This window comes from Triplophysa rosa, linkage group LG5, assembly GCF_024868665.1.
Source record: "Triplophysa rosa linkage group LG5, Trosa_1v2, whole genome shotgun sequence".
Lineage (NCBI taxonomy): Eukaryota > Metazoa > Chordata > Actinopteri > Cypriniformes > Nemacheilidae > Triplophysa > Triplophysa rosa.
The window spans coordinates 23783657-23849098 of record NC_079894.1 but is presented as its reverse complement, the minus strand read 5'-3'; the positions used below and the strand labels follow the sequence as shown (position 1 = coordinate 23849098).

Below are 65442 nucleotides of genomic sequence, written 5' to 3'. Positions count from 1 at the left end.
GTATTTCATTTAAGAGAGCACTGCAGATGTTCTAGATCATCTTAGGAAATGCTCTAAGTTTAGTTCATGCTTTAGTTTGACATGGTCTGTTATTCTAAATAAGTTGTGTAAACTACATTGACATCAGGACTAGATGAAATGTACAGAAATGCTAATCTCTTCTGTGTTTGTCTATTCTTTAGTCTCTCCAGTATATTGCAAAGATATCCACTTATGATAATTAAAAATATTGATTAAAATGTAATATTAAAACATTGGCGTTAATATTAATTTTATGTAGTAGGCCTATATAATCAGATACAAAGTAACTAAGTAACTAGCTACTTGAGTAGTTTTTTCATTGCATACTTTTTTACTTTTACTCAAGTAATTTTTAAAATAGTGACTTTTACTTTTACTTGAGTAACAATTTCTCTAGTTACTTGTACTTTTACTTGAGTAAAGATTTTGGCTACTCTACCCACCTCTGGTAGTAAGTAGATTTAAAACACTTGTCACTCTTTTTGTAGTCTTTTGCAGTTGTAACATATAGGTCTGTCTTCAGTTTTTATAGTTTGGCACTATTTTCACAAACATAACATTTAAATTTTTTACCAATATCGCAACGGATGATAAAAAATGCATTTAATTATTGTTTAATTCTCGTTTATGAGGAATTCTTGAGTCATACTCTACAAAATGTATATCTCTGATTTTATTTCCCGGTTATAATTTTTTATGCCATCAACGATTTCTCACGTTTGGGCATTGCAAGGCAACGTTTATTTATATAGCGCATGTCATACACAAGGGTAATTCAAAGTGCGTTACATAGAAATGATACACAAAGAAAAACGATATATGAATGAGTTCTTTAAAAAAGTAAATGAGTTAAAATCACAAAAACTTAAGAATGTAATAAAAAGGAAAAAGTTTATTTTGAAACGCGTACTAAAAAGAATAACAACTGAAAGGAAAAGAAGGCTGAGATAAAAGTGCAGTTGGTGTGAAGCAGCACAGTTCTTATGTAGTAAATGGATACTGTTCGAGAACATTTTCTGGAAGTATAATGGCTAAGCGCTGACTTGCCTTGTTTCGAGGGAACCCTTGCTATTTCAATCAACCTTGATCCTATCTGAGAACTCTGTTAGTTTTATATTCAATAAGCATATGTGCAATTTATTTAGCTTCTAGGCCATTGAGTGATTGAAACACATAATCAGTATTGGGTAAGTTACTCTGAAAAAGTAATGAATTACTAGCTACTAATTACATATTAAATAGTGTAATTAGATTACTGTACAAATTACTCTCTCCAAAAAGTATTTAGTTACTTATTACTAATTACTTTCTATATCCTACATCAACCTTGATTAGTTAAGTGATTGAAGGATAGACATGAAACGGCTTATTTAATTCATTCAAATACATAATATTAAACTACATAAAGTAGTATTATTAACTGACCAAAGTATTACAAATGTGAGAATTATACATTAAAGCAAGGATTTTAAAGTTAGACTTTGAATTTTGATGTCAATTCCACTATTGCACACACATATTACACAACGTATTAGTTTAATTACATCAGAAGTAACTGTAATTAAATTACAGAAAAATAACAGTAATCCCTTTACTTTTTCAAGGGAAAAGTAATTAAATTACAGTAACTAATTACTCAGTAACTAGTTACACCCAACACTGCACATAATACATCTTAAAATCAATTCCAAATGTAACTGGAAGCCGTTTTAAGGACTTGAGGATTGGGGTGATATGATTTTTTGGTTTTGGTCAGAATCCTGGCAGCAGCACTCTGTATAAGCTACACTGAAAAAAAATTACGCTGAAGTTACTTAAAAATATAGTGCATCATTTTTGCGACCAATTTTTTAAGCCAGTTCTACATGAAATTTTAAGCAGCATTACCTTAAATTCTTTAGTAGGCATTGCTTAAATTTTTGAGTAACCCTAACCCTATTCCCAGCAAGGGATTTTGCTTAATTTTTTTCGGTTGGTGTGACTCACAATTTTAAGTTTTTTCTAATACATTTTTGTTAATTCTACCAAAAAAGTCTAGTTTACCCTCATGATCAAATGTAAGCTCATTTAGATGAATAATTTTATGTTCTTAACACCTAAAATACAGAAACAATGGACAGCTGTGAAATGTTAAAAGCTTTATTTTTCCACTGAATAATTTAAACATGAAACATACAGCAGTTCAGAAATGTAAATTTCATTGTACAACAAAAACAAATAAACGATACTAAACAACAGGCATTCTGACAACATTATAACAACAGTAACCATCAACATGGCTAAGGCTAGTGGTTTTTAATGGTTTTTAATATGTGTGGTGTTGTATGCATGAGTGTGTATGTGCATTTGATAACCATGTAGAGTTATGTTATTTATATAATGTTTGTGTGTGATCTTGTATGCTTGCATGTTAAGTGTTGAGCTGAATATGGAGATCTGGAGTATCTGGAGATCCCCCCTCTGGTGATTACTGTGTGCTCTGAAAGGTTGATTAACTTCACCATTATTGTCCTGAAACAAAGCAATATGATATTAATGTATAATATCAATTTAGAATAGTATAAAATATATAAATATACATACTGATAATTAAAAGAATGTAAAGAATCAATATGAACTGTTATGTTACACACATAGGTCTGCTGCATCATGTGGATTCTGCATAAGTTCTTACCTAGTTCTGTATAAGTTCCTCACTATGAAAATTAGGTCTCCCAAGATTTTTTAACATTCATTCAGGAATTGGCTTTCCTAAAATATAAAACAAAGATATTAAAGTCACATACAGTAATGGAACTTTACCAGAACTTCACAACATTGCCATAGTGTAATGTCACACTAACAAAGTTGACTGTACTGAACACTACTGTGTTTTGTTCACTTACACTGCTCAGTATGCAAAATATGCATTTATGACACACACAAACAATTATATAAGTACTACAATAAAAGAAAAATTAATCACTAGCCTTAGCCGACACAATTCTCCTCTATGTGTCTGCAAAGTGACAGTGTGCCGTTTTAAGGAGGTTTCTAACCAACACAATGCATAGAGATTTGAGCCCGCTGTTCCAGCCTCCGCCTCGCACTTCTATGGAGGACTAAACCTGCAAAAATGATAAAAAAATAAATGTATAAATAAATAAATATATAAACGAATGAATGTAATAATATGAAAATAAATAAAGGAATGAATGGTTTGATAAAACAAAATAATTCGTTTTAGCTATTATTGATCTTAGCTTTAACTTTTCTTTTCATTTTTTAAATTGATTTATTATTTTTTGTGTCCATTTTTTTATTATTTTTTATTATTATTATTATTTATTTTTAGATTATTTTATTTATCATTTCCTTTTATTTTTACATTTATTTATTTATACGTTTATTTATTTTTATATTTATTTATTATCGCATGTATTTATTTCCACTTTTATTTATTTATTCTTGAATTTATTCTTACTTTTCTGTGTCTTGTATGATAATTAGATGGGTTGGTCTTGCCTACTATTGGTTCAGCGTAGATTGAAGCGTTTGATCGATTACTCTTGACTTGTTTTGGACTAACGTCACGTCACTCACTGATCGTTTGCTTCGTGTATAACGTTAAGTAACTATGGCGGGCGCACAATTAGCTAGAGAGTTACAGCATTTAGCCAATGAAGTCGATAACCATGCATCAAATGACTATGTGTCATTCAGATTAGATGCATTTATTGATGATTTATTACAGATTGACGGCGAGATAAATGACAAAGTTCTTCCTCAGTTGTTAGCCTCTTTGCAGCACATTCAAAGTCTGTGCGAGTCAGAGGGTGCTATGGTGGTGTTACAGTTCAACTGGTGAAAATCATAAAGCACAAAATGTAATAAGGTTTAACTACACAGATGAGCTTGTAAACCGAAGTCGCAAGCTAACGCTTTGTCAAAGTGATAGTTATAAGCAGCCTTTCGGTTAGAAAAAGCGTAAAGATTTAATGTAACATGATGTAACATAATGTAAATGAATTGAGACATAGTGAACTTAAGTCACAAGTTAACACGGTAGTAATGAGCATCGTTCTTTCACTACAGGGGCCATCAAATGGAAACCATTCCTTCTAAAAAGACGTGGTTACTAAACGGTACTCGTAAACTACATTCCATAAGAGATAAATAACACAGAGGTCACAAGTTAAAACGGGCATATTCCCTTGATTCATCCAGCTGCATATTGTTGTGTGACATCTTGATATTATTGCAAAGATCCACAGCAGCTAGCATTGCGAAATAGCTTAGTGTGATTGTTACCGTAGTGACACGCTGCCTCGCTTTATTGTATGGGTACGAATCCCGTGTCAAATCGCTTTATTTATTTTTTCACCTCGCTTCAGCCGTTACGGGCGATCATACCAATAATTTGCAATCTTAACAAGAATGTCAAAATCATGTAACAAGAAAGTCTGTGTTTATTAGACATCTTAATATCAAGTCGTCTTGTGCTTTCAGAATCGACGAATCTGCTGAGGTCGTTCATGCACCTCTTTGGCAGAGGACCTGTAACCGGAACTTGGTCACCACCTTAGCACCCCCTGACTCGCACAGATTTTGAAGAACTTTGTCATTTATCTCGCCGTCAATCTGTAATAAAACATCAATAAGTGCACCTAATCTAAATGACACATAGTCATTTGATGCATGGTTATCGACTTCATTGGCTAAATGCTGTAACTCTCTAGCTAATTGTGCGCCCGCCATAGTTACTTAACGTTATACACGAAGCAAACGATCAGTGAGTGACGTGACGTTAGTCCAAAACAAGTCAAGAGTAATCGATCAAACGCTTCAATCTACGCTGAACCAATAGTAGGCAAGACCAACCCATCTAATTATCATACAAGACACAGAAAAGTAAGAATAAATTCAAGAATAAATAAATAAAAGTGGAAATAAATACATGCGATAATAAATAAATATAAAAATAAATAAACGTATAAATAAATAAATGTAAAAATAAAAGGAAATGATAAATAAAATAATCTAAAAATAAAAAATAATAATAATTAAAAATAATTAAAAATGGACACAAAAAATAATAAATCAATTTAAAAAATGAAAAGAAAAGTTAAAGCTAAGATCAATAATAGCTAAAACGAATTATTTTGTTTTATCAAACCATTCATTCCTTTATTTATTTTCATATTATTACATTTATTCGTTTATATATTTATTTATTTATACATTTATTTATTTATAATTTTTGCAGGTTTAGTCCTCCATACACTTCAGGCTCACGGTAAACGGTCACACCCTGTCCGCACCTCAAGATACGACATGACAAAAGATAACAGAAACTATTAATAACAAGGCATTTGTCGCGTTGCATCGCAACGCTCGCACGCGGTATAGATAAACAGATAAAAGACAGATGAACAGTTTGAAATAAAGAAATGACGGCTTCGCGCTCTTTTTAACTCACTTAAAAACGTTGTCTGTTAATGTGGGGCGTTGTGTCAAATTGAAACTACAAAGCTCAAGGAGCTGGGCGGCGAATATAACTATCAACGTGTTTTCATGCCTTCATAAAAGTAAGCAATCGTGATTTTTTACCATAAATCTCATTTAAGCAACGTAAATAAACTTTCTTCTCACAAAAGTTGAAGCGCGCTGTGCACGCACGTTTCTGTACATTTGATATCTAGGAGCTTATTTAAAACACTAAGAAACATACACCACCACAATTAAACTTATTTAAAATGAAAACACTAAGAAACATGTATCTTCACACTATTGGTGGGATTTATTTTATGAAACATTTTAGTATAAAACAAGTTAAGTTTACTCACCTTTATCGTCTGAGGAGATGATTTTCAGAAAATGGCCGCTGCTGTGTCACATGATCTGACCGAATCTTAAAATGTTTAGTCAAATTGACTAATAACCAGATTCATGCGACTTTACTAAAAATTACTTGCTGTGTTTACTCATTATTTTAAGCAAACTGCAATCTCAATAAACTTAGTAACATTTATAGCAAGAAATTAAGTAATGTGCAAAACTTATTTTTTTGAGGAAAACCAGCCTATTTAATTGAGCCATATTTACTAGGGCCATGAATCATTTTTTACAGTGAGATGTCTGATGGTCTTTTTGGAAATAAGAAGTCCACTGCAGCAATCCACCCGGCTGGCGATAAAAGCATGGCTTGAGACAAAACATATGATTATGGCTATATTTCTGAGATTGCAGTCAGTTGATTTGCTTATTGCTTTGACATGACTGTTCAATCTAAACTACACCAATATTTTACTTTATTTTGTGTCTTTAGGCCCCTTTAGTCAAAGTATTTCATATTTGTTTCCAAATGCAATGACTTGAGTTTTGTCTTTATTGTACTGAAGGAAGTTTTGACACATCCAACTGTTAATTTCACCAATGCACTGGATAAGGAATTCAGCAGGGGGTGTAGTTCATTTACATTTACATTTAGTGATTTAACAGACCCTTTTATCCAAAGCGACTTACAGGGGAAAACAATAGAAGCAATTTGTGCAACAAAAGAACAACATTGCATTGATGCTGTAAAACTGGTCTCAGTTAGCCTACCACAGTATACGAAGCTAATATTTTTTTGTAGTTATTGGTGAGAGGGCTAAGTATACTTAGCCCTCTCACCAACAACTACTAAAAAATTCTTATAAATGCCATAAAAACGGCTTATACAGACTACTAGGTCACACAGAATAGGTACCAATTCTCACTATTTACTAACTATTAACTATGACTTTTGCCTCAATAAACTCTTAATTACTGCTTATAAGGTAGTTTTTAGGTTTAGGTATTGGGTAGGATTAAGGAATGTAGAATAAGGCAATGCAGAATAAAACATTAATATGCGTTTTAAACATACTAATATACAACCAATATGCATGTTAATAAGCAAGTAGGACTTTCATGGAAAATGTAAAAAGTATTGTGTTGACAATCAATGTAATTCTTGTAACCAAATTACATTTAGCGATTTGTATGTGGGTATATTCCAAGCAAACAGGTTTTTCTGTCCAATATTTGACACTTTAAACAACTTTCCTAAATCAAGCTGTGAATAGATGCTTTGTTTAGTAAAATACAACTGATCTTCAGCATAGCAACCTCATATTTAGCTCATAGGGACTGCATGCACATTTTGTGCCAAATATTGACAATTGACAATGTGTAAGAATAAACATACATACACAATAGCAAAAATACTAGATGTGTAATACAATAAAGGGAGACATCAAGATGAAGGTTTTGGATGTAAATACTTGTTTTATTTATTAAATCAAAGCAATCATACATCAACCCTAAAACATGGCTCGAACTATGAGAAAACAGCTGATCTTACCAGCATTAAAGCGAGAAATTTTGGATAAATCAGTGAGGGAAATGAGACAATTGAACAAGAACTCAAAACAATGAACAGGTCAAAACTTAAGAATTAGATTTTTAGAACTATTTAAAACAAAGGTCATCTATAACTAAAAACGGAGAAGAAGTAACCATGCAACTAATTATAACTAAGAAGTGGTAAAGTAAGAAAATAAAGCTGAAAAAAAAACTTAGGAAAACATTATGAAAAAAGGTAAACATGAGAAACTTTACATAATAAAATAAATACAAATCCGTGTCTGTGTTATCACTTTCTGTAGCTTATGTCAGAAAATGAAAAAGCTGTCCTAGATTTACTGGCTAGCAGTTGAAATGCCGACCATCGGTTTCATTCGTTAGTTATAGTAAAAACATGTAATGAAGCTAGCAAACGTAACTGACACATCACATCAGATTACTCTAAACAAAAGGCACATGTCATTTGGAAATATTCACAATACAGTGACAAACAAAACAACTTCTAAAAAACGTAAGTGTAAAGCCTGACAACTATGTACTGACTAAACGCAAAATGTTGAAACTATACAAAAGGTTTACAAAAGGAGAACAACTTAAGATATGTAAAAAATGTGCGTGACAATCACATGGTGAGGATACAAACTCGTGTAGTAAAACAGGTATGTTTGTATGTCAAAAAGTTTTGCGTACATGTTGTGTATTTGAGGGTATAGTATTAGGATTAAATCACATACTCTTTTCCGAATGCATATCTACATAATCAGACAACATCGGTAATATCGGGTAACACAAAATGTATATTCATCCTTCAAGTAATTAGCTATCTATCAACTGATTCATTTACTGAAGCACCGGTTTATAGAGATGTTAATAGTGTTATCTATATGACTAAACCCATCCTTACCTCAAGTAACATGTAAGATTTGGGTTGGGTAATGCACATGGAGTTAGCATTTGTTGATGCAGGTCTACACCACGGAAAGACATAAGGTGTAGGTCAATTAAAATGCTACTATATGCATGTTTTGCCAGTACATATAGAGGAATCAAGAAGATGAAAAGACCAAAACATTTGTCTAAATAAGATAAAACTAGGCTAAAAACTAGAGGTAACATTCAATCTTTTAAATGAAAAATTTTCTAAATGTCTGCATAAGTTCCCCATTTTCCTGCATGATATAGCCATTTTTAGTTTATTTGTACGTTTGTTAGAATTTTAAGTCAAAACTTTTACATGTAAAAGATATTCGTAAATGTAACGACATTTTACCACTTATGTGTAATGCACAATCCAGCACACAATCTGTCAGATCTGTCTGTAAAAAAACATAAAAAGCATTTTACACATACAGAAAAATACGGTGGTACTTAAAACACTTGCAGAGGGGACTTCTCTTGCTATTGTTTTTAATACGTTCAGTTGGTTTGTGTCACAAAATAAAAGTATATTCAATACATGTTTTGAGGGATAGTACTTTCCTTGTAGATCTTGAGATATCATCTGAAACTAAACATTTAAATAAAACAGTGTAGAACTAAACAAACTGAAGATGAAGATATTTACTAGTTTTTTTCTTATTCCTGGTTTTAAAAAGTTTAACCCTGAACCAGATGTAGTACATGTGTGATTTTGTATGCCAAAATGATCAAAAAGAGTCACTAACACAAACATTAAAGATTTTCTGTCACACCGGATCGTAGACATCTCCAGAAAATCAGTCAGGATGGAAACACAAACCTTTTTTTGGTTCATTGTCTTAAGACTATACCATGTGTTAGAAACGCACCACTTAGAGGTGCTAACAAAAAAACAATCCCCCATTCCTCCATGACCAGGAAGAACACGTCAGGGCATGTCGTTGAATCAAATGTAGTTTATGCCACAATGATAAAATGCTGACCCAAACACAATAATCATTTATCAGATAAAAATCTTAAACCTGGAACCAACTTACTCTTAGAAGAAAACCTCACATACATAAACATTAACTTTAAATCTCTCATTTAAAGACACACCCGTCAGGTTTCACACTGTAATGTGAGAACAGTAGGTTGTCAGGCCAGGGGATAGACAGACAACCACAGGGGGTACAACAACACAGCCATAACATATAAACTGTCAAACAAGACTGACAGATCATAAAAAAACACAGCCTAATTTGATTGACTGGTCAAAATGACCAGGGATAGTATTGGGGGACAGTCACACTTTGATAAGATTGCAAACCTCAAGTCTCAATTCACTCATTTGACTGATAATGCCATAAAAAAGGAAACAACACACTCTTAGAAGAAGAAAAAATTATTTCTCTCTCTAATTTACAAACACAACCGTCAAATAGCCTATAGTAAAATCAAACAGGTTGAAAAACACACTTTTTGATTAGGGAGTGATGAGTGGGAGTATGTAGATAGTTACCCCGCTGAAGGAAGGGTTGGGGCAGAGGAGACCCCAACAACAGTCATAAAACATAAATGTCATCAAGATTGACAGGCCATAAAAGTCTCCATTTCAGTGACTTTGACAGGGGGTCATAAATCAATCAAACTTTTGACACAAGGTATATTATTATACTACTCACGTATGCTCAGTGAAAAAAAAATACTGTGCAAATCATCATGCATGGAACATCTGCTGCTCTGCGGAAACCTGCTGCTTCCTGCCTGAGCCGACATCTATAGATAAAGATATACTGTACCTGTATAAAGATGTTTATTATAAAAATTTGTCCCAACTGAATCATTTAACCGGCTCAACATCAATTATTTTGAGGTGAAATTTAACGAAACAAGTTGAATGAACATAAGTTTTCTTGTGCGCATAATTAACCCTGTTTAAGTTCAGATAAATGTATGCGTATGGGTGTCAGAATCACAAGCTAAACAACAACAAGTTAAATCGCCCATCCAAAAATTTCAACCAAAAAAGAAAATTCTGTCATCATTTACTCACCCCCAGATTAGTCACCCGCACCAAACAAAGCTCATCCCTCATTGATTTCCATAGTATTTATTTTCCCTACTATGGCAGTCAGTGGAGGGTGAGATCTGTTTGGTTACTGACATTCTTCCCAATATCTTTCACTGTGTTCATCAGAGCAAAGACATTTATAAAGGTTTGGAACAACCTGACGGTGAGTAAATGATGACAGAATTTTATTTTTTGGTTGAACTGTTCCTTTAAAGGGATCACTCAAAAATAAAAATTATTTTATCATATGTCCTTGTCTCATGCCAGTTAAAGCCTCCATGTGACTTTTCCTTCTGTGGAGATTATTTTGAGAAATGGCTCAGCGGTTTTTTGTCCATACAATATAAGTCTATAGTGGCTTAAGTTGTTTGGCAATGTTTTTCAAAATATTTATCTTGTGATTTACGGAAGAAAGGAAACGCTACAGGTTTGGAATGAAAAACGAACAAATTTTTCGAAAATAATTTTCATTTTTAGGCAAACCTTAAGGTTTACTTTGAAGGTGAGTAACAGTGTTTATTTTAGGCTGAATTTACGTTAAAGAGCTTTAGCATACATAAGCAAAGAAAGACAGAAAGAAAGAAAGACAGAAAGAAAGAAAGAAAGAAAGAAAGAAAGAAAGAAAGAAAGAAAGAAAGAAAGAAAGAAAGAAAGAAAGAAAGAAAGAAAGAAAGAAAGAAAAGCACAAAAGTCCAACAGCCGTGGCGAAGAATTTCAAAATTCTTCTTTTTTTGTAAATGTAATCAAATAGTCAAATGCTTGCAAAATGTACAATTTAATTTTTAAGAATTTTACAACCCACATCACAGGGTTTGAGACATCTCATGGCGCTAACACAGTTAAAACTGTGAATATCATTAATATTAATTCATCAATAGTACAATTATATAGTTTATTACCAGTGTTGGAGATTAGGAGGAGTATCAAGGATCCAAATAAGTTACCAACTGCCATTTATAAAGCTTATAATATTTAATACTTTAACATAACAAAATGTTAACTCGCCTGGTGTGATGTTAACTTCCTAGTAAGAGAGAAAGCGTGCCAGAATCTCTGATACATAGCCATTTCAGCTTAGTTTAGCTGTCTGTATGTCTGTGCGTCTGTATGTGTACAGGTCCCAAAAATGATAGTAAAGCCACCTAAATTGTGGTCAGTGGCCAGTGGTCTCCACATGGGAGTTTGATTAATAAATATATGTAAAAATGTACAAATGCAAAAAGGTTTCTGTGAGGATAAGGAGTTAAAAAAGAATACCGTTACAGTAAATTGGTTTAAAAAACAATCGACATCTATGACAAGTCCCCGCATATGTCAGCATCATGCATTATGTGCAATGAAAGGGGAACACAGTTGCTTTCAAAAAGCTCTTTAAATGAATAGTGCTGGTAAGAGAAGTCACCTTTCATCTATGAACCACATCCTTCCCCTTTAACAGCATTGCAACAAAAGCTAACAAACTTGTTATGCATGTTACACCTTCTGAAGATTTTTACACCTTTTAAAATGTGCACAGGCTCATACTGCCATCTGAATGCATCTGATATTTGACATTAGTTTAATACAGGCTTACTAAAGTAGGACTTTGTTGGCTGGAAACAGTGACAGCGTTTGTGAGGCTCAAGGGGAAAAATCTGTTTAAAATAAAAGAACCAAAATTTCCGTCTTAGTCAGAGATAAACTTCCCACTTATACTCTAGGCTCTGTGTGTAACTGTTTGACTAACTGTTTGATGAAAAAAACAGGAGCAAAACTACATTAGAATGCACTGATACTCCTGCATTATAAAATCTCACACATATTGTCTTGATGGAGAAGTGTTAGGCAAACCGTATAGTGGCTGAAATCTTGAATCACCATTCAATTTCATTGCGTAGAAAAAACATGGTGACAAAATGTCAGTTGCTAACATTCAACATCTCCTTTTGTGTTCCACAGAAGAAAGAAAGTCATACAGGAGTATAACAACATAAGTAACTGATGACAGAATTCTAAAGTGATATGTTCTTTTAAGATCATATGCGTGGGAGTCTATTTGGCATCTGCATTCTTGTGCAGTTTTGTTTTTTTATATCTAGTCCATCATTCATTCTAATCAGTGTTTTTATTAGTCACATAGAAGTATGTTACTGTATACAGGCAAATATTGTTCCATAAAATAAAGTTGTTAACACATACTTAATATCACACTCAACCTTAAACTCATGGCAAGCATAACATGTATTGAAAACAACCTCAACGAAAAAAAGGAAACACAGATACATTAAATACAGGAATAAAATGTAAGCTTCATTTAAAATGCAATGATAACCTGTTAAAGAGTACATTCCTCGAGATCATAAAAAATACATTTCATGAAGTGTTTAATTTTGCCGTGTTTGAATGTAAGCAGTCTGCCAAGTTGTAAATCCGAAGGTGAACGAATAACAAAGTTATTAGCTTATAAAAAAGGTAATCGACTCTGAATCACGCGAACAAGCCATGACCTGTCCGAATCTTTAACCACAATGTACCTACGTCACTAGAAAAATCCCCGCCTACTGACTGCGAAAACTTAACTCTCTCCTCCCCAAACACTGTACTAGCTCGTTCGTGACGTGTGCATCATGTCTAAGAGAAGCTGTGTTCTATGTAGTGAAACTAAGTCAGTCTTATTTTCACTACCAAAGGAAGAACTTCTGAGGAAAAAATGGTTACTATTTATTTTTCAAACGACACCAAAGGAGTATAAACCGAACGTTTTACTTTGCGCGCGTCATTTTACCGAAGATTGCTTCATCAATCTTGGCGCCTTTACTGCAGGATACATTAAACGTCTTTCCTTAAAAGATGTTGCAATACCAACTTTATTTGGACCTGTAAGCTCCACCGAATCACAACCTGTAAGTGTGACTCTTTATTTTTGTCTTTACTTAAAATTAAATTTGTGTGACGTTATCTCATGTCTGTGTTTAGCTAACGTTACCGTTATTTTTGGGGTTGTTACTGTTTGTTTACCTAACGTTAGCTATAAACTCGTTGCGCTAATGTAAGTGTTCAACCATATTAACTCGCAAAGTCTTTATTTCAAGAACTGCGTGGTGTACTATAGTTATAATAACATCTGAAGATACGAACACCGTACACTGTATGCCGTGATAACTAACTGTTACAAGAGAAGTGTCTAAAACAGTCCTTTTTCTTACTGGCATCTGTATAAGGATTAAAGAATGATTCGTCAGACTCGGGCTCGAACTGGTAAGGTAAAATCGACGCCATCTCTCTCTATACACTGTTAATATCCAACCACCTGCAAACCGTAATACAGCAGTAATGATAGGCGGTCCATTTGCGACACATGCTGAACGCGTTTGACCAATCACAGCAGACTAGACCATTTGACCAATCACAGCAGACTAGACCATCTGACCAATCACAGCAGACTACACTATCTGACCAATCAGATCAGACTACGCTGGCGGAAAGGCGGAGATTACACAGATGAATCGCGGAACGAATCATTTGAGAGTCAGTCAAGAAGTAAGGTAATAAAAACTGCTTATTATTACGAAATAATAGTATTTTTACATCATGTATGTACATAAACTTGTTGTCGGACACTCCATAAACCAAAATAAGCCCTTAAAAATATTGAGGAATGTACTCTTTAATATAACAAAGTCTTTAGCAATGCTTGACCGTTGTATTATTAAATAAACATATCACTTTGTTGAAATAAAAACTCTTTGAAATGCATTTTAATAAGATATTTACATCGTAAAATATTGTAAATCTCAGATGTCCATAGTTTCCTTATTGGTTATTTAGATACCAAACAATACACGGAAAGATTATTTTCCGCAGGAGCTGATTTTTTTGTTTGTTGTCCCATTGTGTAATATGTGGTTTTGGGGTGATTATGGCATTGTTTGGTCTTTACGTTTATCTGTGAACACGTAACAATGTTAAGATGTTTGGAGAACAAACTAATTTAAATTAATTGTATACATTGTAGGGCATGCAATGCATTAAAACTGGTGACAACTTCTTCCCCAATTTAAGAGTTTACTCACCCTTTCTGGAACTTCGGTGTATGTGTGACAGTTTCTCTTGCAAACTTTCCTGTGTTGACCCTGAAAATTTAAAAGAAAAAACGTTTAAACTCTTTGTATTACAACTTAGATTTGACTATTATAAATATAAATCCTGTTTACATTGTTGCATGAGTTTTGTTTTTACCTGCACAAGAGACTCAGAACTGTACACAGTATGTGGATTCTGTGATCTTTCTGACATCTCCAGATCTCTTTGTACTTCATTCCCTGGCTGCAGAAACAATCCAATCAAACAGTCATAGACTTCCTTCTCTATATGGCCTAAAATACATTCTGCTGAGTTTCAAGACTGCATTACACTCCCAGGAAAAACATAAATTACAAAAAAAAATGTATATAAATAAATGCAGAAACCCTCAGGTTGCCAGGTCAGTGTGTATTGTACAGTATAGCCTATCAAACTTCTAAACCAGGATTTCCCAAACGGTGGCTGTGTCCGAAATAGACCCCATATCCTCATTCACAATTCCCTACAATAGTTTACTGATAGTCCACTAAAGGAGTGAATGAAAACAAGTGAGTGAATTCGGACACTTCGCATGGGAAGCGCTTCGGGCATCTTCTGCCGAGATGCGGAAATTTATTCAGCACTGGCCTAGCAGCCAGCCTTCTGTTCAAATTTGTTAAAGCTGTAAAGTGCTAATTTGACAGGCAAATGACACCACACCGCTTCTGCATTGTAAACTCTGACAAAACTATCGTTCGTGTTTAAAATCAATGATACGCGCACCGTGTACTGGTGGTGCTCGTCAAACATGTTGCCCCAAAAATAACGCGGACTCGTCGCGAGAAAGACAACGGAGCTCAGAATTATAAAATAGCGGTGTGTTTCGCAACACACAGAGAAGCGTAAGAAAAAAAAAGAACTACACTTAATAAAACGGCCTGCTTTTACAACAAAATAGCCTACATAACATCTGCACTGATTTCTTTCGCATCCAGAGACACCCTCTACCTCAACTAGAATAGTCTTTGTGCCATTAACCAGGGTCAATCATCTCATTGAAGCCTTAATAAAAACTTAGAAGGTTCAGGACAAGTAAATTGTCCATGCTGCAAATCCCTTAAAATAATCAAACAATCTATATTAATAATAAAAACAATACACAGAAAAGTATGTATGTGCAACAATAACATGCATAATAGTGCTAATGTAATGTCTTAACATATTGTTGTGACAATAGGGGATGTTTTTATTTAAATAGCTCTGTTTACACATTTAGTATAAGGGGGTCCCTGCTCCATACATCTCTCATCTAAGGGATTCCTTCCCCCGAAAAACGTTGAAGACCCCTGGTTTAGGGTATAGGGGCTATTTCGTACACAGCCGGTGTTCACAAACCCCCGGTGGTTCGAGAGGGAATTGCAGGGGTTGGTGAGATGGGATACTCTATGTCTAGAATTTGTTTCTATTAGGCCTACTTTTAAAAAAGATGAATTGCAAAGTATTGTTAAAGGTTTAATAATAACAATGGTTATATAAAATACCACTGATAAAACTTTAAAACAGATCAAAATAAATATTTTTGAAAGTAAACATGCAAAGGTCATTAAATTATTGAATTGTTCACTTAATATCTGCAGTGTGGTACTTTAAGTAAATAATTTAGGGGTTCACTGACAAAAAGTTAACAAAAAAACCCTGCTTAATTCTTTTAGAATTAAGAGAATATAGAGATTTTTTGTCTGTGACAGCTGCACAGATCATCTATGAATCTTACCTCCACTTCTGCATAGATTGTACTTTCACTCTGTTGAGTACCTGTAAATGTTCAGAATGTAGTATCATTTTAAAGCATCAACTGAACTTGAATATCACCACAGTGAATATAACTATAAATGTAGTTTATGTTTGTGTGTGTGATTGCCTGTGATCCAGACAGAAACGTATATATTGTAAATAAAAGCACAGAGCATATTAATTAAGGAAAAGGTGTAAAAATTGAGGCTGGATCTTTTTCATTTATATACTGTTAGACAGATTAAGGATGAGATGACTGTACCTTTTTTATACTTCCTGTAAGAGCAGTACAACACAGCGGCTCCTGCTAGAAGTAACAGTGTTACACTGACGACAAACACTGTCAGCCATTGAAGAGAAAAAAAGGAGCTAACCTCTGAAATCACATCTGTAACAGTACATAACAACAATATATATAAGACCGCTTGCTTTTAGAATCAGACTTCTTCTTATATATGGGAAAGAACTGGATACTGGGTCTGCAAAATGTATTCAGTTTTGGGGTGTTGTGTAGTGGGTCAGTTATTTACTTTCATGAGTTGTACAGAGTTGTTTCATCTTTATCGTGTCATTCTTCCAGCTAACTGGGTTACTATAGTTGCAAACAACTACGTCCTCTTTACAATATAGAGCTAAATTGTGGTTTTTCAGTGATGTCACTTCCTCTTCACTGCAGTTGCTATAGTATCTGGAGCCGAGGGTGAGGTCATGACCAATACACGTGACATCTACAATACAGGAGTTAACGCTGATCATGGTGGAGTTCAGAAGAGTCAAAAGGGGAGTGTCCACTGGATCTGAAATGCACATACTAATTTAAAAAAGGGTTCTATGAAGATACATCATATATGTATAGTTTAGGTAGACATTCCTTGCAGAAGTACGAACAATAAATTGTAGTCGCATGAAAATGTAATACACCAAGGCAAACATACCGTACTTCAGATAGCAAGAACTATGGAGACAGATCAGCCTCAATAATAATACATTTACAAAACACAATTCATAAATTCACAGCACAATTTCACATTCACAAAATCAGATTCATAAATTCAAAACACAATTCATAAATTCACAGCACAATTTCACATTCACAAAATCAGATTCATAAATTCAAAACACAATTCATAAATTCACAGCACAATTCACATTCACAAAATCAGATTCATAAATTCAAAACAATTCATAAATTCACAGCACAATTCACATTCACAAAATCAGATTCGTAAATTCAAAACACAATTCATAAATTCACAAACATTTCCCCCAAATGCTCACACAAATATATCTCGCAGAAATAAATTCAGAATGTTTTCACAAATATGTATATATCATGTTCTTGAATTACTTTCCAGTAAACATTTGTGAATGTTGTTACATGTATTTATGGATTGGTGAATCTGCATTTGCAAATCGTCACATGTGTGTGGATTGCTTTGAATTTGTGTGTGGTATTTTTGAGACTGTCCTGGCACGCTGAGATTCAAGCGTAACTTTTTTTTTAAGGATGGCCTGTTCAGCCAATCGCGTTGAGCTTTTGGTCCACCAATCAAAACGCTCCTTACTGAACAGACTCAAGAAGTTCAACGCTGCGCTTGTACTGTGCATTGTTCATTGGGTCCTTTATGTGAAGACCGTTTAATGGATGAATGCCAAAGCTATGAAGACTTATAAAATTCTTGGAAATATTATATGGAAATTATAAACCTATATATTATCATTTTAATTTATACCGCTTATTTGTTTGTTTAATTCTGTCCCCATTATTATTTGTTATTTTTTTATTATTGTTATTATGTTTGTGTTATTTGTCATTCGTGTATTATATGTTCAATTAGTGCAATAAAAAATGCCGTTTAATGGGGACTCTTTTTAGTGCCTGAATACAATTAAAAAAAAATCACATTATGATATATATTGTAAGCACAAACTACATTAGTTAGACAACTGTCTTATAAACCAAAGTTGCACATATCCTCTTTATTCACATCAATCTCTAATGTTATTATTTAATGTTATTGTAATGTTACTGTTAAATGTCCAGATATTTCATTTAAAAACAACAATTATGTAATGTGTTCTATTGTTTTTTTATTTATTTATTATTAGTTGTAGTAGTAGTAGTAGTGTCCCAAGTGGTGAGTTCGCAATAACTTTTGATCAGGCATTAAAAACAGCTACCACCTACAGTAAGGGAGATTTCGAACACACACACACACACACATACACAGCGGAGGGAGATTCAGCATGGAGGATGAAAACCAGACTCAACGAGTAAGTAAAGTCGTTTATATCTGATGTCATTTTGTATTAAACGTTATTTTAGTTAATGAAGTGTGTAGATTGCCTTGTTACAGAGTTGTTAGTCAACGCTAGCTTTCTTATATTAAAACTGGTGTTTGTTAGTAATCAGAGGATGAATGATGCGATAAATAACCAATAAATTAAAACAACCAAAATAACGATTTTGATTATAAACTATCGAGTAATTTTAAATACAGTTCGTAGTCAGTGGGTCCTAAAGTTACTATCGCGATCAGCCAGCGAGGGATACCACAGATTAGCTTCTTTTTTTTTAAAGTAACGTTACCACACCTGTGCACCAGTTACTGCATCCCTACATCTTTTATAAATCTCTATTTGGACATAACTTCTTTCAGCTTTGAATGTTTATACTGCAAAAGCAATAGTCAAGAGTGCTGACGATCTGTTCTATCTGCTTGTCATTCTGAAACAGTGTATTAGCACATTCGTTTGTGCATTTGCACATTCATCTGATATGTTTAACATATTTTCTTAACTCCTTAGGAGTTGCTGAAGCGTTACGTTCTCCAGCGACTTCAAGACCGTGTGCTACATGTTTTGGAGAGACAGCCTCTGGACACAGATTATTTGCAGTTTGTTTGCAGACAGGAGCTTGTAATAATCAGTGCCCTGGCTAATATAATAAACATTTCTGAGGATGTTATTTCAGCTCTTACACATCTAAATATTGCCATACAGCGCCAGATGGATAGTGAAGAGGTGTGTGTAACAGTGGACATAGAAAGGGGTGGTGGACGTGGACGTCCAAGATTGACAATTTCAACAAACACTCTTAACCACCTTATTGAACTTGGTTTGCCTTTAAAATGTGTTGCCAATATATTGGGAGTGTCTCAAGCAACATTGTGTAGAAGGATTGCTGACAACAATTTGTCAGTTACAGCACTGTACAGCACTAGTACTGATGAAGAGCTAGATGTTCTCGTGACGGAAGTGAAGAATTCTATGCCAGATGCCGGATACAGAATGGTCCGAGGAGCTCTCCTTGCAAAAGGACACCGTGTTCAGTGGGACAGAGTTGTTGCATCTATGCATCGTGTGGACAGTGTTGGTGTCCTGTCAAGAATGACCAACCTAAGATGCATTGCTCGAAGAACATATACAGTTCCTTATCCCAAGTACTTAGTTCATGTTGACACCAACCACAAACTCATCAGGTAAGTCTGTGTGGAATGTCACAGTTTGTATATTTGAGTAATGCATATATCAAAGTATACAGTAGTTAGTAAAACTATAGTCTTTCATATTTAGCTGCTGCAGCATTCACACTTTTCCTATTTGTGAAAACTGTGAAAACCCAGATACACAATGTAAAGAACATTCTGTGATATAACCCTGAAATATAACCTTAACCTTGAAATAAAACCTTGATATCTGATAACTGAGGAAAGTCGTGTTAAAGATTGAAGTCTTAGTGAAATAAATTACTGAAATCAATGTTTGATGCTTGTTATCTCATAACTACAGGACATTATTGATATTGTGATATTATGATATTGCAGTAATACCTGTACAGTAATACATACAGTATAGACTTTAACCATATAGACTATGGATTGCACTTACAACAAAAAAACTGTATCATATCATGTGTGATAGCAATGTATTTGTAGTTTTTTTTTCCTAGTGATTTTATGTTTTTACATTTAACATAGGTACAACATTATAATTTTTGGAGGAATAGATGGTTATTCAAGAAAGGTAAGATTTTTTTCAGTTTTCTTGATTGTGCTATGTGGACATTTTATTTGTTCTAGAAATGATTTTTTAATCAATTTATATTTACATCCTATTATGTTTTGATGTACAGATAATGTACCTAAAGGTAGCGAACAATAATTGCTCTGACACCCATTTGGCCATCTTCAGTGAGGCTGTAAATGAGCATGGCTTTCCACAGAGGTAAGGGTGTTTTAAATAGAAACCTGTGAAACTTAGAAATCTGAAAATATTTAATGGTTTTAATCTTTGTCACACAATCATGTTATGTTAGGTTTGATCTCCTAGTTCGTAATCAACTGTGGTTAAGTAATGCTTTAATGTTGAATGCTTTGTTTTTTAGATTGAGAGGTGATCATGGAGGGGAAAATGTGGGAGTGGCCCAGCTAATGTTTTCAGTTCGTGGAACTGACTACAATAGCTTCATTGCTGGTAAAAGTGTGCATAATCAAAGGTAATTTGAATTGTGAGTTGCTCTTTGTTGTTTACAATTATGTTTTATTTTAACCTCCTTGTTATGATGGCAGCACATCTAAAATATGTCTAGCTTTTTGTCAGACTAAAATTATAAATATCAAAATTTAGACAAACATTATTTAAAGCTACTATAGCGTTTCACATTTGTTTATTCTTTTATCATTGTAACATACATCATGGTAATATACTGTTTTTAAAATACAGAATAGAGCGTCTGTGGCGTGATGTCTACATTGGAGTTACAAGTGTTTATCAAAACATCCTGCGCACCATGGAAGAGAATCACCAGTTAGACATCAGTAACTGCATCCATTTATTCTGCTGCCATTTTGTGTTCCTGCCACGCATCCAGGCAAGTCTGGATGACTTTTCTGATGGGTGGGACAACCATCCCATGAGGACTGAACAAAATCTCACACCCAATCAGTTGTGGCAAGTGGGTCAGCTCCAAAACCCAATCATGGATCCTGAGGTAAATTTAAAGTTTAGAAAAGATTAACATTAAATAATATATTTGTATCTTGCAAACCAATCAATTGATACAGTTTAAATAAAAAAAACTATTCAGCTAGACTTTAATCAAATAAATCTGTTCTTATCAATTAAAAGTTTTATTTCAAATAAACCACTCTGCTTTATGGTGCCATCATGTAAAAATAATATTAACGGAAACCCACTGTCTTCTTGTAATCTGTCATTATAAATTCTTGCTAATATGACACTTTCAGACAGTTAATAGGGCATATCTATAATGACTGACCTTGGTTTGATGTGGTATCAATGCTGACAGCCAACTCTGTAATAACACTTGCAATCAGCTGTTAGAATGATCAAGTTTAGTATGAGAGCATTTGGTCATTTGTTGTATCTATGTTAAAGGTGAAATATTTTTGCTTTTCAGATTGATGTTATGCCAGACATTGAATGGGAAAACAGTGGATACAGTTTAGAGCCAAACCACAGGGAGTCAATGTTCCAGAGCTAGACATTCCATTTACTGACCATGACATAGCAGAACTTAAACAAATGATTGACCCACTGCAACACTCTGATTGTTTTGGGATAGACGTATATCTTGCCACTGTTCAGTATGTGGAGAGTTTAACTGAAGTGAGGTAATCTGTGAGATGATTATATGATGATGAACTGATCTTTCTAAAAAATATATATGGGTTGCTGAAAGGATGCGTTTTTCTTTCCAGTATTTTCTGTATTTTTTTTAGTACATTCATTTTTAAGGAACATATGGTCAAAATTATTTGTAACATCTACTTTTAACATTTCCATGCTTGTTAGAAGATAATTCTTGCTAAAATAAATATTGCCAAAAATGAAGTTTTTTCACCCACGTCATCCCAGATATGAATGACCTTCTGTTGTAGGACTGCACAAAAATGGGTAAAATGATGACAATTACTTTATCATGATAAACCTTTAACTTAATACAGATAATTATAATTACAATTTGCTGCTGTTGCTATTTCAAAGCACTATCATCTATAGTCTGTCCCAAAAATTGTAATTCTGACCACATTTCGACTACATATATAAAAATTTGTGAAGAATAAAAAGATAAGGCAGTAAATAAAACACAAATGTCAGAATTTAATCTCAGAAAACATCAGGTTGCTTAAGAAACTCCCTCCAATAATCAGTCATTGACCAATGTTTGTCAAGTCACTGCTTCTTTTTGTACTTTATTGTCCCATAGAAATTACATGTTCACAGCTATTTTTACAGTTTTGCTTTGTTCTCTTACAGTATAAACATTTGTGAAAGGGAAACATGTAGAACATAATTGTACAGTATAACATGTAATCTCGTTTTACAATCCTGAAATATACTTAACTGAACAAAAGCTTATATAAATACCTGTCATTTGTACAAGTTGAAATAACAGTACAAATTTAACTTGGACTTTTGCAGACTTAAATCAATACACGTTTCCTAGATATAAACCTTTGTAAAAGGGTAACAAGTACAACATGAATGCACAGTAACTAATTCAATCTTGTCTTACAATCCTGTATTAAATAACTTTATTAAGGACAATTGCTTGCAGACTACTGCAATGAAACAGGAATTTTTAACAGGACTACACAAGACCAAATCCACTGCTAACAGATTTAAGGCACATCAGCATTTCCTTTCTAAAAGCTGCGTAGTTCTGGTAATGGCACGGGAGGCTCAGTGTGTTGAAACACGTATGTGCCACTGGGTATTGAGCAGTCCCAATTTCTAGAACAAGGTTTTCTTCTGGTATCTCCCACCCCACCCAGAACCTCGTCAGGTCGCTCAGTATAGCTGGTGATGCTACAAATAAGCATAAAATTAAGTAATGCAAAATTATACAATATAACACATGGCAATTTATCTTCAATACTCATGCTACATGAAAGACCTCTTACCTTCCTCAATAAAAGAGCGCATATAGCCAGAAACAAGGGTCAGCTTCTCTACGGTTATGTCATCATCATCATCCTCCGTTAGTTTTGGCCATGTGATTTTCTGGAGGACAGTCTTAAAGGCAGAATTAAGATGTGACATCAAGAGTCTCTGCATAGCTACATAGTCTCTGTTCCTCTACAACGAATTGTAAATCGCTTTAGATAAAAGCTAAATGTATGTTATAAAACAACCTTCAAAAGAGAACTACTCCTAATTATATTTACCTGTGAATCAATAACTACTGCCGATTCCCTTGGAAAAAGGACCCTGTGAAGATCTTGTCTTATGGAAATAAGTGGCCAGATCCCGGTGTCCTTTATCCCTTTGCGTAGATCTTTGATTTGTTTCTTTACACGTCCAAGAACCTGAAAATGTAAATTAAATATGAACATTTAAATATATATATATATTTTTTACAGTAACAATGCTTAATGCTCATTTTACAAGGTTGTCACACATTTTTATATTCATCATACAGACTAAAAATAATGTAAAAGCTGAAACATAACTGGTAAAGTGAAGACATAGTTCACTGACTGATTTGATGTGATGAAGTTTAATAAGTTATTTTTAAACTACATTCTCAAGCTAAATCGTTTTGGTTACAGCATGTGTCAGCAGTTGCTGGAACAACCACTCCTGGTTTGTAGAAGATGGAACAGGAAGGTCCCAGAACAAACACAAGTCAATTAGTTGAGTGCGTTCTGCTTCATCAAGATCCGCTTTATTGAGCTGCATGAAGAAAAAAAATCATAATACTACAGTAAGACACCAAATTTTCAAAAGTTTAAACTCAAAAGAAAATAGCAACATGGCATACAGTCTTAATGTATGATTGTCATGCATGACATACGGTCCAATGAGACATCTACACAGTATGCATTCTAAGTTTTCACTACTGTTTACTTACCAAACTAATAGTTTCTCTGTGGTCCATGTCAGGACAGTCCTGCAAAGTTAAAGCTAATGCTGCACTGTCGATAGTTCCAGCAGTTAAAAGGATAACAACAGGTACACTCAATCCAGAAAGGCAGGGACCTCCATGAAGAAAAGAATGGCCGATCATTCGACCTGCCATCTGGAAAAGATTGCTGTCACGGAGTACAGCTGAAGCTGAGGGGACAAGATGGTCTTTCTCCCCTTCAAAAAGCGTTGCAGCAAATGAGCCTTTAAAACAATATTAATTAACCTTTTTTTTTAATTATCTGTAAACCCATGCGCGGATGGTTTAAATACACACTTATTTGAACAACAAAACCTCACAAACCCAAGTGTAACATGAACCCAGTCTTCAATTTCTGCATAACCATAGATAAAACATGGCAGTTCACCCCAGTGCCCACAGCTGCATCCCCTTAGAACCATAAAAGTACATTAGAACAATGGTTGTTTATCAACTGTTCCATAATATATTAAATAAAAAAAGACAACAACAACATTTACAGTTTGTACAGAACATGTACACTGCTTCAAGTCAAAAATAAACCTAGCCGTTTCAGTTTAAATAAAGCTTTAAAAAAAATAGTAATACACTACCCCTTAATCTGCACTTCAGTGGAGCTGCCCAGGAAGCATAGTTCATTTTATAAAATGAAATAAGTGTGCTATCCTGCTCATCCACAGAATCGAACTGATTAATGATGAGTGTCAGACTTGGCTGTTCACTGTTCGAATGAAGTAATTCCTCCCGGAACAAGTTGCATGCCTTCTGGGGATCCATTTCATTTCCCCATCCTTAAAAATGAACAACAAACAAGTGGTCATGTAGCACATATTACACTCACCTCTCTTATAAAAAAGGAATGAGGGAGAGGGAACAAGTTTTTATGCAGATTGTTTCTACATTATTGTACATTCTACTTGGAAAGCAATAAAATATATTTCCTCCTCAGCTATGTACGTCTCCTGTTAGTTTGAAACAAAGTAATAATTCTTGATAAGAGGCAAGTAAGATAAAGTTTATCTAATAAAATTGTTTAAATGTAATGTTTTCAAAAAGTGCAAAATACAGTCACACTGGAAAACAATGTTATGTGAAGTTAGCCATATTTCAAATAGTTTTTAGTACTTCGTGCAAAAACAGTACCTGTTTTAGGTGCTGTTGCTGATTGTGTCCATGAGGGTCCTGGCTGCTCATCTGTAGTGAAAGGGTCATCAAATGTTGCCTCTCTGAAAATGGACATGCCATTACTATTCAGAACGGTTTCAATAACAAAACCAGGTAAATGTTCAATACTGCATCTGCCTGTTTTAACAAAGCATTTGTGACTACATTGAATTAGCATTCAACCTTACAAGTAGAACATAACTGGATTCATTTAATGCAATTACATTAAACCTGTATTGCATTAGGCTTATACTTAATCTCTGTAAAATGAACACTCAAATATTTAAAAAGAGTTTATACATTAGTATAACCATGTGTGCACTGCTTACTTTTCACCGCACATACTGGCATGATATGGAAGGAGATCAGATGGAAATGAAATCTGACAGATAGGACAAGTCTGCATACATACCAAGTATTGCACGCATTAATATTTTTGTCACACAAACATTATTCTCTGGAAAAAGGTATATTTATTCCAGCTAATGCAATTTTGTTTTAAAAAATAATTTACCATTGGATTAATTAATCTTGTGTTACCTGTGATTTTTCTTCACTCCCTCTAGACTGCATGTCATGAGGAGGATTGTGCAGAAATTGACCATCCAACCCTTAATCTTCAATTAAAGCAACATCAGTTTCTGTCTCCTGTTAAAAAAATAGAGGCACAGTACATATTTTAAATAAAAACATTTGAGAGTCTATAGAATATTTTGGTGCAGTCATAATATTGTATATTTTATCAGGACATATTTTCCCTGACAACTCCTAGCAAATATGCCGTGTTAAAACATTCAGTTGTACACATCAACTAAGAGGTGGAATAGCATTGTAAAAGCATCTAAATTAAAATACATACTATATGAGTTTCTTCACAGTCTTCAACATGAAGTGGCAACAACTGCAGTGGTATTTTTTTGCCACACTTCATGCAGTTTGCCTGTGGCATCTTTGAGAACTCCACTGAATCATATGGCAGTGGTTCAGTAGACAATTCCTCCTGTAATGGAACTACATACAGGACATTCTTCCCATTATTAGAAGCTGATTTCAGGAGACGAGTGGAATATCCTTCAGTGTCTGTGGGAATAACTGACAGTTTACGCTGCCCACCTCCACCTTTTTTAAAATCAGAGAAAGGACGTTAACTTTATATAATTTTTGTAGCAAAATCATATTAAGGCATACAACTACAGTTTGGATCAATAATGGAACCAATACCTGTCGATTTATAGAACATCCAACCTCCTTCTAGATTTTTTCATTTTGGAAATTCATCCTCAAGCTGAGAAACAATCTAAAAACAATAAACAAACGTTTTTTTAAGTCTACAACATGCTAGAGTTTGCTTTTTGAATAAGAATAAGAAAAACAACACATAACTAGTCACAAAACAGTTTTGTATGTTATTACCTCACTGTGTTTGAAGTTGTCTGGAAGACTGAGAAGTCTTTTACCCAGGCCTGCATGTGCAAACTCTAGGTCTGCTGTGCCTTTTGGAGTGACCAGTGTTTGTTTAGGCAGGACATACATCTGAAAATCAGTCGTTTTCACACTGGTTGTAGGTGTTGAAATGAAATGCCTTTTCCCCTTAGGCTGATCATTTTGAGACCTGAACATACCAGGGAATTGCCTAATGTTACCACACAACAAAGAAGAGAACACAATTTAAGACTTATGAAAGACAAAATTCAAATAACAAAAATCGTATTATTCAATTTCTCAGTGACATGTTACTGTATCTTTCACTACAATTAGGATAACAACAATTTAAAATCAGGGATTTGATTACCTTCTTAGTGCCTGCCTCACCCTAGTCTGGGAATCAGAAGGGGGAGGAATCGAGGGAGAAGGGGCACTGACTCTTGCCCTAACTGCTTGCCTTATTGTTGTGCTGTTCTCTGTGTCACCTGCTCTTGATGAACATGGAGCCAGATCCCTGGCTAACACTTCTACAAGAGCTCTCGCAGCCGATTCCACCTCCGATGACAATGCCTATGAAGAGCTCATTTTATTATCACAATGCCCCGGTTTCACAGACAAGGCTTAAGGCTAGTAGCAGACTAAAATTAATAGAAAACAATGCAAATAATACCAAGTTGTATAATTAAAAGTACAATAAGACGTTTTTGATCCTTATTGCATTTAACATAATGTAATGCAAACTTGCGGTTGTTGTGTTAGTGGCATCGATTCACATTTCGCGTCTTTTGCACGCGAAAGTTAGTTATTTTAAATGTAGACACGCAGCAGGCGCGCGTAAGCATCGAGATGGAAATAGTTCAACTACTCGGAGTGCCGCGTGCGCACCGCGGGTCATTTGAAGAGAGAAAGCGGTCCGGTGTAGATTTTTCTATAGAATGCAAAAACCGAAAATTATCTGGTACATAAAACCAATATAGTGGCTAGCTGGCAGCAGGCCAGATCAGTCGCCAGGCCCGTGTCAGGTGTAGATACCATGTTGCATGCTCGTGTCGTGTAGATTCCATGTTAACGTCACATCTGCATGCTCGAGATGCACAAGGCACTTATCCAGCTAACAACTTCCTCGCTTTAAAACATTTCAAGACTTATTATATTACAATGGGATAAAAACGTGTCATGTACGTCCTGATCAAATAAAATGATCCCTGTTGTATGTAATAATAAATTAACTTTACTACATACTCGACGACTGTTGTCTTCAGATGCCATGTTGAATGACCTGATTAACAGTACAAGCACAGCGTTGAACTTCTTGAGTCTGTTCAGTAAGGAGCGTTTTGATTGGTGGACCAAAAGCTCAACGCGATTGGCTGAACAGGCCATCCTTAAAAAAAAAGTTACTCTTGAATCTCAGCGTGCCAGGACAGTCTCAAAAATACCACACACAAATTGAAAGCAATCCACACACGTGTGACGTTTGGAAATGCAGATTCACCAATCCATAAATACATGTAACAACATTCACAAATGTTTACTGGAAAGTAATTCAAGAACATGATATATACATATTTGTGAAAACATTCTGAATTTATTTCTGCGAGATATATTTGTGTGAGCATTTGGGGGAAATGTTTGTGAATTTATGAATTGTGTTTTGAATTTACGAATCTGATTTTGTGAATGTGAATTGTGCTGTGAATTTATGAATTGTTTTGAATTTATGAATCTGATTTTGTGAATGTGAATTGTGCTGTGAATTTATGAATTGTGTTTTGAATTTATGAATCTGATTTTGTGAATGTGAAATTGTGCTGTGAATTTATGAATTGTGTTTTGAATTTATGAATCTGATTTTGTGAATGTGAAATTGTGCTGTGAATTTATGAATTGTGTTTTGTAAATGTATTATTATTGAGGCTGATCTGTCTCCATAAGAAAGAGCTTTTCACAAACGAGCTCTGTTCCCCTGCAAAACGCACTTTTTCATTCTGCTCTCAGGCCGTTTAACACAGAATGCTGTTTTCAGTGCAAACTCATATTTCTGACTCCCCTGACTGCTCAGAAAGAGCTTTTCACAAACGAGCTCTGTTCCCCTGCAAAACGCACTTTTTCATTCTGCTCTCAGGCCGTTTAACACAGAATGCTGTTTTCAGTGCAAAACTCATATTTCTGACTCTCACAGCACTATGAAAGAGCTTTTCACAAACTTACTATGAAAAATTCTTACTAGAAAAATATATGTCATAGATCTATAATCAATACGATCTTCGTGATGGCCCACCAAGATGATTAAAAAGCCAGATTTGTTATGTTTTAAGTCATATGTAAAATTTTGTTAATCCAACTTTATCAAATGTAAAATGGAAGTCGTTTGTTTAGTAAACAGGCTTTCTGCTGATTGAGACATCCGATTTTAATTTAAATAAGCATTTTCAAAATGTATGTTTTAACCAAAGCTTTTATGTCGGACTGACACTGAATTTGAAGGTGAAACCCAGAGGGACTTTGAAGGTGTGCTGAACCAGACAGAAGATCACCGCGATCACTGGTCTCAAATGTTACAAGAGTTTCCAGGATAAACAAACGGGAGACTTCCGGCCAAAACGACAGTGTTGGCAGATACGGATATGACCCAGCACCCGAAATAATAACAAAACACTTTAACACAGCATCCATTATTCGCAAACGGTGGATTAGACCTTGAAAAATTATTTATGAGCCCATCAAATCACAGAGATGGTGATTCGCACGGGATTAAGATCACAGACAACCTCTGCAATTATTACAAATGACTAGAGGTCCCCAGGTAATACTAATCCCTTGAGAATAGGGCTATCAGGGCATATCAAACGATCTCTAACAAAGCAATAGTGACGCATAGTACAAATATGTTTTACTCACATAAGATTGCTGCGCCATTTCTATCGGATCCAATATTGACATTACAGCACTACTTTTTAATTTTAGTCTCTCCGCAAATCCATCGTTGATCTGTGGCATGTTCACAAAGGAATCCGCGGTAATCTTTTACACACGTGAGCTGGAACATCTTTAAAAATAAACTTCAACCACACATTACTAATGTCGGAATCCAAAGGAAGGTTAAGCAGCGACTGTGTTCTTTCACAACCAGGCACTGACTGTGCAATATTTAGCAATCTTTAACTGCATGTTTATTGCTTGCTCGCTCTATCTCGTTCCGCGCAATTTGTGTTACTTCAGTACTGTCATGCGCGAACCAGTGGGTGGGGCTAGAGAAGTTGTCGATGATATTTTTCTGTGGAGGCGGTGTTCAACCTATCTATAGACATTCCAGGACGTGGTGTTCGCTGGGCCTGGTGTCAATAACAATTGTAATTTCAGTAACAAGGGGCGTTTTCAGTTCTGACACATACAGGATGTTCGCTTGAATACGAATTCCCTCTTGTATAACAGAAGCTCGGGTTAAAATTGAGGTCTTAATTCTTTTCCCCTTTAATGTGAAAAGTTTATGGGGTAGAAAAGGCTTCTGATTCTAAATTTGATAATGTGGGTTAAGTGAATTGCCTGAAAAAATATTTAATATAATGCAGAGCATTTTTGTATTACATTACAAAACATTTTTCTTTAAAGTTGTTACAAGCGAGGCAATCCAAGGACAATAAAAATGTGATTCTCACCTCACCAGGGGCCTCATGTATCAACACTTTGTATTCACAAAATCTTTGCATACACCAGCTTTCATGGTCGGATGTACTAACATGAAATTAACGTGAGAATGTGCGTTCCATGCCAACTTCATGTCTGGCGTATGTTAATTTTTCATGTTTTTTGTTGAAACCATGAAAATGTCCAAATTGGGCCCAATTAGCCATTTTCCCTCCCCGGTGTCATGTGATTCTTTAGTGTTACAATGTCTCATGTGTGAATGGGCAGCAGGTGTGTTACATTTGGTGTTATTGCTCTTGCTCTCTCATACTGGTCACTGGAAGTTCAACATGAACTTGGTCTTGGCTATAAGAAGATTGCCAAGACCCTGAAACTGAGCTGCAGCACGGTGGCCAAGACCAGCGGTTTATCAGGACAGGTTGGGACTAGTACAGTCTTTCTCATTATGCTGATGCACAATTAGTACAGAGTTCTTAAAGCAGTTTATAATTATGGCTTTCCACAAACAAACATTACTTATTCCCCTCCTTAATGTGTTAGCTATTGGAAACCAGCCACTAATTGCAATACTTCCCTAATACTCAATCCACACAGGTGTCACTGGGTGTTTGCATCTCTTGCTGTTGATGCCTAATACAATTTTTATCTGTCAAAACGAGCCAAGGTTACTGCTGTGCTCTACAGTCTTACAGAAGATAAAAAAACATTTGGTGATGTTTACATGAATGTACAATTAATATGCTATTTTTCCAGAAAAAAGGTAAACAAAAAATATTTTAATTTTGAGGGCGATTATGGAGCTCAAGGACGTTCAAGGATGTTTCCTCTCTAAGCATCTTGTCCAATTACATATGTTTCTAACATCCGCATACTTTTTATTATTTCTTGTCCGCTGTTTTTTTCTAAAAATTATACTAAATGTGCATTTCATTAAATTATTTTTAAAAGATCACACAGGATGGGGTTGTGGGGTTGCTGCATGCCACAAACATGCATACATCAAAATATGTGCTAAAATATATGCTGATGCACCAAATGTTATCTTTAAAGGGGTCATATGGCGGGAATACGTGTTTTTCTGTGTCTTTGGTGTGTTATAAGTTGCCCATGTATGTATTAGACACAATTGCAAAAATTAAAGTGTCGGAACAAAAGATGCATTCTATCTAAAAGCGAATGATCACCCAGACCTGCTTGAAATGCCTCGAGTAACCACACCCCCACGAATCTACGACATTTTGTGGTATGACTTGACTAAGACCACCCAAATCTATATGCAAAATAAGGTGGGCATACTTGTAAATCTCATTGTATCGTTGCCGCCGCAGCCATGTCGTGGAGACGGTGTTTGTTTCGTTGCGAAAAGAAAGCCTCTTTGTTTGCCCTTCCAAAAGATGAGACAACTAAAAAGGAATGGTTACATTTTATTTACAATACTGTTCCAGAACAGTACAATCCGAATATTCAAGTGTGTGCAGCGCATTCAGAACCTGGGAGAGATCAAGGCCAGCTTTTGTTAGAAAGTGGGGCAATTCCAACCATTACAACTTCGCGCTTCAGATTCTCAGCCTGTAAGTATATTTTCATTGTAAAAGACTTTGTTACGGACTAACGCGAGTTGAGTTTGTCATGTGTTTGTAGCGCATGTTGTTTCTTTGTGTGATCTGCAAATGCAGACACGCGCAACATGAAAAAAGACAACACAAGTCCTAATAATCAGTAATTATGTTCCAACTAGAGGCAACAAATGTCGTGTTTATAATGGGGTTTATTGTCTTTGTTGAGTAGCGACGAGACATGGCGTGACACCAGTTGATCATTATCGGCAAATCTTCATAACGTCGTATATAAAAGGTAAAACAGTTAGCTATAGTTTTTAACTATTTAACATAATATATATTTTTAAAAACGTTACCAATCCTTTTACATCCTGCTCAAGTCGCACTGGCAAAGTTGATATATCGGCTTGATCATCTTCATTTTACGGATCAGATTCGGGCTCGAATTGATGAGGAAAGTACCGATGACATTTTATCACCTGTTAGTACAATTGCTTGGGAACATGATGTTCTGAATATGGTAAGAGGTGTTACATTTCTGTCACACGCTTTAATATTCAACCAATCCCTACGCATTGGTTAACTGGCCAATCATAGCACACCTCGCTTTTCAGAGCGATCAGCTTTGTAAAAAATCTGCGCGTTTCAGAGAGGCGGGGCAAAGAGGTACAAACATGCATGAAAAATACAGCGTTTTTTAACCTTAAATAGTGTATACACATTGCATTACATCTAAAACATACGATAATATTCGTTTTAGCATTGTCATATAACTCCTTTAATAAAATGAGGGCGCAGGCACAAAAAGAGGAAAAATTACATCACAACATAACAAGAGGTGAGCCACTGGATCTTAATTAACCGATTAACTGATTTGTATTTTAGTATGTGCATTACTGCTGCTTTGATAATAATTATCATGACTTCTGCAATTCCTAGAACCCATGGCAGCAGCAGCGACTCTCCCATATCAAAAGTTGTCAAGTGCTCCATTAGTGTCCAAATTTAATAAATTGGTTGCATGAAACACGCTCATAGCACATCTCTTCTTAGGCAAAAGGGGGAGAGCTGTTACAAAAGAATGTGAAAGGGTAAACATAGAACTGACTGTTATCACCTATTACATCACTAATGGCTAATGTTTCAGATGTGTGTGTACCTCTGAGTGCAGATGAGGAAACGTTCGCAATTCAGTCGGTGCAGTTGGAACTGGAGGCTGTGGAGAAGCAGATCCAGGATTTACTAGAGAAGCAGGCAAGGCTACAAGAATGTAAAATGGCGCTGGAAACATCCCGGGCTGATGCTCGCAAATCCGCGGAAAGTTTTCGACGCAATTGTAATACTCCTACCACTTCTACACTTGTGTGTTTCTCTGCACAGAGCCCGCGCTTCGAGAACACGACCAGCCCAAGTGTACTCCTGCACCGGCACACCCATGGCAAAAGGCGCAATCTAGGACCGGATCAATGACCTCTCCCCCACTGCCACCAATGCTGTGGCCATCGGAGGCTCAATCGTCTGGAACGTTCGTGTTTCCTCCATTAAAGGTAAGGTGCGCACTAACTGTTTTCCTGGCACTCGTGTTCTTGATGTCTAAAGGGCGATGCTAAACGTTGGAGCTGTCGTGCTGCACGCGGGACGCAGCAGTCGGAGATCCTGCAGAGGGACTTCAGGAGTCTGATCGAGACGATAAGAGCACGCATCGCCCATGGCGAGAATCATCCTAGCCACTTCCTACCTACCGATGTGGGAATGAAAGTTTCAGTAGACTATTTGCACTTAATCAGTGGTGTATTGAACAGAAGCTGCTCTTTGTTAATAATTGGGATCTTTTCTGGGAGTGACCTACGCTTTTCCGGCCTGACGGCCTGCACTCCAGAAGCATCGGAGTGGATCTTCTGTCTGACAAAATGTCAAAGTCGCTATGCACTATTTGATTAGTAAGTCAAAACTATAACCATAGTCTGTGTTCCTCCCACTCAATTGTTAAAAATGTTACTGCATCCAAATGCATAGAAGTATGTCTGTCCCCCGAATAATAAAACTAAATAATAATTTCGGTAAATCAGAAAAAAAATCTGATTGTGATCAGACCAAGCAAAAGCTTTACTGCTGGGATTGTTTACTGTATGGTTCAGAAATTGGCTCCTGGGCAAAAGATGGATTTTCTGATTTAGAAGTTTTAACTAAGTCAGCCCATCGCCATCAGAACTCGACATGTCACCTGAGAGCTACAATTAGAGTTAAAACATTTGGGGATACTAGGATAGAGCTCCAGCTGGATGAGCAACAACACCGGGAAGTCATCACACATAATGACAAAGTAAGGAAAAAATATTGATATTTTGAAACGCCTCATTAATTGCGTGGCGTTCTTAGGCAGGCATGAGCTGCCGTTCCGCGGACATAATGAAGGTGCTGACTCAGCAAACAAGTGGACTTCTCTAGAGTTGCTGGATTTAGTGGCTGAATACGACAGCAAACTACGCATGCATCTCGCCACATCAACGGTGTTCAGTGGCACATCATTGAAGTTTCAAAACATTGCTATTATCATAACGGAGTTATGATAATAGCATTAAGGAGGTGAGGAAAGCACCTTTTGTGGCTGTCATGTTGGATGAAACAACAGACATTAGCAACATAGCCCAAATGTCATATGAGCTTCGCTATGTCACTGAAGATGGAGTAAAGGAGCATTTTTTCAAGTTCGAAAATGTGACAGAAGACGGACGAGCAGAGGCTATAGCTGCACGACTACTGGAGTTTTTGCGCGATTGTAGTTGTGTTGACAAAGTGGTCACGCAGTGCTACTATGGAGCGGTGGTTATGGCATCTGGCTTGACTGGAGTGCAAGCTAAAGTGAAGGAAGTCATTCCACAGGCCCTCTTTGTTCACTGCTATGCCCATGTGTAACGGGGTATTTAGACCTGCCTGGTAGGGGAATTAGTTAGGGCTGCCCTGGTGGACTGAGTAACGTAAGGATCTTAGTCCCCGCCCTTAGTGCTTTTAGTATCTTTACACGCTTATGCATGTACGTTGTCTCCTACCTTATTGATACATATCACCTCAGACCGGCAAGGACAGGCTTCAGTTAGAGTAATGTCACGAAATGGCTTCCTGAAGTAAAGGTGTATGTGAGACACAGTTTTACACATCCCTCCCTTCCCGAGTCTAATAAGATAGGTGAGACGCCCCTACGCCCTGACAGCCCTCAACAATAAGGTTTCACTGCAGCAAGTAACCAAAAATGAAAAATGTATTTTCTTCTTATTTTTCTCTGAAACAAAGATTACTTTCAGTTGGGCACTGAAATAATATAATGAAAACAGAAAAAGTTGCAGTATGTGTGATTCTTTTACACCCACTATAACACAACCACTTTCCAACAAAACGGACGAAATACTCTTACTCACCAGGACAAACAAAGATTTTTCCAACTCCGCTGCGCTGTGTTTCACAGAAACATGGCTCAATGACACCATACCGGACAGCGCGTTACATCTGCCGGGTTTTCAGCTGTTCAGAGCCGATCGCATTGCCGAGTCAACAGGGAAGACACGTGGTGGTGGATTATGTTTTTATATAAACGAAGGTTGGTGCAGAGATATAACAACACTGAAGAAGATGTGCTTTTCGTACTTAGAAGCGTTCTCTATCAACTGCAAACCTTTTTATTCGCCACGCGAGTTTTCCTCGTTTATTCTCGTGAATGTTTACATACCTCCACATGCTTGTGCGAGCGCGGCGCTGCAACAGCTGGCGGATTACATCACTGACACGGAGCAGCAACACCCGGATTCTCTTATTATTATTATTGGGGACTTTAACAGAGCAAACCTCTCCCGTGAGCTGCCAAAATACAGGCAGCATATCACATGCCCCACCAGAGACAGCAACATTCTGGATCACTGTTACACCACAATACGGGATGCATACCACTCTGTTCCCAGAGCAGCTCTGGGTCTCTCTGATCATTGCCTGGTTCATCTTCTTCCGACCTACAGACAGAAGCTTAAATCTGCCAAGCCTGTAGCAAGAACAGCAAAGAGATGGAGCAGCGAAACAGAGCGGGCCTTACAAGCCTGTTTCGACTGCACGGATTGGAGTGTCTTTGAAGCTGCAGCCACTGATCTGGATGAGTTAACTGACACAGTGACATCCTACATCAGCTTCTGTGAGGACATGTGTATTCCCACCAGGACTCGCTTAACATACAACAATGACAAACCATGGTTTACAATGAAACTGAGACAGCTTCGTCAGGCCAAAGAAGATGCTTACAGAAGTGGGGACAAAGTCTTGTATAATCAGGCCAAAAACACACTGACAAAGGAGATAAGAGCAGCTAAGAGAAGCTACTCTGAAAAGCTGAAGAACCAGTTTTCAGCCAACGACCCTGCATCAGTGTGGAAAGGCCTGAAAGACATTACCAACTACAAGCCATCATCCCCTCAGTCTATGGGTAATCAACGACTGGCTGACGACCTGAACGACTTCTATTGTCGTTTTGAAATGCAGAGTCTCACCCTTCACACCCGCCCTGACCCTATCTCTGCTATACCATTAACACCTCCTCTTGACATTCAACCTGCACTTAAGATCTGCGAAGAGGATGTTTGCCAGCTTTTCCGCAAACAAAAGATCAGAAAAGCACCAGGCCCAGACAATGTCTCACCCTCCTGCCTGAAAGTCTGTGCGGAGCAGCTGTCGCCCATCTTCACTAATATTTTTAACAGATCTTTGGAGCAGTGTGAAGTCCCTTCATGCTTCAAACGCTCCACCATCATCCCTGTACAGAAGAAACCCAAAATATCTGGACTTAATGACTACAGGCCTGTTGCTTTAACATCTGTGGTCATGAAGTCATTTGAGAGACTTGTACTGGCCCACCTGAAGGACATCACCAGACCACTTCTTGATCCCCTCCAGTTTGCTTACCGAGCAAACAGGTCTGTGGACGATGCAGTAAACATGGGACTGCATTACATCCTACAACACCTAGACAGACCAGGGACTTACGTCAGGATCCTGTTTGTAGACTTCAGCTCGGCCTTCAACACCATAATCCCAGACCTCCTCCTGCCCAAGTTTACCCAGCTCTCTGTGCCAACCTCTACCTGTCAGTGGATTATTAACTTCCTGTCGAACAGGCAGCAGCTAGTGAGGTTGGGAAAATTTAAATCCAGCACATGTACCATCAGCACCGGAGCTCCTCAAGGATGTGTTCTTTCTCCACTGCTATATTCACTCTACACAAACGAATGCACCTCTACAGACCCTTCTGTCAAACTCCTGAAGTTTGCAGATGACACCACAGTCATTGGCCTTATTCAAGACGGTGATGAATCTGCCTACAGAAAGGAGGTTGCTCAGCTGGCTGCCTGGTGTAGTCAAAACAACCTAGAGCTGAATGCATTCAAGACAGTGGAGATGATAGTGGATTTCAGAAGGAACCCTCCATCACTTCCTCCCCTCACCATCCTGGACAGCACTGTGGATACTGTGGAGTCATTCAGGTTCCTGGGCTCCACCATCTCTCAGGACCTGAAGTGGGAGTCCCACATAGACTCCATTGTAAAGAAGGCCCAGCAGAGGTTATACTTCCTCCGTCAATTGAGGAAGTTCAACCTACCACAGGAGCTACTGACCCAGTTCTACTCAGTGGTCATCGAATCTGTTCTGTGCACTTCAATTACTGTTTGGTATGGCTCGGCCACCAAATCAGACCTACGAAGACTACAACGGACAGTTCGTAGTGCTGAGAAAATTATTGGTGCTCCTCTGCCCACACTTCAGGACCTGTACGATTCCAGAGTGAAAAACAGGGCAAGAAAAATCATCATTGACTCCACACACCCAGCACACAAACTCTTTGATCTGCTGCCCTCTGGCCGGCGCTTTAGAGCACCAAACACCAGGACTTCCAGACACAGAAGCAGCTTCTTCCCCCAGGCAATCTCCCTCCTAAACAGATAACTGCTCCTTAAGAGCAATATTCCACTTCCACTACTCCTATAGTGTGCACTATAGTGCCTTATTATATCTACATCTTATGTATACATGTATATAACACTACCTCTACTTACTAAATTATCCATTTGCACAAGTGTACATACAATCTGTTAATATGTTTATTCTACTATATACTACCCGGTACAATGTCTCTTATATGTTATTATCCCCCATTTTCTGTAAAATAGTCTTTATTTTATATATGCACAATTTAGAATCTTTTAGACTGTAAATCGTATTATATTGTATTGTCATTGTGTTAAATGTCTGTACTAGAAGCTTCCAACACCAAAGAAAATTCCTTGTGTGTGCAAGCACACTTGGCAATAAAGCTCTTCTGATTCTGATTCTGATTCTGATGTAACAGTAGGAATTATTTTTCTTTTAAAGTTACAAATCCCAATAGCACTTCAAAAAGGGAAACACTTAAAACTCCTCATGAATTCCACTTAGAATGAGACCTCACTGTTCAATCTGTTAATTTAAACCAAATCACGTTTGAAAGAAACAACAACAATGGCATACACAATGAAATTTCACATTTGAACGACAAATCACTCGCAGATCACTTTATGTTCTGTCGTTCAGCAAAACTCAATTTAGTGTCCATCGAATCACAATATTGACAGAGTAAATTGGTAACACCAGTCTGTGGAACGATGAGTGGAAATGCGTTGTCTCGACGTAGCGTGCGTTGAAATTCACTTTAGTAGTGTAGTTGACTCACTCAACCCCAACGATATGTCCGGGAAGTTGGGTATATCAAACAATGAACCAAACAGATTAATCAAACTGAGATGAATCAAACTGAGATGTCGTTAGAGTGGCAGGGCAACCAAAAATAATCTGGAAATCCTTATCTTCCAAAAACAAATCTCTCTGCGTTAATTGCAGCATACAGCAGTCTCTGTCTCACGTGCAAAGACACGAGTTGAACACGGGAAAAAATGTGTGATTAGTCTGTTTCAATAATGCTGTTTCACCATCAAAACGTAATGAGCGCAATACTCAGGCAAAAAGTGATCGGATCTCTTCAAACGTCACAATTCACACGAAAAAAACATATAATGCACTCACACTCGTTGTAGCCGTAATAAAGTTACTGCGTCACTCCAGCAGCTGATGCGGCCCACGAAGCAAAAACGACACAAAACAAAATCCTCAACTGCGAAATGCGGGTCACAGTTCGCAAAAACACTAGGTGATGTCGTCTTTTATTCGACTAGAGCTCTGATACAGTACTATTAAAGCAACTTTATCAACCGAACTTCTCGAGCACGACACGACACTCACTTCTGTTTGCGACACTCTCCTGCACCGCTCTCTTCTTCGCCTCCTCTCGCAACACACGCAAAACCAGTCCATCTGTCAAAATAAAAGTCTCCCGAAAATAATCACAATAATATATACGCGTTACATTCCCCCCTGCTAAACCCTGCCACTCCATCGACATCCCCAGCAGGTCTATCTCTGAAACATAAACAAACAACATGTTAGAAAGACATCACGTTTTAAATTCGTAACTCCCTATACCAAGAAATTACTGCTACAAGTGACTTTTAGACACTTATTTTAGAATGTAGTCATCCCTGTATTTAACAGGTAGGGTACCCTTGTTTTGCCTCAAAGAACGTCTAGGTTCAGAAACAATTTCACCTTCAACTTCTGAAACATCTGCATCATCTGATTTCTCTTGTACACCCAACACCAATTCTGACACTTCATCCTGACCCCCATTACTGTCAGGCTGTTCTTCACCTGACTCCCCTTGATTCACCCTTGTGTGCGTATGCACATAAGTGGAGTGTTGTGCAGTTTCTGGAAAGCAGACAATGTCTGACATGTCCGTGTCTGACCCTGACTTGTCTCTTATTCTGTGTCGGTGTGTACGCGGTGTCCTACGAGTAGTGAACAAACAGTGCCGAAGCTGATCTCGGTGTACTACCTTTGTGGGACCCCCTTTTTCTGGTTTGATAGTAAACACAGGTATGTCTAAGTGATTTTGCTTTATCACTATGTATGGTGTGTCTTCCCATTTATCCTGAATTTTGTTTCTACCCCTGTGTTTGTGATTACGCAGTAGCATCCGATCTCCAGGCCTCACAAGAGCTCCGAACGACTTGCGGTCGTATATTCTTTTTCTCCTTCTGGAAGCCTCTTGAGATGCTGCATTGGCAACCTCCACAGCAGTCTTTAATCTTGCATGATGACCTCTCACCCAATCGTCTAGGTTATCCACCTCATCCTCTTCTAGATCCTTTTCCCCGAGCACGTCGATTGGTAAACGCGCATCCCTTCCGAACAGTAGATAGAATGGGGAATACCCGGTGGATGAATGGACATAGCTGTTGTAAGCCATTACCAGCTCTGGAAGGTGGGTTTTCCAATCTCTCTTTTTCTCTGGTGGCAAGGTCCTTAACAAATCGTGCATAGTACGATTAAATCGCTCACATTGAGAGTTTCCCTGTGGATGGTAGGGGCTTGTAAGGCTTTTTCCTATACCATAGATTTTACAAAGTTCCTTGATCACATTGGCCTCAAAACACCTGCCCTGATCAGAATGCAAGCGAGCTGGACAACCGTAATATGCAAACCAGTGTTTAAGCAGAGCTTTTGCTGTTGTGTTTGCAGTCTGGTTTTTGGTAGGAACAGCAACTGTAAATCTGGTAAACATGTCGGTAAGGACAAGCACATTTTCGTACCCTCCAGAAGATTGCTCAAGTTGCGTATAATCCATGGCGAGAACCTCCAATGGGCCGGAGACATTACTACATGTCATAGGAGCTCGAAGTCTGGGAAAAACATCTTTGGCCAGCAAACATCTTTTGCACTGTTTTATCCAGCATGGAACATCCGCAGACATAGTGGGCCAGTAGTAGCTTCGTCTCATTTGATTCAATGTACTCCTCTCTCCAAAGTGGCCCCCATGCTCATGATGGCCCTCATACAATTCACGCTGTAGAGGCTCAGGGACAACCACTTGCCAGATCTCCTCCCCATCCCTAGGATCAAGAATTCTTCTGAAAAGCACTCCCTGTCGCAGCTTAAGACGGTCAAAGTCCTTGGCAAGCTTCTTCAGTTTCGATTCCATACGATTTTGATCCACTCTGCTTGGTCTCTTGTTATCGGAAACTGCTTTATAAATGGGAAAAATTAAAGGGTCAGTCCTCTGCTGCTTTCCAATTTCACTCCAGCTATAACCACTTATTTCCCCTCTTATCGATGCTTGTACTACAGCTTTATCAACAGGTTCCGCTTGGTCAATCCTCTTGGTTGGCCAGAAACATGCTCTTACTTCATCAGGTCTTAGCTGGATGAAATCCTTTTCATCATCAACTTTCTCTGGCTCCTCTCTGGAGGGGATTCTCGATAATGCATCTGCATTCGTATTGAGTCGGCCAGGTTTGTAGCATACTTCAAAGTTGTACTCTGCCAGCTGTGCGGCCCAGCATTGTTCAACCGCTCCGAGGTTGGCTGAGTCGAGGTAACGGAGCGGGTTATGGTCAGTAACGACAGTGAATTTTGAATACATAAGGTATTCTCGGAATTTCTCTGTGACTGCCCACTTCAACGCAAGCAGTTCCAGCTTGAATGCACTGTAGTTTTTGTCATTTTTCTCGGTTCTCCTCAGGCCTCTGCTTGCGTATGCCATCACACGCTCAATCCCTCCTTGCTTTTGGCTGAGAACGGCCCCCAATCCATGATGGCTTCCATCCGTGGCAAGGGTGAAGGGCATACTGAAGTCAGGGTATGCAAGAACGGGGGGTGACATCAAGCTCTTCTTCAACTCATCTAATGCCCTCTGGCATTCTTGGCTCCAGGTGAAAGCTACAGATATTCTGTTTTTCTTCCCCCCACCTACCAACGCATGTAGGGGCTTAGCCATCTGGGCAAAACTTGGGACAAATTTTCGGTAGTAGCTCATAAATCCAAGCACCTGCCTAACCTCACTTACACTTTTGGGGACTGGCCACGTTTCCAGGGCTTTGACTTTCTCACCATCCACTTTTATGCCTTCGGCAAAGATTTGATGTCCAAAAAACTTTACTTCAGCCCGTAGGAGAAAGCATTTACTTGGCTTTAGCTTCAAGCCATATTGTCTCAGACGATTGAAGACAAGCTCTAACCTCTCACAGTGGCTTTCAAAGTCTCTAGAGAAGATAAAGACGTCATCCAGATAAACCAGAAGGACGTAAAAGGCCAAGTCACCTAGCACCACACCCATAAGGCGCTGAAAGGTGGCCGGAGCGTTGCACAACCCGAATGGCATCCTGGTCCATTCAAACAGGCCAAATGGGGTGGTGACAGCCGTCTTCTCTCGATCTCTATCACTCACGGCTAAATGAAAGTACCCAGCAGTCAGGTCTAGAGTTGAAAACAATTTGGCATTACCCAACGCATCTAAGGCCTCATCCACCCGTGGAAGTGGGTATGCGTCCTTACACGTCACCTGGTTCAGCTTTCTGTAATCGCAGCAGAAACGCACACTGCCATCCTTCTTCATAACAATAACTGCAGATGATGCCCAGGGGCTACTGCTCTCCTAGAGAATTCCCTGTGACACTAAACCCTGGACATGTCTCTTGACTTCTTGAAATATCTGTGGTGGTATTCGACGATGAAGCTGCTTTATTGGGGGTGCTTCACCTGTAGGGACATTGTGCACCACAGCCGTGGTGTAACCGTAATCCTGGTCATCCTTGGAGAAAACATCTCTGTGCTTGGATAACAACTCAACCAGCCTTTCACTTTGTGCTGGGGTGAGTCCTTCAGAATTCACTTCAACAGACACTGCTAGCTCTGCTAGCAAGGTTTTATCAGCTTGGACCCTGTCTCGTGCCAACTCCTTGATATGAAGTACACCATCATCTTCCTCAAATTCGAGCACATCTTTTGAGATCACCTCCTTTGGTTTATACACAGAAGCAACTCTGGATCGAGGAGCAAGTCTAACAGCCTTTTCACTCAGGTTCACCATACGCACAGGAACCTTACCATCTTCTGCTTTAGCAAGAACGTGAGCCACCATGAGTCCTTTTGGCAAATTTGTTCCAACTGCTGGCTCTACTAGCACATAACTCTTCAGCCTATGGGACACTCCACAGCGACCTTCCAGCACCTTCTCACAATGGGGAGGAATAATGACAGCCTGTCTTCCAGCAATCTTGACATACCCAATCCTTCCATCAGGCCCCAGATGTCCTGCTTCTTTCTCCACTCTAGCAAGCACCCTCCTGACCTGGCCTTCATCTCGTCGATTATACTTATCAACCTTCTCTATTCCTTCCGCTGCTATGAACAAGGACTGAACTTCATTGAGTACATTCATCCCTATGGTCCCAGACACACCTTTCATTTCCTTCACATCATGGCTTGTGTCAGTCAGGACGAATATGCACTTGCCAGGAAGTACTTTTCCCAGACATTCAACATCAGCCTGCAAGCATCCCAAGACGGGAATGTCTAATCCATTGGCCGCTGTCAGCTTGACCCAGCAAGCAGAGGATAACTTCAGCTTTTGTTCCCCGAAGTGTTCCCTGAAGTGTGATTCAGATATTGTAGACACTTCTGACCCTGTATCCAGAAGGCACTTGGTCTTGACACCAGCGATTTTCACCTCAATGATCAGACAATCCCCAAAAGCACTGTCCTTCAGTTTTACAGCGGTCCCATCAGCAAACCACTCCGCTGTGTGACATCGAACCAATGAGGGCCCAGGTCTTTTCTGTACCGCTCCTCCCGAGTCATTCTCCAAAACTTCGGCTGCACCCAATATATGCTGTAGTGGAACTGGTTCCCTCTTTAACTTGCCACCTTGTGAGCAGTAGCGACTTGTGTGTCCGGGTTCACCACATGAATAGCAGATATAACGGCCGTCACTGTCTTTTAAAGGTTGTTTCTTTGGATGGCTTGGCTGTGGCTTATTTTTCCCTGCCCCATGAACAGCTTGATATAGTTCCTCCTGACGAGCAGCTATTTTCTGGATCGCTTCATGTAGTTTCTCTAGCGACAGGGCAGAATGAGCATCTTGTGCTGCGGCTGCATTCACCACCCCCCTGGCACGCGTACTCAACCTTATATTACTAGGAGCCTGCGTTTCCTCCTCCTCCGACCAGGTAATTGCCGCTTGCAACAACTGCACAAAAGTCAAAGCTGGCTCAGTTTTAAGTCTGCGCTTCATCTCTCGTCGCAAAAAGTCATCTTTTAAGCCTAACACCAACTGCTCCTTTACAACATTTTCAACATCTGCCACTCGATTAGGTTCCCGCCGCTGAACACGATTCAGCCGTTCTCGAAGGTAATATGCATAGGACCGTATTGTTTCCCCTGCATCCTGAACGCGATCGTAGAAATCTTTAAGCCTTGTACCAATGGGTACTTTATCTCCGTAGGTGTCAAGGAGAACACTGAAAATGTTGTCAACTGTCTCTTCCTTTCCATCCATCAAGAACTTCACTGTGGCTTTAGCCTCATCTTTCAGATGCTGTTTCACCAGCTCAACCCGGTCCTCAGTGGGTACTCTCATGACCTGAAATGCAGACTTCATTGACGTCACCCATTCTTCGATACTCAACTCTCCTGGTTTTGACGCACAACCACTGAATTCAGGGAGTTTTCGGTCTCGCGGGATATAAATGGCAGCTGGGGCCGTTTGTGCAGAGGCCTGGCTCTCAATTACAACCTTTGCTAGGGATAGGGCTTCTCTTTGCTCTGCTCTAGCTTGATCGAGTGCACCTGCTTGCTCGGCAAACCGCCTTTGCATCTCTGCCATCTATTGTCTTAGTTCCTCGAGTTCAGACATCTTTTTGCTTGACAAACTACGTGTGGGCCTGGAGACGTGTGACTAGTTAAATGTGCCTAAGTCGATCCTGTTCGTGACGCCACTTTGTAACGGGGTATTTAGACCCGCCTGGTAGGGGAATTACTTAGGGCTGCCCTGGTGGACTGAGTAACGTAAGGATCTTAGTCCCCGCCCTTAGTGCTTTTAGTCTCTTTACACGCTTATGCATGTACGTTGTCTCCTACCTTATTGATACATATCACCTCAGACCGGCAAGGACAGGCTTCAGTTAGAGTAATGTCACGAAATGGCTTCCTGAAGTAAAGGTGTATGTGAGACACAGTTTTAAACATCCCTCCCTTCCCGAGTCTAATAAGATAGGTGAGACGCCCCTAAGCCCTGACAGCCCTCAACAATAAGGTTTCACTGCAGCAAGTAACCAAAAATGAAACAAATTTATTTTCTTCTTATTTTTCTCTGAAACAAAGATTACTTTTAGTTGGGCACTGAAATAAAATAATGAAAACAGAAAAAGTTGCAGTATGTGTGATTCTTTTACACCCACTATAACACAACCACTTTCCATATAACAGTAGGAATAATTTTTCTTTTAAAGTTACAAATCCCAGTAGCACTTCAAAAAGGGAAACACTTAAAACTCCTCATGAATTCCACTAAGAATGAGACCTCACTGTTCAATCTGTTAATTTAAACAAAATCAAGTTTGAAAGAAACAACAACAATGGCATACACAATGAAATTTCACATTTGAACGACAAATTCACTTTAGTAGTGTAGTTGACTCACTCAACCCCAACGATATGTCCGGGAAGTTGGGTATATCAAACAATGAACCAAACAGATTAATCAAACTGAGATGAATCAAACTGAGATGTCGTTAGAGTGGCAGGGCAACCAAAAATAATCTGGAAATCCTTATCTTCCAAAAACAAATCTCTCTGCGTTAATTGCAGCATACAGCAGTCTCTGTCTCACGTGCAAAGACACGAGTTGAACACGGGAAAAAATGCGTGATTAGTCTGTTTCAATAACGCTGTTTCACCATCAAAACGTAATGAGCGCAATACTCAGGCAAAAAGTGATCGGATCTCTTCAAACGTCACAATTCACACGAAAAAAACATATTATGCACTCACACTCGTTGTAGCCGTAATAAAGTTACTGCGTCACTCCAGCAGCTGATGCGGCCCACGAAGCAAAAACGACACAAAACAAAATCCTCAACTGCGAAATGCGGGTCACAGTTCGCAAAAACACTAGGTGATGTCGTCTTTTATTCGACTAGAGCTCTGATACAGTACTATTAAAGCAACTTTATCAACCGAACTTCTCGAGCACGACACGACACTCACTTCTGTTTGCGACACTCTCCTGCACCGCTCTCTTCTTCGCCTCCTCTCGCAACACGCAAAACCAGTCCATCTGTCAAAATAAAATTCTCCCGAAAATAACCACAATAATATATACCCGTTACACAAGTTTTAAATCTTGTAATGGCACAAGGAGCCTCCAAGATAAGACAGTGCAAGATATTATTTTCACACCTCTCTGGCTTCCTTTTTTAGCTGCTCCGTAAAACGCACCAAGCTGTTGGATGATATTTGCCAGCGTAGGCTTTCACAAGCAGCTCCTACTCATGGTGCTTTAATTCTCGTTTGGTGTGCACTGTGCCACAGAAAACCAGAGAAATGAAAGAGGTAATAATAATAAGTATGTATGATGATTTTATGTAAAAAACCGCTGTAAATCACAAAAAAATTAATCAGCTGGGCTTTCACCGGCAGGCTCACGATACATTTTCTATTTAACTATTTATTTATTAAAAGTAAGATTAAATAGGAGGTTTAAAATAATATAAAAAAGCTGTGTAACTTTCCTAGCTGTTTGAATACATTCTAGACCACCACACAGAGTTTGATGAGGACGCTGTCCATTGCGCTGATGGATACATCACGCTCCTTGCCAGCTTCGATTTCAGTTTTTGGTTAAAAACCTTAAACGCCATTTTTGCATACTCTGATGTTGTCTTTGGAATTTTCCAAAACAAAGTTTTGGATGTCCAATTCTGCCTGGCCAGAGTGGACGAGCTGCACGCATCAATTGAAAGTTAGAAATTGTATACGAAGAATTGCAGGCTTTGGTTGGCTCGACGTGGGACTCAAGGATACGTTTGTGCACGGTATAGGGAGCTCTACTGCGCGTAATTGACAGTCTCTTAAACCAAATTGCCAACCGCTTCAGCGACTACAAAAAGCTGGCGTTCCTGTCCCTTCTGGATTCAAAACAGTTCAGACATTACTGCAACCATTTTCCCAATGATGCATTTTTAAGCTTAATGGAGAGCTACGGTGCATATTTCGACAGGATCCGACTCCACACAGAACTCTGTGTCATGTACAGCATGTCCGACTTTGCAGACAAGAGCCCAGTCGACATTCACCAGTTTCTCTTAAAAAAAGAACTTAAAGAAGGCATGGCACAAGAACACACTCTCACGTGCCTCATCCTGACAATTCCTGTGTCCACTGCCTCTGTATAGAGGTCATTCTCTGCTCTGAAGCAAATAAAAACACACTCAAGAAACACGAGTGGGGAAACCCGACTGTCAGAATTGGCCTTAATTTCCATTGAGAACTGCTGATGAACTTAAAAGCAAAGGGCCAGTTGCACAGCGCCACTATCAACTACTTCACCCAAAAGTACATGAGGATGGATTTAGTTTTTAAATAATTTATCAAATTCATCAAAAGGGAGGCTAAATTGTTAAAAATCTAATAGGCCGTGCCAGCTGTTTATATTAATATTGCTTCCGCTGGCATTGTTAGTATAAATTTTATAAGTTAAGCTTTAATTCTTGTCTGCTGATGGACCGCTGTTCAATGTCGATGGTTCCTAATTGTCAGTCGCTATGATAATCTTTATTCTGGCATCTAGAAGTAAAACTTTATTAGGAAAACGTTTAATTCTTGATTGCTGATTGATCGGTGTTTATGATACTGAATTGTCTTTCGCACTCGCTATGATTATGTTTATGATGTTAAGACTGATGTTTATTCTGGCCTCCGCTGCCATTGTTTTCTATAAGTAAAACTTTATTAGGAAAAAGTTGAATTCTTGTTTGCTCGTTGATTGGTGTTTATGATGCTGAATTGTCTGTGGCTGTGATGATGCTTATATGTCTGGTTATAAAAAAAAATGTCCTTCCCTTCCCACTTGTATAAGAGTGTGGTAACTCTGCGACTAACCTTCAACGATACAATAAAATCAACTGTGTTTTATATTGTGCAGTTGTATATTTTTTCTTACACGCAACCTGGTGGTGGGGGTCGTAGAGGGCCAAGGTCCTTAAACCACGGTTCGCTACTGCTTTTAACAAAACACATCTTTACCTTTACCTGACAAAATAACTATTTAACAACTAACTGTTGTTCTGTCTGTTTGTCTGTCTGTCTACCATGAGCTCAGTTTTCCAGTTAAAATCATTTATCCGACACTGTTCAATCATGTGAACTAGGCCCCATAATGCAGAAGTAATCAGAGCCCAAAATACTGCATGCAAAAAATGCAAAACATTTGGAACCAAAATTGCATTGGCTTAGCCATAACCGGACATATTTGTAGAGGAGCTGGCTGTTCATTTTTTCAACCTTAAGCCATCCAAGATGTATGTGACATTATTTCTTAGGTAGGACAACGCTGTAAAAAAAAACGTGTTATATACGGTAAAATACCGGCAGCTGTGGTTGCCAGAAGTTCACCGTAAAATATAAGGTTACAATGTGGAACACTTTACAGAATGCTTTTGTGCAACCGTAAATTTTACAGTAGCGAATTGCTGCTTGTTTACGGTACATTACTGTTAAATAAAACAGATGTAATGTAAACCTGTTTACAGTAATTTACTTTAAAAATAGCAGTTGCAAGTGTAAATTTCTTTAATAGTAATTACAGTCTATCTCCGTAATAAACAATTCAACCGTATGAAATATTATAGTATTTTATTGTAAACTTCAAATTTTACAGAAAATTACCGGCAGCTGTGGTTGCCAGAATTTCATCGCAAAAAATACGGTATAACACAAAAGGCATTACAAGTGGTTGCCATAGATTTTACAACAGTCAGTCAGGTTATTGTAAATTACTAAATGAGGTAATAAATGCAGTCAATCAACATACAAATTATCATTAACAGATTAAAAAAAACGTTTTTGCATACTGACACTGTGTTAAAACAGTTTGAGCTGATTCAATAACTTGCAGTGTACTCACAATGTTGATCTTGGAAATAAAATGTGTCCATATATAAAAGTAAACCAGGGCCACTTGCTCTGTTTGAACAATAATACTAAGTCCACACTTGACTGAAGACATGGCACTAAATCAGTTCGAGAAACTGGAAATGTAGTACTGCATTGACTGCCATTTTCTTCATCTTTCTGCAGAAAAGAGACACAAAGACAAGTTAGTCCATGAGCATTACAGTATACAGTAAGCTCACAGTATTTTTTTACTACACATAAGCAAGCAACACTCTGCAATTTCACAGGCCACTTTGATAATTAATAGATCAGGGCCCGTGTCACCTATGCCACAGACCGGTCCCACCATACACAATAGCATTTACACTAGTGTAGAGATCTACTTCAACATACTTATGCTGCAAGTCCACAGGTGTAAAAGAAATGATAATGAGAACTAATCATTTTCTAGCTTTTGCCCTGACACTCAAGTCATCTTTAAGACTTATACAGGTGGCCTTGTACCTGAGAAAGATGGATTAAGAGGTTCGAATTAGGGTGTGCGATATCATGATTTCTGAGCGTGGACGATTAAAATGTCTCCACAATCTGCTTAATACCATCATGCAGTGCTTTCTGCAAGTTGTAGTTTTGGCGCTTCGGTCTTAACACATTGTACAAAGCGACATACATTCACATCACATGTTAATACAATGTTAGAGTTCATGTCACAATCATGTGACACTGGCATTCATTGTAAACCAGTAAAGTTAATTATTTGTGCATGTTCTGAAGCTTTGGTGGTTAAACTTTATCATTCATGTGCTGGGAATAATTCACCCCAAAATGAAAATTCTGTCATCATTTAGTCACTCTCATGTTGTTACAAACCTATTTTAATTTCTTGTGTTGAACACAAAAGATGTATGACTGAGTAATATTAATCTGTAAAAGTCCAAGACAGCTTTACTAATATAATGTTAAAAGTTCAGATGTTGATCATATGGTTTTATGTTAGCATAAAAATTCAGCGTAAGCATAAGGACAAAATTGGGACATCCACTGTTATACAAGGAAAGATTGTAAACACATTGTGGTTGTAATGAATTACTCTGAAAATTGTAGTTCTGCAATTTTGTTATATCAATGAAAAAAGAGTTAGAATAGTTGAACAATCAAGTGGTAGCATGAATGATCTGATAATTATTGATGCAGGGCAGTTTCAGTTCAAAAGCATATAAATTAAACGTACTTACTAAAGCTCAGAGACTTGCCAATCCCGTGAATTTTCCAGCTGTGCCAAGTTAAGGAAAGGGATAATTTATTAGTATTTTCAATACAACTTTTTGGTTAAAAGTTAAGGAATTAATGTATTAATTAACGCATCTAATCTAAATAATAGACTCACAAGAAAAAGAGATTGATGAGGTCCCTGTCGCATACAGCCTCTTGTAACATAAGGAGATAAAATAAAATACATTTGTTCCTGAATAAGACCAAATTCAACAAAAAGTTCAACAAAGCATATACGGCAAAAATATGTCTTTAAAAGTAATTAAAAAATCTCACCACTCTTTGATGTCACAAAAGTCCAGAAGTTGTTTCTTCCAAGTCATCAGCCACTCACAAGTTTAAATGCAATGTCTGAAATGTGGCAAGTAAAAGCAAATGTAAATGCATTTTAATTTAACAGAAATTATTTGAAATTGTTAAATTTACTTACTTTTAAGTAGAGTACCAGCCGTTAACCTAATCTGAAGGGTCACAAAAATCATTGAAAAAAAGGTGTCCAGAAATTATTTGCAATGGCTTTATTAACCTCTGCATGTAGACAAGCAAACATTCTGAACTCCCTGCTAGTCTCAGACTATTTTGAGAGAAAAAAATCAAAACTCAGCATATAACACTATGCAGGGAGTTTCATACAATTGTTGTGTAACATCTTTAGAATCTTTAGTAAAGACTAGAACTGCAGTAATCTGAACAAATGCAGCCTTTAACAAAACTGTCCCAAAAAATCCGTTACATTTTTCTTAAGTTATCATTAGACATTGGTAACTTTTACCAAAATGGTGGAATAAGCCAGTTTACCAATTTAACTGAACCAAAACCAATGCTTATTAAAACATTAACAAAAAAAAAAAAACTTAAAGAATACTTTTTCTGTTAGTGGTTAACAGTTAAAGTAAAGTAAAGTGGGTACTGTTCCATACAGGTGGTGCTGTTTAAGTGTTATCTTAACACTTCAACTGGATGTTAACTGAACGTCCATATTTAACATGTCTCTCTCCACTCATGATCAGAGAGATCCGTGATGAGGCTGAGGACTCTTGGATTCACTGATAGTTGCTTCTTGTTCTTCTTAGTTTCCACTTTTGTGCCCTTCTCAGGATTGATGTTGAAGAAACACCTTTTTTAAACACAAAAATTCAGAATTAACCACTAGATTACTTGATTTGTTCTAAACAAGAAAAAAAAAATCTTTACCTCTGAATGAACTCAAGTGTGGAGCCAAGACCCACAGGATAGTGGATATTGAGGCAGTAATAGCTTGCAAACATCATGCAGACTGCAGCGATGAAGTCGGAGATGTCGTCATTCACAATTTTTTGGTCTACACTCAGCATGAATAGCTTTGCAGCATAGCATGATGTTCCTGCAGAAAGATACACTTAGAAAATAACTGCACATCAGCCAGTACATACACATGTAATATTTCCTTACATGAGCTTAGGCTGCTTCAGCAAAACAGATCTACTTACCACAAACAATGATACATGGTGTCACAGGAAAGCTTTCCACTTGTACTTCTTTTGTCATACAAGTTTCTTCAACATAGTAGAACAAGTCCTCCTCTTTTTCATTAAAGTAGGAGAGCAGGAGGAGCACCAGATCCTTCACATCTTCTGAGCAGCCCTCTAACTGTCCTCTCTGAATTTTCAGCTTTGTTACAGCTTGCAAAACTTGTTTGCTCCTGTCTGCACCAATGCCTCTCATGAATTCCAGAACCCGTTTTCCTTTTTTCTCGACATTTCTGAAGAATGTCTCTTTTAGTGATACACCAGTAAGGTCATGAAAGTGAACTATCATGCCAATCTCCTTAAACAAAAAAGGCCACTCCTTGATGAGCGACTGCAGATCTGCTCCACTGTTTATTGCTTTACGCTGGGAGAAGAAGGTGCACTTCATAAGAGGTTTTACCTCCTCTGGACTGAAAGTTGTCTTTTCACTGAGCACCTTCATTTGGTCTTTTTTCTCTTGTTGGCTTTCCAGTGTCTCGCTCACTGGCATAAATTTCATATCCCACATTATGCAGCCATATGTGTCCTGAACAGCTGCCCTTTGTTCAGCTGGGATTTCATCAGTATCACATTCATCTGACCCCCGTTTGCGCTTCTGTATCCTTGGTACTGAGGACCGCTTTACATTTTCAATTCGTGCTTGCAGATGCTTGACCAGTGAGTGATATCCTGCTCCTACCACATCACATTCTATGACATCTTGCAGTGAGCATGGATACTTTGCAACCATTTTCTTGGCAACTTCTGTGGAGGCTTGTTTACTGGGAGAAGCACAGGCAAGCATCATTTCTGAAAATACAATACAGATCATTTCTCTACGTAACTTTGGGCTTGGCCTTTTCCCTCTCTCCAAACACTGCATCGATGCTTCAGGAAGCTTCTTCCATGGAATATGGAAGCTGTCAACCCAATCTATAGTAGCAATCAGGCGGCTGGGTGAGGGTGAGGGAGAGAGTGAGACTGAGGAGCACGCTGAGGATGGTGGAGAGGTTAATGTTGACTGGCTATGGATTTCTGTAGTCTGTGCTGTAAAATAAATTTAAATTCAAAGGTACAGAATGACAATTTAATTTATTTTACTTAAAAGTAACTAAGCATAATGTACTTACTGGTTTGCTTCCAGGCACCAACCAATTTTCTAGCTTGAATTGGTCTCAGTATTGTGAGCAGATCAGCTTCCTGAATGTACTTAAAATCTTCACTGGATTCCACACCTAAAGATTGTAGTGTCTCCAATACAATATGTACAACTGAGGTTGGGAGATCTGGTAACACATTGGTAATGGCACTGCGTACGTTGCTTGGCTCTACATCCTCCATTTCTGAGTAAGTAAAAAACTGTTACAATCAAATTGTTGTGTAAAAGAGATAATGACAATTCTGTCATAAATTACTAACCCACAAGTCATTCGACAGCCCTGGGACCTCTGTTCATCTTCACAACACAAAGCTTTCTGACTCCCCCATAGACAGCTACATAACTGACTTTTAAAGCACAGAAAGGGAGTAAAGACATCGAGTGCTTCAACTGTAACTGTATAAAGCAACAAGGATACTTTTTGTGCGTAAACCAAAAAAAATAACAACTTTATTTAACAATTTCCTGACTTCCGCATCAGTCTCAACTCGCGTCCTGGAAGACCACATGACGCATGTGTCTGGTGCTGACATATAACAGCGGCTTCAGCATCTGTAAAATACGCATGCGTTGTGAATGCTGACTCCTCCGTCAGCTCCACAGTGCATGCGCCATGAATGCAGCTTTAGCGCCTGCTTAACACGCATGCGTTGTAAACACTTTAGAGACTGAAATAGTTGAATAAAGTCATTATTTTTGTTTGTTTACACACAAAAAATACCCTTGTCGCTTAAATCAGTTACAGCTGAAGCATAGAAGTGACATGGACTATATCAACGATAATTAAAAGTCAGTTACGTTGCTGTCTATGCGGGAGTCAGAAATCTCACAGACCGCATCAAAACTTTTTTTATTTGTGTTCTGAAGATGAACTGAGGTCCTAGGGTTGTCGAACAACTTGTGGGTGAGTAATTCATGACCGAATTGCCATTTTGGGGCAGAGTTTCACTTTAAGCAAACATTAGACATTAGTAACTTTTACGAAAATGTGTAATAAGTCAGTTTACCAATTTAAATGAACCAAAACCAATGCTTATTAAAACATTACCATTACCCAAAACCTCAAAGAATACTTTTTTCTGTTAATGGTAAACAGATAAGGTAAAGTAAAGTGGTTACTGTTTACTTAACTAACAGTATTTACAGTACTACACATTCATTAGTGTGACAACACACTGTGTTTTAATGAAACCATTTGGTATTGTCGTGGCGAAAAGTCGGTCAGCCAATGTTGAAAGAATTCACGAAGACCAGAGAGCCAGGTTTCCAGAGGTTTCAATCTTTATTTGCTCGAGCAAGCAAAGTGAGACACACAGAGTTCATCTGTAGATGCCCCACAAATACCTGTCTGACTCCATCTTTTATACATTGTTCTCAAGTTGTTATCACAGTTCAAACCATGTTCTCAAGTTGTTATCACAGTTCAAACCAATCAGGTTTTACCTGACCTCATCTTCTACCAACCAGTTTTTACATGACATCACTTATTTTTATTAGTCCATCCCCTAATACATGATTTAACCTTGGTTTTATTAAAAATGAACTCATGGTTTAGTGTGATAATGATAAACAACCCAGCGTTCTTAATTAAACTTCTCTACAAAAGTGTGTGTGGTGTACGTGCAGTTCCTGTCGTAGTTTGATAAGATATTTGGTGTGTACACAGGTGTTCAAGTGTTCAAACTCATACATGAGGCCCATAGCCCTTGTTACAATCAGAGAAGTATATGAACTCTATAACTTCCTTTAAATGTATTCTTTATATAAGAAAGCTATTTTATAGAAGAAAACTCAGTAATATATTTAGAATATAAGAAAAGTCAATAATATGTCTAGAAAAACCACCATAGTATCCATCCTTCATGTAAGCAGCCAATGGATAGAAATCAATTAAGTCACTGATGTTCAGACATTGCATCTCTTCATTGTCTTTCCTCACAGAGTACACGTGGTATTGAGGAAGGAATTCTGCTTTGTACATTGACACCAGAAGATAAACAGTGTCGTTTTTTATCAACACAAGCACAAGTTCACAAAACTCCACAGAGTCAGTTTTTCCCTGTGACAAGAAACTGTCCTTTCTTGTATGATGTTCCTTTATACAACATTTCTACTGTGACCTTTGTGTTGGTCTCAGTGAAGCCATATTGTCTGACTACATCTTGAATGGCTTGACTGTACAGTGCTGGGTAAAACGGACAACCACATTTAACTTGCAACACAGCCTGTCCCATTGAGCCTGCTGAAAGATAAGCCTGCAACATCTGATGTCTGTCAGACAGAGTAAGACAGAGGTTTTTGAAATTTCTCAAATTCCTTGCACATCTCTTGAAATAACTATGCTATCTGATCCACAATCTGATCAAGGGGCCAAATTTCTGGATCAGTGCTGGGTAATGATGTAAATAATGGTGCTTTGGTTTCAGGTTAGTTTCTGGGAATAATGCTTTTCTTGAGTCTAAATACTCAAGAATAAGAACATCAAGATATGCAATCTGAGGGACAGATATTTTCTGAGCACATATCAAGTCCACAATGTCTTTCAGCTGCAGAGTCAATTGCCACACATCATCTGCTGCATCTTTCATTTGGTCACCAATTATGAGCGGCAGCAGTCTTAAAAAATTCCAGTTCTGTATTGCATTTCCTGTGACCTTAGCTGCTTGAGGGTTAACCTCACATGGCTTAGCAGAAGCATCAGTGGCACAGTATTTGAATTGTTTAATGCGCCTGTTCAAAGTGGAGTATGTGAACCATGCTTTTTTTTTAATGAAATACTTCAGATACAGTGCAAGATCATAAGACAAAACACCCCCAAAGATGTCGTGTCCTACACAAGGTGGCAAACCTGGCTGACATACATTAAAGTATTTCAAAGTATTGAATACTGACTTGAATTTAACTCCTTCCACGCCATGTGTTTCTTCAGTCTGGATGCGGTCAACAGCTAAATTGTAGTTCTCAATGGTGCGGGCTGATCCACAAACATTAGGATCATCGCCCTGAAATTCAGATCGGGTTATTAGACAATATCTACAGAAATATTCTGCACGACTGAAATTTTCAGAGAAGCCACCGATACAATGCGAACCCAGATTATCTCCAGCAATGCAATACAACGTTCCTTTTACAACGGTTTCATCTGATACTGCAATCCCATTCTCCTCCAATTCCTTCAAATCGGCTAGTAAATCAGAGAACACCTTAGCATACCCAAATAGTTTGAAATCTTTCTCTCTGCACAATAAAACAAGTGACATGTGGTTTGTGTCAGACCGTACATGAAGTGGCAAATTAGCAACAGATAAGTAAACAGCTAATACTTTATGTCTCGTCTTTGCGGAGCCTAAAGGGTTAACGACTTCAAAGGCATCCTGGTACAGTACTAGCCTCAGACTTGATGGATTTTGAACAAAAAAGTCATTAGATTTGAACATCTGACCATCAGTAACATCAGTTAAAACATCTGAGCGAGGCTCAGCAGAGTGCTCATCTGACACTCAATTCTGCCACATACCAGATTTTAAAAAGCATTCTAAAGTCTCTTTGACAGGCACATAATAGGCACACCTATCTATTCTGTTCTCATCCCTTCCTAAAAAAAAAAACTTTCTTAGGCTCCACATAGTTGAACATGTTTTTGAAACACGGAGTTCTTGAGTGTGCAGTCCTCACTGGCCCTGTATGACAATCAGAGAACAGATCAGATTCCCTGACAGACTGACAAATATTGGCGATGTCATCATCTGATAAGGATGTTTCATTCTTTAGCAGTGCAGTAAGTTTACTTAATGAATATGTCTGACCCAACTAGTGTATATTTTGAATCTCATCAACAATGTGCTGTGTGGTTGAAGCAGGTAGTAAGAACTGTCCCTGCAGTTTTAAGTAAAATAAACAAACATTCCTAAGAAAAAGATCACTGAAATCATCTGATGTGTCCATATCAACTTCATCTGTGCCTGCCTCAACAAATTCAGGGCAAGAGTCATGTAATTCAGCTGGAACAGATTGTGATGATGACTGATAAGCCGACAAGTCTCTATACAAGTCACTGATTCTGCTTTCTGTCAAATCTCTGTGTTTCCGTGACATGTGGGAGGAAAATTAAGATTTGACCTTAAAAACATCTGTGCATCCTCTCACTGGACAACTCAAAGCACGTCCTTCCACAATATGCTCTTTCAAGCGAGCTATTAGACTATTAGCTATTAGAAAATGGCGCTGACTGAAATATAAAACGACATCAACCGTTAACGTTATTAATGAATTGTCGTGCTCTCTTAAGCATTTTTATGTCATGATTCTCAGGGTGAGACACGGAGACAAGGAGAGTGGACCCAAATGCAGACAGCGGTTAAGGGGTTAACATGACATTTAATAACAAAGACAAAATACAAAACAAAGACCCACGTGGGGGTAAACAACAAAACAGAGGAACAAGAACAAGACTAACTAAACTGACAAGACTAAACTAATAACACATCACATAGGGACACAATAAACAGGGTCAAAATGACTCTCTCCACACATAACAAGGGATCCTGCCGTGATTCTACCACAAGATCAAGAAAGACATGACACGACGAGGCAGAATCACGACAAAACGCCTTAAGGAGCGATATCCTGACGCTCCAAAAGGCACAAGCAAGACAAGACAATGACAAAAACCATAATACAAGACATGACAAAAACATGATGCATAAAAAACCAAACACTGACATGGCGCCGGCTGGAATGCCGGCTGGACAGTACATGGTGCCTGCTAGATGGCCGGCTGGACAGTACATAGTGCCGGCTGGATGGCCGGCTAGATGGTACATGGCGCCGGCTGGAAGGCCGGCTGGACGGAACCTGGCGCCGGCTGGAAGGCCGGCTGGACGGTACCTGGCGCCGGCTGGAAGGCCGGCTGGACGTTACATGGCGCCGGCTGGATGGCCGGCTGGACAACATGGCTCCGGCTGGAAGGCCGGCTGGACAATACATGGCGCCGGCTGGATGGCCGGCTGGACAACACATGACGCCGGCTGGACACGTGGCGCCGGCTGGATGGCCGGCTGGGAGACCGGCTATCACCGACTGGGCAGGCCTGGATGTCGACACGACAGGACAGGATGTCGGCGGCTGGGCAGCGCTCTCTGGCAGCTGGGCAGCATCTCCGACGGCTGGGCAGCGCTCTCTAGCAGCTGGGCAGCAAACAAGGACAAAACAACACACAAACAGAGTCGACTCGACAGACCTGGGCACCAGCTGGGAGGCCGGCAGGGATCTGCAGCGGGAACAGGACACCGGCGGCCTCAACCCTGGAGGGGAATCCGACGACCTCAACCCTGGAAGGAAGCCCGGCGGTCTCGATCCTGGACGGGGTTCCGGCAGTCTCGACCCCGGAAGGGAGTCCGGCGGTCCCGACTCTGGACTGGAGCCCGGCGGCCTCTACCCTTGAAGGGAGTCCGGCGGATTCAACCCTGGAAGGGAGTCTGGCGGCATCGACCCCTCCCGCTGAGATCCCTCTGTCTGCTGGGTCCAAAATGGTCGGATCATTCTGTCATGATTCTCAGGGTGAGACATGGAGACAAGGACAAAGTTGTGTTGTCTTGCAGTTGCTGATGGACGGATTGTTTTATTGGACTGTAGGAAACATTTTCCTCGTCGAAGCAGAGACCAGGAGACGTTGGGATATCTTTCATACAGAAGTTCTCTTTATTGAGGACTCGCTGTGCATCGCTGTAGTCATCCAAGTCTGACTTTTAGTTCAGTACAGTAGAGTTTTATACCTTTCAAGGGGGCGGGATACATAGAGGTGGAGTGATTTACACAAAGCATGCAAATGCTATACAGGAATCAGCCGTTACCGGAATTGTCCCAGCCAAGGTCTCATCAGCATAACAGCGTCATTCCAATGCATAGGTGCTAATCCAATCAGCCTGACAGTATTGCCCATACCTTCACATTATCATAGAGACAAAGGCTTAGCTGTGCCTTAAAGCTTAACATTCAACTTTAACTTGGGACCCTGCCCAATGGTCAGGAAGTGAATAAAGACAAAGGGGTAATGTTTCAGACATCTGGGCTGCCTGACTTGATATTCATAGAATGTAATCGTCTATACCTCAAAATGTGAAACATAATGTACATAACTTAACCTAGATATAACATTGTATAAATTTGTAATCCCACAGTTCCCCCTTTGAGAGTTCTAATAAGTCTCACAAAATACAAATTTAGACACTTTAAAAGTTCATTCTTGTAACCTGTGATTGTTACAGGCACATAGCACTTGTTCTGTGTGGATTGTCTGTAGTGATGAACGGCATGCTGACACAGAAACAAACATGCAGCTAGGGTCCGTGAAGTTCTTATGGATAATAGTCTTTTCTGGTTGGAACTGCCGTTTCCTCGTGATGGGCGCGAGTCATGTGTTGAATGAAACTCTTGATACTAGCAGGTTTCAGAACCATGAAGAACTATCTTCAGTCATCTGGTGTAATTTTGATCATGTTGATGGATGACTGAATTTCTCGTATGTGATTCTCTGCGTTGTGTATTATTCTTTCTTTTTTCGTGACAGTTGGCTCTGCAGTGGGTCTAGTAGTCTTTTAGAGGTTGTAGCTTCATATGCAGGTGAGGAGGTCTGCATGTATGGGTCTCGGGACAGCCATCAAGTGGTATCTGCACAGATTAAGAAACAAAAACAAAAGAAGACAGGGCAGTATCTGTGGCAAAAGACTGCAAACACTAGGGTTGTATCCTTTGTTCGATGTGAGTCTGTTATTGTTGTTCATTCTTTCCCTATTTCTTAATTCCTGTGACATCTAAAGAACAGTGAGGTAAGGATGGACTAGTGGATGGAGAAGGTCTATGAGGGAGTCTTCACCGCAGGGTTGGCCCCCGAAGCCTGTTGCATTCGGTTCTTCCCTGGGCTCCTCACTGGTCCGCTTGTCCTATCCTATCCCTGTAGGTGGGGGAACAACTTTACAGTGTGACACATGAGTCCAGGTTTTCCTTCCCTGACACAACACTGCAGCTGCTGGCACATGATTATTTTTCTGGCATGTAAAGCATCTCTTGACTATTTCGGTGGCTACCTTTCTGAATTTTGGATTCCCCCATTGATTTGAGAACCTGTGATTCATCGTTGTTGGACCACTGTGACCCGTCTTTACCTCAAATTGTGTATTTGTTGAGCCAAATATGGCAGCAGTGATTCGGGAGCGACATACTTTACCCCTTTGGTCCAGCAGCCAGATGAATCCACTGTGGCTCCTTTGTCTAACCATGTCCATGCTTCATATAGAGGAACGTCTTTGTACAGATCAATGATTGATTCAGGAGGCAGAATTGTCTTCTGTGCTGTACTTCCTGAACACACTTGTACATTTGCATTGGAACAAGCTTGTTTAGCAGCTGCATCAGCAAGAGCATTACCTTTTGCTTCCGTAGTATTAGTTGTGAGATGCGCTTTCACTTTGATAACTGTTAACTTAAACTAACTGTTTCTCTTTTTAAGCGAGTATACTACGATTCATCGAGCAACCTTGGTAAATTGCGATTGCACTTCAAATCCGGTGAGTTATAGCTTCTATTCGTATTATTGTTACTTGCACCTCATGTCATATGTTTAGCTTAGCCTTCTCTGTCAGCTGCGAGGGTTTTATATGCGATAAATGCAGGGAAATAGTTAGGCTGACAGAGAAGATCTTAGAATTAGAGTCTCGCATCCAATCTTTATCTGAGGATAGTAAGAGTTTAACGACGATAGAAAACACTTTGGATGCGAGCAACATTAGCGCACACAGCTCGGTTCTGGTTGAAAATCTCCCGCAGCTGGGAAACTTTGTGACTGTGAGGCGGCGTAGTCGCAGGACAAAACATCACTCGACCGTTCCGATTACAGTCTCGATCAGTTTTGCCCCGCTCAGTGACGCACCGACTGAGAAACCTGCTGAAAGTGCCCTAGTTATCGGTGATTCTATTGTTCAGAACGTTAACATAGAGGCACCAGCCACCATAGTCCAATGTTTACCGGGAGCCAGAGCGCCTGGCATCAAGTCAAATTTAAATGTGCTGGCTAAGGCTAATCGTAAATTCAGTAAGATTGTAATTCACGTCGGCACAAATGATGTTCGACTCCGTCAATCGGAGATCACAAAAGATAACATTAAAGAGGTGTGTGAGCTCGCAAGCATGATGTCAGACACTGTAATATTCTCTGGCCCCCTCAATGCTTATCGTGGTGATGAGATTTATAGCAGATTATCATCACTAAATGGCTGGTTGTCTGAGTGGTGCCTGCAGAATGATATAGTTTTTATAAATAACTGGAAGAGTTTTGAGGGCAGACCTGACCTGTTGAAACGAGATGGTCTCCATCCCTCCTGGGCTGGGACTTCCATCCTGTCTAGAAATATGGCAAAAAGTCTTAATGCTAATGCTAAAACTTGACTCGCTGGGGCCCAGGTCAGGGAGCAGACAGTATGGCTTAACCAACTGTCTGCTTGCCGTCTCACGTCGCAGAATACACAAAATGTACAACATGTAGTAATCCGTTCTCCCAAACATCACAAAATAGAGACTGTGTCTGTCCCCCGGATTAGCAAACATAAAATAATGCGTAAACCTCTTGAAAGTAATTTAATAAACGTTAAACAAACTAAACATGAACAAAATACAGATAATCAACTGTTACGACTCGGATTGCTAAATATTAGATCTCTCTCTAATAAAGCACTTTTTGTTAACGATATGATAACAGATCATAAAATAGACATGCTCTGTTTGACAGAAACATGGCTAAAACCAGATGATTATATTACTTTAAATGAATCTGTCCCCCAAGATTATTATTATAAACACGAGCCTCGTCTAAAAGGCAGAGGGGGAGGTGTCGCAGCACTTTACAATAACTCTCTTAGCATTTCCCAGAAGTCGAACTCTAAATATAATTCTTTTGAAGTCATGGTTCTTCATGTTTCAACACCTAATACTAAAGATAAAACACTTTTTAAATTGATTCTAGCTATTGTATATAGGCCTCCAGGGCACCACACAGATTTTATTAAAGAATTTGGTGGGTTCTTATCAGAACTAGTACTGGCCGCAGATAGACTCCTTGTCGTTGGTGACTTTAACATCCACGTAGATAACGTTACAGATGCCTTAGGAATGGCTTTCAAAGACACTCTTAACTCCATGGGCATTAGTCAACATGTGTCAGGACCCACTCACCTTCGTAATCATACTTTAGATTTAATACTGTCTTACGGTATAAATGTGGACGACGTTAAAATCCTTCAGCAGAGTGAAGACATTTCGGATCATTATCTGGTATTATGTTTGCTTCACTGGCCTACGGCTGCAAATAAAACTCATTGTTACAAATATGGTAGAACAATAACTTCAACTACCAAAGATGCGTTTCTCGATAATCTGCCCGAATTGTCTCAAATCATGAGAAATAACGTTGAAGATCTTGACATTACCACTGAAAATTTTAATTCCACCTTCTCGGTAACGCTAGACAAAGTTGCTCCACTACGTTTAAAGAAGATTAAAAATGGCAGCCCCACACCGTGGTATAATGAACACACTCAGGCTCTAAAGAAAGCGGCCCGAAAAATGGAGCGCAACTTTAAGAAAACTAAATTAGAGGTATTTCGTACAGCATGGAAGGATAGTATTCGAAAATACAGGAAAGCCCTAATAACTTCTAGATCCGCCTACTTTTCATCACTAATAGAAGAAAACCAGCACAACCCTAGGTTTTTATTTAACACGGTGGCTAAATTAACAAAAAATAAATCGTCAGTGACTTCTGATCCTGTATATCAGCATAGCAGTGATGAATTTATGAACTACTTCACATATAAAATCCAAGATATTAGAGAAAAAATTATAACAATGCAATCAGAAGTGAAACCCGCTGAACAAACTAACTACAGCGCCCTTAAGGAGAAAATGCAATTATTTTATACCGTAGATCAAGATGAGCTGTCTAAAATTATTAGATCATCTAAATCAACAACATGCATGCTAGACCCTATACCTACAAATCTACTGAAAGAGATGCTCCCAGAAAGTATAGATCCTCTTCTTGGTAATATTAACTCATCTCTGACATTAGGACATGTGCCTAAAGCATATAAGGTGGCTGTTATAAGACCCCTTGTCACAAAACCCCAACTCGACCCGAGAGAACTACGGAACTACAGGCCTATATCCAGTGTTGTAATGTAACAAAGTACAAATACTTCGTTACTGTACTTAAGTAGAATTTTCACATATCTGTACTTTACTTCGTTATTTATATTTCTGACAACTTTCACTTTTACTCCACTACATTTCCTAAATAAAATGTGTACTTTTACTCCGATACATGTCTCCTAACCATCTTCGTTACTCGTTACTACAAATTAAAGAATTTTCAGAAGAAATTTGAGTTGGTGACGTAATGCCTGTTTGTTGTCATGTCAACCGCCAAGCATGAAGAAGAAGAAGTCCTGCTTGTCCGGGCATGTCACATTATTGATGCCATCATGGAAGCACCTGCTCCAGGCTCTGCTGCTAACGTTACCACTCCGGTAGCAGATGACGAGCATCTTGACTTGGCGAACTCCGTGGTGGTGACGAAGATAACGTTACACACCCGTGGCCGTATTCGCAAGAAATATTTTCGTACATTGGAGTGAAAAATTCTTCCTACCGGATTAAGAGCCTGTAAGCGGGGGAAACGCCAAATTTCGAATTAAAACCCTTATATATGAAAACTATTATATTCAGTAGCTTCTCTTACTGTTCTTACTGATATTTAGTGCCAGTTTATTAGGTTGACTAGATGGAAACGGTGCTTATTCGCAAATGTTTTATGCGATATTCCAATTTTGCGCATAAGCTAAATTCGCAATTTTGGATGGAAACCCGGTATGCCTACCGAGAGTCACTGAAATATTGGCATTAAAAAACCCTGTCCAACCTGAAGAAGCACATCGAGGTAGGTTAAATTAATTTTCATTCAATGAAGCCATAAGGTCAACGTTATTTAACATGAATTAGTAATCATAAGCCTGTTCAGATATCTGGCTAACGTGATGGCCAGGCTAACGTGTGCTAGTTAACTTTTCTGATTAGCCAATGTGCAGATATTTAACAACACCAATGATTTTCCCTCCGAATTAATTCAACAGATAATACTGAAATGGTTAATTACGGTTTCTGGTATAGCCTAAGTGGCGGCCGAATATTTTCTATGTAAATTAGCGTTACACTGGTGGAGGGATTTTTTTTAGACCACATTAGGCTAATTAATGGCAGGTTACAGAGGAGCGTTCAGGATTACTCACGTCTTCAAAAGCACCATGCATTTTGTTGAATGTGAGATTTGCTTTGATTTAATTACCTCAAAATTCTAACCGTTCACTTTTTTTAAATACCTTTACTTTTACTTTTAATACTTAAGTACATTTTATATCAGACAATTACTTTTGATACTTAAGTACACTAAATGTCAGGTACTTTAAGACTTTTACTCAAGTAATATTTTAAAGGGTGACATTAATTTCTACCAAAGTCATTTTCTGGTAAGATACTTGTACTTTTACTCAAGTATTGCTTTGCAAACATTTCTGAATGTATACTGTGCTGTTCATTTCCTAAAGTTAGGTTTTGTCGTGGTATAATATCCATACATATATGACGTCATACCATGTGCTGTAAACCTGTTCCGTTTGTGTTTCACAACGTCATACATTTCAGCTTACGATTATTTTATTTGATCTATTTGTCATTTGTTTGTTTAAAAGACGGAATATGCAAGGATAGATGTATGCTGACTGTGGACAGTGCAACTGAGGTCTTTAAACGGTTGTAACTGCCTGTATGTGGTGATTGATTGAGGAGGTCATCATTATGTGAGTGTTTTGCTTTGTTTTTATCATAATGTGTCTTTAATTTCTCTCTAATTGTACATTGATATATATAAATGTACTTATGTTGTTGCTTTCTTTGTACAGTATCCCCACTGCCGTATTTCTGTCATATTCTTTTTTTTTATTATTGTGTAGGACAGGTTGTGTTTTTCTTTGATTGGTAAGACCACACTTGGTGGGTCAAGAACCAGTTTTTTTATTGGCTTGTTGTCCAGAGCTGTGCGTTCTAAAAACACGTTTCTGAACCATCATTCCACCTACAACTTAATAATTGAATAAACCACAAAATAAAATTGAACCCGCTAAATGTGTTCCGAGTGGTAAATCTAAATCCCTGGTCACAGTTAGATCAACCGGAACCAAAAACACAACTGATGTACTTGTTGCATCAAAGAGTACAGAACAGTACTCCACTCTCAGCCAGTCTTGTCTCATTGTTCCAAGGTTACCACAGAGAGCAGGATGCAGTTCATGGCCTGACCTGATGGTAGAGCGGAGAATGGGAAGTGGGGACCTGACAAGAGCTGAGATGATAGAGCTGGATAAAGAAGGACGCGGTCTCTTGACATGTCTTCACCACAAAACTTCAAATGCTATTAGATTATTAATGATAATCTTAAACTA

General features: G+C 38.4%; 4 protein-coding genes across 5 annotated transcripts; 1 reads left to right on the top strand and 3 right to left on the bottom strand.

Moving 5' to 3' along the window:
* The first annotated feature begins 17289 nt into the window (after window positions 1-17289).
* LOC130553782 (uncharacterized) lies at window positions 17290-22779 on the top strand. The gene is made up of 7 exons (XM_057332920.1): window positions 17290-18469; window positions 19004-19677; window positions 20176-20221; window positions 20331-20422; window positions 20583-20693; window positions 20921-21188; window positions 21618-22779. The coding sequence occupies exons 1-7, from the start codon at window positions 18443-18445 to the stop codon at window positions 21699-21701; spliced, it is 1302 nt and encodes a 433-aa protein (XP_057188903.1). The 5' UTR covers window positions 17290-18442; the 3' UTR covers window positions 21702-22779.
* An 18-nt stretch (window positions 22780-22797) lies between these two features.
* On the bottom strand, window positions 22798-25791 carry LOC130553781 (uncharacterized). Of its 2 annotated transcripts, XM_057332919.1 has the most exons (9): window positions 25601-25791; window positions 25251-25333; window positions 24701-24898; window positions 24432-24518; window positions 24075-24331; window positions 23771-23896; window positions 23389-23529; window positions 23125-23236; window positions 22798-23029 (listed from the first exon to the last, which is right to left on the bottom strand). In XM_057332919.1, the coding sequence occupies exons 1-9, from the start codon at window positions 25675-25677 to the stop codon at window positions 22812-22814; spliced, it is 1299 nt and encodes a 432-aa protein (XP_057188902.1). In that variant the 5' UTR covers window positions 25678-25791; the 3' UTR covers window positions 22798-22811. The 2 variants fall into 2 exon arrangements, with proteins under 2 accessions (XP_057188902.1, XP_057188901.1); XM_057332918.1 differs by having other exon boundaries at window positions 25251-25791.
* Window positions 25792-26143: 352 nt separating this feature from the next.
* cuzd1.1 (CUB and zona pellucida-like domains 1, tandem duplicate 1) lies at window positions 26144-46368 on the bottom strand. The gene is given in 4 exon segments (XM_057332912.1): window positions 26144-26390; window positions 26493-26568; window positions 26685-26904; window positions 38996-46368. A coding segment is annotated over 1 exon segment (5205 nt). The 5' UTR covers window positions 44691-46368; the 3' UTR covers window positions 26144-26390; window positions 26493-26568; window positions 26685-26904; window positions 38996-39485.
* Window positions 46369-48748: 2380 nt separating this feature from the next.
* Window positions 48749-52392, bottom strand: LOC130553788 (uncharacterized). Its single transcript, XM_057332935.1, has 6 exons — window positions 51721-52392; window positions 51446-51614; window positions 50528-51368; window positions 50367-50406; window positions 50215-50252; window positions 48749-49156 (listed from the first exon to the last, which is right to left on the bottom strand). Exons 1-3 carry the CDS (start codon window positions 52265-52267, stop codon window positions 51233-51235), a joined length of 852 nt encoding a protein of 283 aa, XP_057188918.1. The 5' UTR covers window positions 52268-52392; the 3' UTR covers window positions 48749-49156; window positions 50215-50252; window positions 50367-50406; window positions 50528-51232.
* Between the last annotated feature and the right edge of the window lie 13050 nt (window positions 52393-65442).

Bases quoted from the DNA above. Each gene is read 5' to 3' on its own strand.
- LOC130553788 (XM_057332935.1), bottom strand. From the start codon at position 52,267: ATGTGGGATATGAAATTTATGCCAGTGAGCGAGACACTGGAAAGCCAA. The intron at 51,615-51,720 runs GTAAGTAGATCT...ATCTTTCTGCAG, and splicing joins ACCATGTATCATTGTTTGTG to GAACATCATGCTATGCTGCA. The intron at 51,369-51,445 runs GTAAAGATTTTT...TGTTTAAAAAAG, and splicing joins ACACTTGAGTTCATTCAGAG to GTGTTTCTTCAACATCAATC.
- LOC130553781 (XM_057332918.1), bottom strand. From the start codon at position 25,449: ATGCTAATTCAATGTAGTCACAAATGCTTTGTTAAAACAGGCAGATGC. The intron at 23,530-23,770 runs GTAACCAAAACG...TTACATTTTCAG, and splicing joins AGCAACTGCTGACACATGCT to GTTCTTGGACGTGTAAAGAA. The intron at 23,030-23,124 runs GTAAGAGGTCTT...GCTTATTTGTAG, and splicing joins GCGCTCTTTTATTGAGGAAG to CATCACCAGCTATACTGAGC.
- LOC130553782 (XM_057332920.1), top strand. From the start codon at position 18,443: ATGGAGGATGAAAACCAGACTCAACGA. The intron at 20,222-20,330 runs GTAAGATTTTTT...TTTGATGTACAG, and splicing joins TAGATGGTTATTCAAGAAAG to ATAATGTACCTAAAGGTAGC. The intron at 20,694-20,920 runs GTAATTTGAATT...TTTAAAATACAG, and splicing joins AAAAGTGTGCATAATCAAAG to AATAGAGCGTCTGTGGCGTG.